The following is a 72,089-nucleotide window of genomic DNA, read 5'->3' on the forward strand; positions in this document are numbered from 1 at the left end:
GTTTGGTGGCTTTCATGTTGATATAGTTGTCATGATGGGGTACACTAGATTTAGTTTTTCTGTTGTTTTGTGCCTTTGTTTTTGTGCGTTCCTTGCATACATGGGCATGTATTTTTTCTGTGTGTGCCACTGGTTTGTGCTCAGGTTCCAACCTTTCATTTGGAGTGTTTCGAAGTTCATGTTCCTGCTCCTGCCATGGCCTTTCAAGCAGGATCCATCATGTGTATCTAACTTGCAAGGTGGAGGCAATTTGGAATAATGTGTGTACTTTTTGATCCGTACTGTTTTGGAATGGTGATGAAGTTCATTTTGTGGTGATGCATGTTGCCATGGTAGGTTGTGTTTGAGGGCCAGTGTTTATTTGGTTTGTAGAAAGGTTGGGATGTTGTCTCTGGACTTCTTTAGTACTTTATATTGATATTATTGTCTTGTGGTGAGTATGATGTATGTAGAATGATTTGCAAGAGATATCACCTGAGACAGAAGAAAAGCTCACATGAGGATGGACTCAAATGGTGTCAACATTGCTCCTGATGTGGTGTTATGTGGTGTAATGTGTAAAAGTTATACCTATGATTTCACTCAAATACACCTATTTCTGTGTAGACCGCATCAACTGAACACAACTGTTTGTAACATAACATAACATAGCATACTATAACATAATATATCAATTCTCTCATTTTATACTATTAGTTAGTATCAGATAAAAGTCAGTGGTAACTGAGACTGAGACAACTCTGAATCAATATGTAAACAGGGCTAAATTCACTCGCATCTGTTTTAGCACTACCACTAGGATTGACATTAGGTCCAGAGATTTCACTTACTAAGTACAGTTACAATAACAAATAAACCAATAAATGTTCTGTTTGTTGAGTCCAAGGCAAATTTGACATGAATATCAGATGAAGTGAGTCTCACATATGTCTTCACTAGGAAAAGTCTTCACTTCCTACAGATGAAGAGAACCTTCCACAGCGCTTGCTTCAGTTTTCTGTTTCCCAAAATCAACACAATGGATTGTGCAGGAATGCAGGACCCAATGATGATCTCGCAAATACAATTTAGCCAATGATAATAGAAATAGAGTTCACAAAATGCTGCAAGTAAATATAGAAAATATATCAGAAGAAGAAACCCCAAAATTCTGGCTGCACCAAAATGAGCCTCCATTCGTGGTTGGCTAAACCCTGATGCATTCTCTTTCATTCACCAAGTATGTCTACAGAGTGATGCGAGGATGAGAATGATGCAAGTAATGTCAAGAAGAGCAGGCAAACAGTAGCCAAAAACAACAGCTACAATTTCATACGAAGTTGATGATTTTGTTTCACCTTCTGAAAGAGTTACAGTGAAATTAGTAATTGATTTGTGAGGTGATTCTCCATATGAATCCCAGTATGCTGGGACACTGAGGGCCAAAGATCCCACCGCAGAGCCTGCAAGGAACCAGGGAACCACCTTAGATATCCTCCGTTTTATCCAGAAGATGACGTGGTGGTTAAAATCCACAATCTTCACACAGTAGAAGAGACAAAGGCAAGTAGTGAACCAGAAACTGCAGCTACCAGACAATGCTAGAAGTTGAACCATGACCAAATGACCGTAACCCATTGGTCGAGCCTCCTGTGCTTTCAGGGAGACAAGAGTATATGCGATCACAATAAGTTCTGAACAAATGCTAGAGATCCCCAAAACCAGAAAGATAAGATCACATGTGTTCAGGCTTTTACCGTTAGCCCATTGGAGGATATTTGAAGCCACGATAAATGCACTGATGAGTATTCCAATCACATTTGCTATTATTATCACAATGGAACATAAAATTATTAATGCATGCGCCATTTTCTTTCATTTGGTCCACGAAGAGCTGCTGCAGTCTCTGCTAACAGTACTTCTCTGAGTATAAATTGCAGGAACACTTTTCATAGACTCCTGTAGCTGCCTCTGGTTTCAGTTACTGTTGACATCATGCTCACCATGGCAATTGCTTTGAATGGATGTAAATCCAAATGGTTTTATGTTCTCCTGTCCTCAATCCCAAAGCAAAGCTGTCAATCCCCAGTGGCACACATTTCCATTATATATGTATTTTGCAAATGTCTCTATTCTGTGCTTAGAAGTATGTTAAGGGATATTTACTCCCTTCCTTTAAATTGTTAGATAAACCCATACAATGGAGAGTGATTTCCGTTGGGCATTGTCTGCTGTCTCAGCCCCCATTAGATACTCCTAATGTCAGCACAGCAAATATAAAATGTGTAGTAACTGGATTAGTGGACAGTTTTTCCATTCTGCAGCAATCACAAATTTGCCCTAGTTATCAAGGGGTGTAACCTCTCACCTTGTGGTAGTTACTGCAAATGTCTTCTCCAGGAAGGTTGCTGGAGTGTTTATGAGGTAAGGGTTGGCTTTGGGGAGCAGATCATTCAAATTATCACACCAAGACATTTTGCTGCGTTTCCATGACAGAGAGAGAGCTGGATTGCACTATTTCTACTAATATATGACTCATTCCTGCTCTCGTCTGTTCACTTAGAAGTCGTCACCACCCTTTTGAACCTCAGCACTGACGGTTCCTGTGGTTGTTGCCATGAGATGAATCACCTGCGCTAGAGGCATGACAGTGATATTGAGTATGCAAAAAAGGTGATGGGTGGAATGCTTGAATTAATCTTAGCCACTGGTAAATACTCTGGCAGCATCGCAGTCCATTGGTATTTTGTACACCATGCCACCTCAGTGTGGACCCAGCTACATGCAAATTAGTCTTGACCCTGCACCAGTTGGGACAGTCCAGCCCTAACTGCCAAGCCAGGTCCTCCCTGAACCGGAACACAAGCAGCCCAGGACCAATTTTGCTCTAGTTATGCGCTTATCAGATGGGTACGGGCTGGTTCCAGTGAATGTGCACAGGACCCATGTTTGGGCATGTTGCAGTAACATACTGAGTGCCTGGTTTCCCTCCATCACTCTTATCCTCCTTGAGTTATGGAGAACTCGAGTGGTACGAGGAATACAGATGGTTTATTGGTGTGCTTGGATGTCTAACAGTCTCTCACGTGGTACGCAGAGGCACCAGCAGTTATTTTATTTATTAATTTGATTTGTGTCTGCCCTCCACCTCCTATAGGGAGCCCATGGGTACTGGAGTGATGCCAGCAAAGATGTAATTCATTTATTAAATGTTTGCCTGGCCTCCTGTCTCCCAAAGGGTATCCTTGGGCCCTCGAGAGCCATCATCATTATTTAATTTATTTATTTAGCCTGTGTCTGCTGTCCTGCCTCACATAGGGGTCCCATGGGCCCTGGAAGGACACCAACTTAGCTTTTCCTGTATAATGGCTAGCAAAAATAGCTATGTCTATGCATGGATACACTATTTTTGTGCATTTATAATAATAATGACTTGTATTACATTGTCTTGATTTTCTCACTGACTTCATGATATATTTTTATTACCCGCAAGTGCAAAAGGAGTCACATCATGCACAATATCAACACAGAGAGAGGTCTGCGAATTTGCTGACAGAGAAACCAGAGGCCCCTGGTGAGTGTTTCTGCTTGTGCTGAGTGCTGTTAACCCATAGAAGAAGCCCCAATGAAGGATGTTCCTTCAAAGAAAATGGTCAGTAAGGAGAAGTAGAAGTCTGTTGTCAATGCCACCACTGGCATCAAGCCCTCCTCATTTCTTGGGAAATGTGACTTACCGGGTGCATGCTTCTCTGGGAAGGAAGAGGCTTCGAGGAGGATCACCACTGGATCAAGAGCACCACTACTAATACCAAACTATGTGTTTCTCAGTGCTGCATTGACTGCAGGCATGGAGATCAGTGAGCCTGAAATAGAATTGCCCTAGCAGCTAACTGAATCTTTTCAGGAAAGAGACCAACTGGTACCACGACCATCAACCCCTGATCTTCTGGAAGTGGGAGCAGAGAAGGAAGTTCAGCTTAATGAAGAGGAGGATGTTGTTGTGACTGGTCTTCCACTGACACAACAGCTTCATGATCTCCAGTAATGAAAAGAAGGAGCACTCCCTTATCTTCTCTAAGCCCCCCTTCAAAGGATCTGGATATGTATTGGAACCCAACTTGGACTCGCCTCGAAAGATGAGTGAAAAGGAAGGTTCCTGAAAGCCTTGGAAATGAGTAGAGTTATGATCAGTCAGTGCTAGGTAGTGTGGAGAGTGGCACAGAGGAAGTACAGCTGACTTCTATTCAACCTGGTCTTAGTCATGTATTTCCACCAACACTGCCTCTTTCAATATTTTCAAGTCCACAAATCCTGTAGAAACCACACCCCTACTACACCCTGTACAGTCACAGTCTGTCCTAGAGAAAGACCAAAACAACCGCCAAGCTCCACCTCAACAAGCCCATCATGCTTTTGCAGCATAAGAAAGTTCTCCTCCACACTTTGAGACTTCTTTACACTCAGACTACATGAGGATCAAATCTCAGAATGTTCAACTTGCAAAAAAAAGTTTGTCACGGTAAGCCTGTGGACATTATGGTAGCGGGTGCCAACTTACTCATCTTAAAAATCAACTCACAATTGTTTGGGCAGAGCACCTCAAAAGTATAGCTTCTGGTGATGAGAGACAAGAAGTTCAACTGATAGACAGAGGTGGTGGTGTGGATATTAATTTCATGTAAATCAGCCATGCGACTATTACACATAGTGTGCTGCAACGTCAGAATGGCACAGTACCAAAGCAGCCTACATGTTCCCTGTAGGTCTCCAGGGGTGGTATCACTAAGAAGGGAGTCACCCCATCAACTATCAACTTATGTTCACCAAAGAGTCACTGTATAAACCAAACCCATGAGAAAGTCTATTTATACGATGAGAAGCTGACAAAAAATGTTAGCATTGACCTCCTCCCTTTTTCTTCCATGGAAGGAGTATGGATTCTTGAATTTGTAGACACCCTCTGCTCAAAATGGAAGGATCCAAGCCAAACCTATTGTTTCACTGTTCTTTGCCAGTGCAGCACCATCAAATGCTGCAATTGGTTGGTGACACTATGAAGGAGGGCGCTGTTGTTTAGTCCATTCATCATTTACACAATGGTCATTTGGACCAGTTGTCAAGCATCAGATTACATGTGCATCATTGCACACTGGATATCATTAAAGGACGTAAAGTAACAGCTAAGGACTGGACTTAGCACTGATGATGCATTCTGGGACTATAAGTGGCATGCAACAGGTGGTATTTTCACTATGGAGAAATGTTATGCAGCTGCCAACATCTTCAAAGAATTTAATACTAAAGCCACGAATGGCTTCAACCCAGAGGTCTCAGCACTGGAGTAATTGCCACTAATGATGGCAGTAATATTTTGAAAGTCATTACTGACAAATGATACCTCAGAGTCCTATGCACATTGCAGAAACTTCATTGCGAAGGACTTTCTAAAAAAAGAAGATGTAGTCAGGAACATACTGAGCACCTGTTGAAGGATTTGCACTAATTTTATAGTTATTTCCTCAAGCAAAGAAGCAGTTGAGGATCATTCAGCATGCTAATAAAATACCTGTAAAAGCCCTCATAGATGGTGTTCCATCAATTTTGAACTCAACCTACTCCTGTTTGAGCAGTACAAGTCTATCCATGATAATATAATGCTAAAGGATAGGAGAGGAGATGCAACTGCCAAGTCCATGACATTTGTGGTGGAAAAATGGGGACTAGCGGAGAGCCTGATCCTCCCTTTTGAGATTATGAGACAGGAAGTCAGCAGGGGGTAGTGAATAATAAGCCAAGCAATTTTGTTGTTGCATTTGCTGCAGATGTATCAAAACAAAGGGGGAGTGAGAGGATATCCTGGGTTCGTCCTCCGAATCAGATTCATGACACACAACAAGAACCCAGCTATGTCAAGGAGACTAATCCTCCACTGGAGAAAACAGAGTTTTCTTGTAAAGCCCTCACCCACCACAGTTAACCCTTGTTGGCATGCTTCATCATCGGGTCCATCCCATTCCGCTACGGAGCGGGTGTGCTTCCTCCCTACAGTTTGACTACGGGCTTCACTCTCCCCCAGAGAAACCCATGAGGTAAATGTATGTGATGTGATGTATGTGATGTGTGTTTTCATTGTATTTTATTTTCAGTGTATGTTTTTGACAATGGGTTCTGAGACCACCCACAATGAGGCAGATTTACAAGAAACTGACTCATCTGTACAGATGCGCAAGTTTCCCCGCGCCTCCTTGTGAAACCCTTACGCCACCAGGGATGCGCCGTATTTTCAATATAGATAGTAAAAGGGGGAAACCCAATATACCCTTGTAGGTTTGGGCAATACAATGATCAAGTAAAAGGACCTGCAAGGGATTTTGTTACAAAAAATGACTTCTGGTTAATTGTAAGATTCACTCTGAAAGTAACACTCCAGTAGGAGATGACTACAAAGTGTCGATGGACAACTGAGCAAAAATGCAAAAAAGAGAAAAAGAACACACGGGAGACCTAGGATATTTTGAAACAGTCAATCTTATTTAGACATGAAGTATTCAAATGGGGTAAAATATTTACAGCAACATATTTATGCAAAGAAGCCAAATAAACATCGTGCTAACAGTACATAAAAATAACTATTCCAAATGCAAGAATGAGAGTCACAAATTAAACAAAAAATATGTAACTATCAAAGGAAATGATTTCCACTCGGAAATAGATATAATGGTCGACGTTTCGATCTGTTCCGCTTTCGTCTTTTCAGACCATCTTCAGGACAGTACATTTGGTGCTGTCTGATGAACCATTCAAATAGGAGAAGGTAACTTCTCTGAGAGTTGTACTTTAAGATGAAAAAGGGACTTGCAGCAGCAGCTGTCTAAATAGTGGTTACGAATAATGAGGCCACCAAATGATGAACCAATAATTTCCTTTATTCTACGAGGTTGGACCTCTGCACTTTGGGAATCAAAACGTGGAAGGGTCAGACAATTTGCGGCCACCGAATGATGCACCGATAATTTCTTTGTTGTGCAAGGACAGAAACCTGCGCTCTGGAACGGTGTGGCTGGCGTCCAGAATAAAGTCTTTGAGTGAGGAGTGTTGTGACAACTTTTAACCACACTTATATCAATCCTTATCACATATAAAAAATAACCAGCTCCACTGTAATCAGGTGTCGAAGCACACCCGGATGGCATTCGGCTTTCCGGGTGGGACCCCGATGATTAAGCATGTCACCAACTAGGTTGGTGAGTGAGGGGTCTTCTAAGGACAAAGGAAAGGATTGTCCCAGATTGGGTTGCAGGGCTTGCACCTCAATACCATACTAATGAATAGGTATTAAGTACCTGTAGTGGTTACTCCTCCATTTGTTTAAACATTGAATCCAAGGGGACCAGGAGTTTCTACTAGAACCTTAAGGTCAACTACCCTTTCTCTCCCAGTTGATTCCCAAAAACGCAGCACCTATAATACCTGACTTTGAACAACAGCGTTCACAGTTCGATTCCAAAGTCCATCAGCATCTCAGCCCACCACTATCTCACTGTAGGTCACACCTTGCTTAATCATCCCAACACCCCAAGCGCCGGCACACCTTTCCGGGGTAGCTTTACGCTTTACAAATGCTGGCATTTTTTTAATTAAAAAGCAGAGTAATAACAAATATTAACGAGTTTTTTTTTCTTCTATTTTAAACGATATTTTTTTTATGTCTTCCATTTAGATGTTTTTAATCATGAGAATGCAAAGGACACAGTTTACTGGGTAACACTTTTTAAACTCTCCAACGTATATAGATAATAAGGACCTTATACGTGTTACTATGGAAATCGAAACCTTTACAGCTTCACAGTTTGTAACTTTTCCCAATACGTGCACATGTAAAACAGTTAAAACGTGACCAAGTGTAAACTGTAAAACGTGAAATCTACATAGGCGGAGACGAATCTTCCTTCCATAGACTACTAAACAACCAAAAACTATATAAACCACACCTATTGTGCGATTAGTTTTGTGTTCGCGAGTTATTTCTGCATCGCCAATCTGTGATGCAGGTTCCCTTTTCTAGCAACAGATTCTGGTTTTGCGTCAACAAACATATTCCGGAGTTGTAAGTTGTTTCATTATGACATAGTAGATAGTTATAATTTGTGGCTATTTGTCAATATTATAGCCTTATAGCCCGCCGTAGAGGGCTATACCGGCTATTAAAGGCCCTCTCCAGCGTTAAAGGCCCCGAGCCGAAGGTGAGGGCCTTTAACAAGGGAGAGGGACTTTAATAGCCAGTATAGCCCAGCTACGAAGGGCTATAAGGCTATTAGAACATTCTGCCACTAGAGGGCAGAATGTTCTACCAAAAAAGAACAAAGCCTTATGGGAGCGTGAGGGGATTGGAATCCCCTCAGGGTCCTTGAAGCCTTCGTTCACAGCCAGAGCTGTGAACTAAGAATTATTGGAATGTTGGAGCTCCAGGCTTATACCAGCCATTATAAGCCCGGAGCACCCCATTGTTTTCCATAGAGCTACTAACATTCCAATGTTCTAATTAAACATTTATATCTAGAAAAAAGTGTTATTGCATGTTTTTCCCTTTTTCTCTGTAACGTCAGCAGCTTGTTTTCAGAAACAGATAAATGACAACAAACATAGCTCCTTTTTTGGCTCCTTTCAGCTTATTTATGGTGACTTTCTATATTATAATAATGACATTGTTATTCGCTTCAGAGGTGTTGGTGACCCGTCAGCGCAAACCTTAAACATTTACAATCAACATCACCACCTTCCAGTTGTTAGTGTGTTTTCCCCTAGGGATCATATACTGTTAATATGTATATTATAATATTAACAGTTATGCTGATCTCAGTGGAGTTCATGACCCGTCGACACAAAGAGTAAAGATATATAAGCAACATCACCTGCTTCTGGTTTTTAGTCTGTTCCCCCCTTTTGATCATATTCTGTGAATATATATATTATAATTGTCACAGTCATAATGATCTCAGAGGAGTTTATGACCCGTCGCCACGAAGATCAAGCTTTTCGACCTCCCAGAGAAAAGAAGTTTGGAAAATAATTACAGCTCGAAACTATTTTGTTATGGATCTTTTGTTAAATAGATAACTTTATTTTCCTTTTCTTTTTACTGTAACAATGGTATCAATCGTTATATTGTAATAGATTGTCCTATAGTTACAGAAGAGGAATAGAGAATTGTCTGCGCCATCTGTAATACAGCTTACAAAACATTAGAATGTACTTGATCAGATATTTTTTTCAGGGAGCATATTTTATAAAATTGCAGAATAAAAAATACAGCTTTCATACATACTTTGTTACTTTAAATATTTGATAAACCCTACATTTCTGAATGTTATTTTCTAATTTCTATTCTTCTCATTTGCGGTTCCTATTCACCTTCTCCCTAAAGAATATATAGGACCACTTCTGTATATTATAATAGTACTATCCTATATATTCTTAAGTGAGTATGTGATTTGTTAGAGGAACAGTGTGCGACATCTAAGCACTACGAAAGAACGTTCCTGAATTCTACAAAATACAAATTTGAAAAATAATAATGCATACATTTCTATGTAATATGAAGTCACTTGTATTTAACTGATTTTTACTTGTTCTCCTGACCTCAGATAATGTAGTTGGGGAGTGATTGTGTAGCACTTCTATTCTACTTTATCTAAAAGTAACCGATGCCCTCTTACGTTATCAAGAATTTGGGGCAACGCTTTTACAAACTATAGCAGAAAAAAGGAGGGTATGGCCACGCTTAACTGATATTTTATAAAATTCCATTTTTATTTGTCACCCCTTTCATAAATACAGCGTCAGTTTCTGAAGAAAGTTTATTTGTATTTGCTAAATAAAAACTGTTTCAAACCTAGACTGACATTTTTGCTGCGCAACCACACCTCCCCATCAGAAAAGTAAACACCACATTATAAGTAAATAGTGCTCCTGGAAAGTATCTCACCCGCAAACTTGATAAAAAAAAACACTGCAAGACACTGTCATTTTTCTGGAGTCATTTGTACACCAAACGGCAAATATATAAATGTCCCTTAAAACATATAAAAACAACAGCGAACCCCCGCTATTATTTTTATTATATTTTCCACTGACTTCTTCTATGACTAACGGTTCCTATGGAAAAAGTTTAAAACTCCAGCACAGTAACTGTTTTGATTACCAACATTGTGTGGCGAACTTCTAACCTCTGTGCTCACTTAACTATTCCATGAACTGTTACTATGGTAACAGCCAGTAAGCAGTTTGGGGGTAGGGTTGAAAAGTACTGGCTGTACAGAAACCGTTATATTTACCCAGGATACTCTACATAACAGAAAGGAAAGCAAAGTAATACAGAACACTGTGTAGCAGATTCACAACCCCCATGCACCACTTTTGCGTCACTTTTCCCATCTTAACAATTATGCAACTGTAACGCAATTAACTTGTAAATCTGTCCCTATGCACATTACGAGCAAAAGAAGTACACAACTCTTTCAATTCTTTATAGATCACAATTAGACAGTGTTGCTTCACGATTCTCAATGCACTTCAATAAATACTTTGTGACTATTTAAATGGGAGACGGGATTGTCGACATTACAAAACTTAGGGGCATATTTACACACACGGCGTTAAAATTGTCGTCGCTTTAACGGCAGCAAACTACAACAAAATTGGCGAAAATGGACTTCAAAATCCTTTGCTATCTTACTGGAAGAGTTTTTTTCAACATTCTTGTTTGCTATGCAAGAGTGAGAACCACCCCCCGGCGCTATAAAATAAATGGTGCCTACCCCTGGGACACTGCTGTTTGCCATGAGAGTGCGGGAGTCTCGCAGCTTCCGTCCTCCCATAGTAAACTTGATTTGTATTTTGAAAGAGAGAGCAGGAAAATCTGTTCTCTCTTTCAAAATCCAAACTAGATTGCTTTTCCACATGCATGTTAGCATCTCCCCATGTGGAAAAGCAATGCCGGCTCCCGAAGGACGCGGGGAGCCAACGAAACCGTGGGGGCATTGTGGCTCCCCCATGGTCCCCAACATTTTTTATAAGACCAGAGGGATGGGGTCCCCGGGGATAATAGAAATCACTGATAGGGGCTATTTTTTTACGGTACAATAAGAAGTCGCGCACCCAGCGCGGCGCTCAGTGCGGCCCCCTGGTGTGCACGCACTGGATGCACGACTCATAATCTGTAGTGTGCACGACTCCAGCGCCTTTGGTGCACAACTTCTACGCATTTGGGAGCCGGCATTGCCTTTCCACATGGGGAGATACTAACATGCAGCTCCCCATGTGGAAAAGCAATCTGGTTTAGATTTTGAAAGAGAGAACAGATTTCCTTGCTATGGGAGGGCGGGATGGGCACCCCGGGACACTGCAGGAGCCGGCCCTCCGACAATACATAAAGCCCCGGGGACTGGTGGTCCCCGGAGCTTTGGGGAGCTTGAAACCCCTCCCTAACCATTTTTTTTGCCTCGGGGGGTGACGGGGCCCTCGAGTGCTCCAGGAGGCGGGGCCACACAGCCCCCCTCCCACAATACATAAAGCCCCGGGGGGGTGGTGGTCCCCGGGGCTTTGGGTACCTGAAGCCCCCCCAACCATTTTCTATTTTGTAGCCCCGGGGGGTGACGATCCCCGGGGCTGGGGGGCCCCTCTGGCCCCCCATAAAATTTACCAATTTTGCCCCCGGGATTTGGCCCCCACCAGGGCTAATTATGAAAAAAGCTCCATTTTATTTATTTATGTTTTTTTACAGCAGAGTCTGCGCATCCTACACCATTTGCCGTTTTTTAAACAACAAAAAAAATACATTTTAGTGGGCCCTTGAGGTCCTTCTGTTACCCCCTAAGCAGGTGTAGAGGGTCAAAGTATTTCTACCCTGCCCCCTTTCTACGTTTTGCACACTTGTTCCACTGACTTCTTCAGCCTTGCTTCCGAGGCACAAAATGGCTGCCAACAGTTCCTGGTTTTGAATGTTGACAACCACTTGACAGCCAATTAGCATTCAGCGCGTGATCGGAAGGGTGAGCTTACGATACACTCACGGTGCGCTCATAGTCCGCGGATCCACCACGCCCATAGATATACACATTCTTTTAACTGTAATTTTCTCAGGGACTAATGAACATATTGACACCATTTAAGCAAAAGGCACTAGTCTGAACTAAGGACTACATCCCTGCCAAATTTGGCGTAATTCCGTTCAGCAGTTCGGGCTCTAGCTGTGGCTAAAGGTCCTATGGGAAATTGCATGAGGAAAACATGTTTTGGGACCCCCTTTTTTCTCGGCCCCCGCTTGACGAATCACCCCCAAACTTTCAGGGAAGGAGCGGAACGAAGCTGGTCATTAGTTTTGAAAATTTCGAGAAGATTTATCAACCAGTGCCACAGTTATTCCAAATAAAATGTTGCGGATTTCCTATGGAAAATAGGTCCTAACTATAACTATCTACTGGCGACCGCCAGTAGATAATACACACGCATATATATATGTATGTATATGTATACATGTATATGAATATATATATTTGTGTGTATGTATGTATATATATTACCTACTGGCGGTCGCCAGTAGGTAGTTATAGTTAGGATTATTTTCCATAGGGAAATCGCAACATTCTATTGGGAATAACTTTGGCGCCGGTTGAGGAATCTGCCTGAATTTTTCAGCAACTTTGCCTCGCGGCGCTCCGGTCCTTCCCTGAAAGTTTGGGGGGATTCGTCAAGCGGGGGCCGAGATAAAAGGGGGGTCCCAAAACGTGTTTTCCCCATGTTAATTTCCATAGGGCGGTCGCTCGAACGGCTGAATGGATTTTCACCAAACTTGGCAAAATTGTAGGGACTGGTAGCCCGATGTGCCTTTGCTATGTCTCCATATGTGTGCTCCAGAGGATTTAGAGTAGAGTTGGGGTAGGCGTTTGACATATTAATTCATGGTGCCGGTATTGGTAGACTCCGCTACTCCCGCTATGTGGATATTGTTCCGGCGGAATCGTGCCTCCAGGTCTCTGGCTTTTGTGGCGACCATCTTAAGAAGTCATTCTGTGCGTTGGAATTGTTGAGCCGGTTGCGCATCCTCTATCTCCGAAATGCGCTGCTCCGCTGCTTCAATGCGGGTGTCTTCCTGGTCTATATGGCCTCTCATGTCGTCCAGCTGCATGACCAGTGTGTCAAGACTTGTGTCAATGGCCTTGAATCTGGCCCACAGCTCCGCCATAATAGCCGCAGTTCCATCCGGTGGGGGAGGCCCTGACTCAGCCTGTTTTCGGGGGTCCTCATTTTGGGGGCCCGCTTCCTCCTCGCGCCAGGGGGTCTTTGCGGCATCAAAGGAGAGTTGATGTTGTTTCGGGTATCCCCTCCCCATAGTGGAGCCAGGACGGGTATCATGTTTAGGCAGGTTAGTCCAGGTTCTGTGTGTCGGGGAAGGGGTTAGGTTTATTGTTGATCTCAGGTAGATGTGCTGATGGCTAGGGGTTAGCGTCATGGAGGAGCACAGTAGTGTGCAAAGTTAGAGGGCCACCCGTTCACACCTCACTTTAGGACTCAAAGTCGCTCATGTCTCAATTACTCTGCGATATGTCCATGCATCTGCAACAGGAGCCTGCTGGTTTTTCTCACCTCAGGTGATCCACAGCCCACCGGCATAAAGGGCAATCGCCCGTGGGGCCAGAAGACAAAGCAGTTGCCCAGAGGCACAGGTCGCACCAGGACAAGGGCCCAGTCCACTGGGAGCAAGCCGCGGTAAGCACCGGCCACGAGGGAGAAAAGAAAGGGGTGAGAATCACTGCTACGGCCCAATGCCAGGGCTCAGCGAATGGATCAGTGCCTGCTTTTTAGGCCTCCAGGCAACATGATGCGGGGAGAGGTCCGAGTCCAGTTGCGCTCCACGCAGCACCATAGGCCGCACCAGATGCCAGGTCACTGGCAGGGAGAGCTCACCGTCACGGCCCAGGGCCAGGAGCCGATATCTTAGGTTTCTTGCAGCGATGCAGCAGAGGACCCTCCAGGTTGAGTTGTGTTCACAGCGGGTATTGCTTCTGCCAGCAACCCCGCCCTCAAGCTCGCTCGCAGCCCCTATCGCTGTGGGGGCTCTGAGAGCTGCATCAGGTTGCTGGGCTGGCAGCTCGTTGCATCAGGAGGCATCAGCCCGTCATAGCCCTCATGGATCACTAGGGGGTCAGAAGTTGCCTCACCTTCCCCCTCCCTCCCTCCCCGGGCATGCCATGATCCCCGGGCTTGACTGCTAGAATCGTGGAGTAGGAGATGCAGCTCCGGACCTTCAAAGTTGGGAGGCCATCTTGGTCGCCGTTCAGGCCATGCCCCTGAGTTCTTCTTCTTTTTAATGTTGTACATGTTCCCACTTGTATGTTGTTCTTTTAATTCCTTACATTAAATGATCATGTTCAGTTGGACAGCTAAATATAGACATCATTATAATTTTATTTAAAAAATCTTTTCTACAAATTGTTTCCTTGTTAGGGACCGTTGTTTCTGTAAAAATGCTCAATAGGGTTGCAACTTCTTTTTTGTGGCACGGATCCATACCGCGTCTCACTCTTGCCCATTGACAACATGCCCCTTACGATGGAGGCCTAAGAATTGCCAATCTATACCTTACTAACTTGCCTCCCAACTTCTGGTAATACAGGACAGGTTTAACAGGTGTTGGTCGGATACTGCTTACAGACTGGAACTATTGCTTTCGGGATGCCTTGAATTGTGGCTATGCTGAACCCCCACATCGCTCCTACGAGGACCAGAGTAGTTTTCCTCACAGGGAGGGCTGCACTTCATCATACTCATTGGGTTACCACACTTTCATAGCAGACGCCCCTCTGGCATGGAACCTGGCTGTAAGAGGTGGTGGCATTGCAAGGTTTTGGGGAATGGGATCTCATTGGCATCTCGCAGCTGGGTGACGTGTGGTCAGGGTCACACATGTGATAATTTCAAGAGCTCCAGATTACCTCTTCACTCACCTCTACCCAATTCTACAAATATTTCCAATTGCGACATGCACTCCTCACTCATGTATCTCAGACCGACCAACAGACAGAAGCAGCAACTGCAGGCCAACCCAATAAAGCAACACATAGCAATGGGTCAGGACTGCTCCTGGAAGCTCTTTAGCTCTTCTTCTTCGCTAGACCCTTTTAGTTCCAAAACTGATCTAAAATTCTGGGGTTTAATGTCTACTACTTATACCCCATTTTCTCTCAGTAGTCTTTGTTCTAAGAGTCTCTGAGCTCAATAAAAACAGTTCTATTCTCCATGATCGAGCTTCACCACAGGAGGTCGAGACAGCATTGTGCGGAGCAAACACAGGTTATTCAGGTGCTAGTGAAACTCCTCCCACCACTCTAAACGCATTAAGGTCTATTTAGCCTGGCTATGAGTCACCCAGGAAAGGCAGGACACACCTCAACCCAGCTTATAGCTGTCTAGAGTGAATGCACATCCCTAGCTCCTGTTACTTCAAAACCAGATGGTGAAAACCCAAACAGGCAGAAGCACACAGGAAATGCCTACTTTCTAAAAGTGGAATTATCAAAAACATAATTTAAAAATCACCTTTACTAAAAGGTGTGTTATTAAATTCTGAGTTCAGGGAGTCTAACCTCCAAATCTCTAGCTTTTCCCAACTAAAAGTTACACTTGTAAAATGTTACAAGACAGCTCCAATGATAGCCTATGGGAGAGCTAGTCCTTGCAATAGTGAAAAATGTAATACATAATATTTCACGATCAGGACATGTAAAATTCACCAGTACATGTCCTACCTTTAACATACACTGCACCCACTGCATCCTGCCATGGGGGTACCTTGGGCCCACCTTACGGGTGACTTGAAATGTAAGAGAAGGGAAGGTTAGGGCCTGGCAAGTGGGGGCACTTGCCAGGTCGACATGGCAGTTAGAAAGTGTGTGCGCAAACACTGCATTTGCAGGTCTGAGAAACCTTTGTAAGCTACTTGTGTGGGTGGCATAACCAGTGCTGCAGGGCAAGTAGTAACATTTGATTTAAAGGCCCTGTGCACACTGGTGCACTTTAATAGGAGCTTACCCGTTAATCAAAAATGCCAATCAGGGATAACCAATCATAATCATAATTTATACAGGGAGTACTTGCACTTTGACACTGATAAGCAGAGGCAAAGTGCCCAAAGCATCTAAGCCAGTAAAACGAAATCCAGCACACAGTAAAAAATGCAGGAGGTAGAGGCAAAAAATCAGGGGAAACCACGTCAAGGATGCCAAGTCTAACACAGTGTTTTAAAAAACATATTTCACTCGCAGATAAGCTTATCACACAATTCCTTTGAAATAGAGAGTTCATCCAATGGGAGTCATACTCTCAACTTGATTGTGACAATACCTGTGAAATCTTAATTTCCTCGAATGAGAATCTTAGTTTCAGTTTAATTTGTATCCCACCATCTAATTAGGCTCTAAGCATCAGGATGCATGTACTTCCCATGAGATTTTATCATTGCCCTTTGTTTAAACAGAATTGTCTTCATGGAAGATAAACAAAATCCAGACTATTTAATTACAATCAGGACCTAGTGCTGAAAGTACATTAAAAGATCTCAACCTTTTACAGAATATATTTTTAACAAAGCAAGATGTGTTTTCCCTTACCTCACAACTTTTGAACCCCCTAATCAACATTTTAAATGCCATTTAAAAATGATATAAGGATTATTACTTGCAGTAAGGTCCTGTGTTGGGGTTAAGACATTTACAAGTGACTTTGCTTTTAGTCTCATGGTTTATTATTAGTCCTGAGAGAAATTTTGTTTACACTGGGATAGTCTTACATAACCTCCAACATCTCACAATACGATTGTTATACGGAATGCCCAAGATTACATGATTACACCAAGTCAAGTAGTGTACAATTCTAGAGTCCATTCAAGTGCTGTGGGAATGAACTATAATTGACATGTGGGTGTGTTTACTCAAAAGTGGACTTGTATGTGACTGGAATGGCTGATGCTGTGAAATATACGCTTATTTTTTTTTGTTTACCTGTCACAGGGAATTTGGTTGGCAGTGTTTCTATTCCACAAGTACTGAATTTGTAGGCTCTGTGTTTTGAGATTGATTTGGAAGTTGCCCTGTACATTTGACTGTGGCATCATTGTGGCACGTCAAATCATTGGTTTAGTTCTAAAGCATAATACAGCAATGTGGTGGCCATGAGGTGTATGGCTTCCCGCATGCTCTCTTAATGGCATGTGATTGTCTGTTTTAGGTGCATTAATGAGAGTTTATATGAACCTGCTTAGACAGTCTACACGATTTTGTACTGTAGTTTGTATGCCAAACGTGTGGTTGAATGCCACATTGTTGCTTATTGGTTGCCAAATCTGTTCAGTTGTGTGGCTTTGCTCAGTGACACACTACATACCACTTAGGATGGCTGTTTTCCTCTTTTTGACACGGCTGTTTCTCTTTTTTAGCCCGCGTTGCTACATTTGGTTGCTCATTGTGTCAATATAGTTGCCACTCTCTGTGGTCACAGGCTACAAGTGATTCAGATTGACTGTGTGTTCATTAATTTTCAGATGCCGTTGTGATGCTTGCTTGGAGTTGTTGCATGAATACATCTAAATATATGGGTGTTTAAATGTATATCTATGCAACACCATTATAGCACACGATTAACACAAGGTTCATTTCGTATATGATGGCAATGTGTTGAATTTTATTTGAGTGTGTAAGGTACGTACAATCATTTATCTGAAATAAGGTGGTGTTATGTTTCTCGTGGAAACCATACTTTTGTTGCTTGGTGGCTTTCATGTTGATATGGTTGTCATGATGGGGCACACTAGATTTAGTTTTTCTGTTGTTTTGTGCCTTTGTTGTTGTGCGTTCCTTGCATACATGGGCATGTATTTTTTCTGTGTGTACCACTGGTTTGTGCTCAGGTTCCAACCTCTCATTTGGAGTGTTTCGGAGTTCATGTTCCTGCTCCTGCCATGCCCTTTCAAGCAGGATCCATCATGTGTATCTAACTTGCAAGGTGGAGGCAATTTGGAATAATGTGTGTACTTTTTGATCCGTACTGTTTTGGAAGGGTGATGAAGTTCATTTTGTGGTGATGCATGTTGCCATGGTAGGTTGTGTTTGAGGGCCAGTGTTTATTTGGTTTGTAGAAAGGTTGGGATGCTGTCTCTGGACTGCTTTAGTACTTTATATTGATATTATTGTCTTGTGGTGAGTATGATGTATGTAGAATGATTTGCAAGAGATATCACCTGAGACAGAAGAAAAGCTCACATGAGGATGGACTCAAATGGTGTAAACATTGCTCCTGATGTGGTGTTATGTGGTGTTATGTGTAAAAAATATACCTATCATTTCACTCAAATGCACCTATTTCTGTGTGGACCGCATCAACTGAACACAACTGTTTGTAACATAACATAACATAGCATACTATAACATAATATATCAATTCTCTCATTTTATACTATTAGTTAGTATCAGATAAAAGTCATTGGTAACTGAGACTGAGACAACTCTGAATCAATATGTAAACAGGGCTAAATTCACTTGCATCTGTTTTAGCACTACCACTAGGATTGAAATTAGGTCCAGAGATTTCACTTACTAAATACAGTTATAATAAAAAATAAATCAATAAATGTTTTGTTTGTTGAGTCCAAGGCAAATTTGACAGGAATATCAGATGAAGTGAGTCTCACATATGTCTTCACTAGGAAATGTCTTTACTTCCGGCAGATGAAGAGAACCTTCCACAGCGCTTGCTTCAGTTTTCTGTTTCCCAAAATCAACACAATGGATTGTGCAGGAATGCAGGATGCAATGATGATCTCGCAAATACAATTTAGCCAATGATAATAGAAATAGAGTTCACAAAATGCTGCAGGTAAATATAGAAAATAGATCAGAAGAAGAAACCCCAAAATTCTGGCTGCACCAAAATGAGCCTCCATTCGTGGTTGGCTAAACCCTGATGCATTCTCTTTCATTCGCCAAGTGTGTCTACAGAGTGATGCGAGGATGAGAATGATGTAAGTAATGTCAAGAAGAGCAGGCAAACAGAAGCCAAAAACAACAGGTACAATTTCATACGAAGTTGATGATTTTGTTTCACCTTCTGAAAGAGTTACAGTGAAATTAGTAATTGATTTGTGAGGTGATTCTCCATATGAATCCCAGTATCCTGGGACACTGAGGGCCAAAGATCCCACCGCAGAGCCTGCAAGGAACCAGGGAACCACCTTAGATATCCTCAGTTTTATCCAGAAGATGACGTGGTGGTTAAAATCCACAATCTTCACACAGTAAAAGAGACAAAGGCAAGTAGTGAACCAGAAACTGCAGCTACCAGACAATGCTAGAAGTTGAACCATGACCAAATGACCGTAACCCATTCGTCGAGCCTCCTGTGCTTTCAGGGAGACAAGAGTATATGCGATCACAGTAAGTTCTGAACAAATGCTAGAGATCCCCAAAACCAGAAAGATAAGATCACATGTGTTCAGGCTTTTACCGTTAGCCCATTGGAGGATATTTGAAGCCACGATAAATGCACTGATGAGTATTCCAATCACATTTGCTATTAATATCACAATGGAACATAAAATTAATAATGCATGCGCCATTTCTTTCATTTGGTCCATGAAGAGCTGCTGCAGTCTCTGCTAACAGTACTTCTCTGAGTATAAATTGCAGGAACACTTTTCATAGACTCTTGAAACCTGTAGCTGCCTCTGGTTTCAGTTACTGTTGACATCATGCTCACCATGGCAATTGCTTTGAATGGATGTAAATCCAAATGGTTTTATGTTCACCTGTCCTCAATCCCAAAGTAAAGCTGTCAATCCCCAGTGGCACACATTTCCATTATTATATGTATTTTGCAAATGTCTCTATTCTGTGCTTAGAAGTATGTTAAGGGATATTTACTCCCTTTCTTTAAATTGTTAGATAAACCCATACAATGGAGAGTGATTTCCGTTGGGCATTGTCTGCTGTCTCAGCCCCCATTAGATACTCCTAATGTCAGCACAGCAAATATAAAATGTGTAGTAACTGGATTAGTGGACAGTTTTTCCATTCTGCAGCAATCACAAATTTGCCCTAGTTATCAAGGGGTGTAACCTCTCACCTTGTGGTAGTTACTGCAAATGTCTTCTCCAGGAAGGTTGCTGGAGTGTTTATGAGGTAAGGGTTGGCTTTGGGGAGCAGATTATTCAAATTATCACACCAAGACATTTTGCTGCGTTTCCGTGACAGAGAGAGAGCAGGATTGCACTATTTCTACTAATATATGACCCATTCCTGCTCTCGTCTGTTCACTTAGAAGTCGTCACCACCCTTTTGAACCTCAGGACTGACGGTTCCTGTGGTTGTTGCCATGAGATGAATCACCTGCGCTAGAGCCATGACAGTGATATTGAGTATGCAAAAAAAGTGATGGGTGGAATGCTTGAATTAATCTTAGCCACTGGTAAATACTCTGGCAGCATCGCAGTCCATTGGTATTTTGTACACCATGCCACCTCAGTGTGGACCCAGCTACATGCAAATTAGTCTTGACCCTGCACCAGTTGGGACAGTCCAGCCCTAACTGCCAAGCCAGGTCCTCCCTGAACCGGAACACAAGCAACCCAGGACCAATTTTGCTCTAGTTATGCGCTTATCAGATGGGTACGGGCTGGTTCCAGTGAGTGTGCACAGGACCCATGTTTGGGCATGTTGCAGTAACATACTGAGTGCCTGGTTTTCCTCCATCACTCTTATCCTCCTTGAGTTATGAAGAACTCGAGTGGTACGAGGAATACAGATGGTCTATTGGTGTGCTTGGATGTCTAACAGTCTCCCACGTGGTACGCAGAGGCACCAGCAGTTATTGTATTTATTAATTTGATTTGTGTCTGCCCTCCACCTCCTATAGGGACCCCATGGGTACTGGAGTGACGCCAGTAAAGATGTAATTCATTTATTAAATGTTTGCCTAGCCTCCTGTCTCCCAAAGGGTATCCTTGGGCCCTCAAGAGCAATCATCATTATTTAATTTATTTATTCAGCCTGTGTCTGCTGTCCTGCCTCACATAGGGGTCCCATGGGCCCTGGAAGGACACCAACTTAGCTTTTCCTGTATAATGGCTAGCAAAAAATAGCTATGTCTATGCATGGATACACTATTTTTGTGCATTTATAATAATAATGACTTGTATTACATTGTCTTGATTTTCTCACTGACTTCATGATATATTTGTATTACCCGCAAGTGCAAAAGGAGTCACATCATGCACAATATCAACACAGAGAGAAGTCTGCGAATTTGCTGACAGAGAAACCAGAGGCCCCTGGTGAGTGTTTCTGCTTGTGCTGAGTGCTGTTAACCCATATAAGACGCCCCAATGAAGGATGTTCCTTCAAAGAAAATGGTCAGTAAGGAGAAGTAGAAGTCTGTTGTCAATGCCACCACTGGCATCAAGCCCTCCTCATTTCTTGGGAAATGTGACTTACCGGGTGCATGCTTCTCTGGGAAGGAAGAGGCTTCGAGGAGGATCACCACTGGATCAAGAGCACCACTACTAATAACAAACTATGTGTTTTTCAGTGCTGCATTGACTGCAGGCATGAAGATCAGTGAGCCTGAAATAGAATTGCCCTAGCAGCTAACTGAATCTTTTCAGGAAAGAGACCTACTGGTACCACGACCATCAACCCCTGAACTTCTGGAAGTGGGAGCAGAGAAGGAAGTTCAGCTTAATGAAGAGGAGGATGTTGTTGTGACTGGTCTTCCACTGACACAACAGCTTCATGATCTCCAGTAATGAAAAGAAGGAGCACTCCCTTATCTTCTCTAAGCCCCCCTTCAAAGGATCTGGATATGTATTGGAACCCAACTTAGACTCGCCTCGAAAGATGAGTGAAAAGGAAGGTTCATGAAAGCCTTGGAAGTGAGTAGAGTTATGATCAGTCAGTGCTAGGTAGTGTGGAGAGTGGCACAGAGGAAGTACAGCTGACTTCTATTCAACCTGGTCTTAGTCATGTATTTCCACCAACACTGCCTCTTTCAATATTTTCAAGTCCACAAAACCTGTAGAAACCACACCTACTACACCCTGTAGAGTCACAGTCTGCCCTAGAGAAAGACCAACACAACCGCCAAGCTCTACCTCAACAAGCCCATCAGGCTTTTGCAGCATAAGAAAGTTCTCCTCCACAGTTTGAGACTTCTTTACACTCAGACTACATGAGGATCAAATCTCAGAATGTTCAACTTGCAAAAAAAAGTTTGTCACGGTAAGCCTGTGGACATTATGGTAGCGGGTGCCAACTTGCTCATCTTAAAAATCAACTCACAATTGTTTGGGCAGAGCACCTCAAAAGTATAGCTTCTGCTGATGAGAGACAAGAAGTTCAACTGATAGACAGAGGTGGTGGTGTGGATATTAATTTCATGTAAATCAGCCATGCGACTATTACACATAGTGTGCTGCAACGTCAGAATGGCACAGTACCAAAGGAGCCTAGATGTTCCCTGTAGGTCCCCAGGGGTGGTATCACTAAGAAGGGAGTCACCCCATCAACTATCAACTTATGTTCACCAAAGAGTCACTGTATAAACCAAACCCATGAGAAAGTCTATGTATACGATGAGAAGCTGACAAAAAATGTTAGCATTGACCTCCTCCCTTTTTCTTCCATGGAAGGAGTATGGATTCTTGAATTTGTAGACACCCTCTGCTCAAAATGGAAGGATCCAAGCCAAACCTATTGTTTCACTGTTCTTTGCCAGTGCAGCACCATCAAATGCTGCAATTGGTTGGTGACACTATGAAGGAGGGCGCTGTTGTTTAGTCCATTCATCATTTACACAATGGTCATTTGGACCAGTTGTCAAGCATCAGATTACATGTGCATCATTGCACACTGGATATCATTCAAGGACGTAAAGTAACAGCTAAGGACTGGACTTAGCACTGATGATGCATTCTGGGACTTTAAGTGGCATGCAACAGGTGGTATTTTCACTATGGAGAAATGTTATGCAGCTGCCAACATCTTCAAAGAATTTAATACTAAAGTCCACGAATGGCTTCAACCCAGAGGTCTCAGCACTGGAGTAATTGCCACTAGTGATGGCAGTAATATTTTGAAAGTCCTTACTGACAAATGATACCTCAGAGTCCCATGCACATTGCAGAAACTTCATTGCGAAGGACTTTCTAAAAAAAGAAGATGTAGTCAGGAACATACTGAGCACCTGTTGAAGGATTTGCACTAATTTTATAGTTATTTCCTCAAGCAAAGAAGCAGTTGAGGATCATTCAGCATGCTAATAAAATACCTGTAAAAGCCCTCATAGATGGTGTTCCATCAATTTTGAACTCAACCTACTCCTGTTTGAGCAGTACAAGTCTATCCATGATAATATAATGCTAAAGGATAGGAGAGGAGATACAACTACCAAGTCCATGACATTTGTGGTGGAAAAATGTGGACTAGCGGAGAGCCTGATCCTAATGCTGCTCCCTTTTGAGATTATGAGACAGGAAGTCAGCAGGGGGTAGTGAATAATAAGCCAAGCAATTTTGTTGTTGCATTTGCTGCAGATGTATCAAAACAAAGGGGGAGTGAGAGGATATCCTGGGTTCGTCCTCCGAATCAGATTCATGACACACAACAAGAACCCAGCTATGTCAAGGAGACTAATCCTCCACTGGAGAAAACAGAGTTTTCTTGTAAAGCCCTCACCCACCACAGTTAACCCTTGTTGGCATGCTTCATCATCGGGTCCATCCCATTCCGCTACGGAGCGGGTGTGCTTCCTCCCTACAGTTTGACTACGGGCTTCACTCTCCCCCAGAGAAACCCATGAGGTAAATGTATGTGATGTGTGTTTTCATTTTATTTTATTTTCAGTGTATGTTTTTGACAATGGGTTCTGAGACCACATTGGTTCTCAGGCAATTCTATTGGGTTTACACTACATGTGCCCACTCACAATGAGGCAGATTTACAAGAACCTGACTCATCTGTACAGATGCGCAAGTTTCCCCGCGCCTCCTTGTGAAACCCTTACGCCACCAGGGATGCGCCGTATTTTCAATATAGATAGTAAAAGGGGGGAAACCCGATATACCCTTGTAGGTTTGGGCAATACAATGATCAAGTAAAAGGACCTGCAAGGGATTTTGTTACAAAAAATTACTTCTGGTTAATTGTAAGATTCACTCTGAAAGTAACACTCCAGCAGGAGATGACTACAAAGTGTCGATGGACAACTGAGCAAAAATGCAAAAAAGAGAAAAAGAACACACGGGAGACCTAGGATATTTTGAAACAGTCAATCTTATTTAGACATGAAGTATTCAAATGGGGTAAAATATTTACAGCAACATATTTATGCAAAGAAGCCAAATAAACATCGTGCTAACAGTACATAAAAATAACTATTCCAAATGCAAGAATGAGAGTCACAAATTAAACAAAAAATATGTAACTATCAAAGGAAATGATTTCCACTTGGAAATAGATATAATGGTCGACGTTTCGGTCTGTTCCGCTTTCGTCTTTTCAGACCATCTTCAGGACAGTAAATTTGGTGCTGTCTGATGAACCATAGGAGAAGGTAACTTCTCTGAGAGTTGTACTTTAAGATGAAAAAAGGACTTGCAGCAGCAGCTGTCTAAATGGTGGTTACGAATAATGAGGCCACCGAATGATGAACCAATAATTTCCTTTATTCTGCGAGGATGGACCTCTGCGCTTTGGGAATCAAAACGCGGAATGGTCAGACAATTTGCGGCCACCGAATGATGCACCGATAATTTCTTTGTTGTGCAAGGATAGAAACCTGCGCTCTGGAACGGTGTGGCTGGCATCCAGAATAAAGTCTTTGAGTGAGTAGTGTTGTGACAACTTTTAAGCACACTTATATCAATCCTTATCACATATAAAAAATAACCAGCTCCACTGTAATCAGGTGTCGAAGCACACCCGGATGGCATTCGGCTGTCCGGGTGGGACCCCGATGATGAAGCATGTCACCAACTAGGTTGGTGAGTGAGGGGTCTTCTAAGGACAAAGGAAAGGATTGTCCCAGATTGGGTTGCAGGGCTTGCACCTCAATACTATACTAATGTATAGGTATTAAGTACCTGTAGTGGTTACTCCTCCATTTGTTTAAACATTGAATCCAAGGGGACCAGGAGTTTCTACTAGACCCTTAAGGTCAACTACCCTTTCTCTCCCAGTTGATTCCCAAAAACGCAGCACCTATAATACCTGACTTAGAACAACAGCGTTCACAGTTCGATTCCAAAGTCCATCAGCATCTCAGCCCACCACTATCTCACTGTAGGTAACACCTTGCTTAATCATCCTAACACCCCCAGCGCCGGCACACCTTTCTGGGGGGTAGCTTTACGCTTTACAAATGCTGGCATTTTTTTAATTAAAAAGCAGAGTAATAACAAATATTAACGCGTTTTTTTTTCTTCTATTTTAAACGATATTATTTTTATGTCTTCCATTTAGATGTTTTTAATCATGAGAATGCAAAGGACACAGTTTACCGGGTAACTCTTTTTAAACTCTCCAACGTATATAGATAATAAGGACCTTATACGTGTTACTATGGAAATCGAAACCTTTACAGCTTCACAGTTTGTAACTTTTCCCAATACGTGCACATGTAAAACAGTTAAAACGTGACCAAGTGTAAACTGTAAACTGTAAAACGTGAAATCTACATAGGCGGAGACGAATCTTCCTTCCATAGACTACTAAACAACCAAAAACTATATAAACCACACCTATTGGGCGATTAGTTTTGTGTTCGCGAGTTATTTCTGCATCGCCAATCTGTGATGCAGGTTCCCTTTTCTAGCAACAGATTCTTGTTTTGCGTCAACAAACATATTCCGGAGTTGTAAGTTGATTCATTATGACATAGTAGATAGTTATAATTTGTGGCTATTTGTCAATATTATAGCCTTATAGCCCGCCGTAGAGGGCTATACAGGCTATTAAAGGCACTCTCCAGCGTTAAAGGCCCCGAGCCGAAGGTGAGGGCCTTTAACAAGGAAGAGGGAGCGTGAGGGGATTGGAATCCCCTCAGGGTCCTTGAAGCCTTCGTTCACAGCCAGAGCTGTGAACTAAGAATTATTGGAATGTTGGAGCTCCAGGCTTATACCAGCCATTATAAGCCCGGAGCACCCCATTGTTTTCAATAGAGCTACCAACATTCCAATGTTCTAATTAAACATTTATATCTAGAAAAAAGTGTTATTGCATGTTTTTCCCTTTTTCTCTGTAACGTCAGCAGCTTGTTTTCAGAAACAGATAAATGACAACAAACATAGCTCCTTTTTTGGCTCCTTTCAGCTTATTTATGGTGACTTTCTATATTATAATAATGACACTGTTCTTCGCTTCAGAGGTGATGGTGACCCGTCAGCGCAAACCCTAAACATTTACAATCAACATCACCACCTTCCAGTTGTTAGTGTGTTTTCCCCTAGGGATCATATACTGTTAATATGTATATTATAATATTAACAGTTATGCTGATCTCAGTGGAGTTCATGACCCGTCGACACAAAGAGTAAAGATATATAAGCAACATCACCTGCTTCTGGTTTTTAGTCTGTTCCCCCCTTTTGATCATATTCTGTGAATATATATATTATAATTTTCACAGTCATAATGATCTCAGAGGAGTTTATGACCCGTCGCCACGAAGATCAAACTTTTCGACCTCCCAGAGAAAAGAAGCTCGGAAAATAATTACAGCTCGAAAGTATTTTGTTATGGATCTTTTGTTAAATAGATAACTTTATTTTCCTTTTCTTTTTACTGTAACAATGGTATCAATCGTTATATTGTAATAGATTGTCCTATAGTTACAGAAGAGGAATAGAGAATTGTCTGTGCCATCTGTAATACAGCTTACAAAACATTAGAATGTACTTGATCAGATATTTTTTTCAGGGAGCATATTTTATGAAATTGCAGAATAAAAAATATAGCTTTCATACATACTTTGTTACTTTAAATATTTGATAAACCCTACATTTCTGAATGTTATTTTCTAATTTCTATTCTTCTCATTTGCGGTTCCTATTCACCTTCTCCCTAAAGAATATATAGGACCACTTCTGTATATTATAATAGTACTATCCTATATATTCTTAAGTGAGTATGTGATTTGTTAGAGGAACAGTGTGCGACCTCTAAGCACTGTAATATGAAGTCACTTGTATTTAACTGTTTTTTACTTGTTCTCCTGACCTCAGATAATGTAGTGCGGGAGTGTTTGTGTAGCACTTCTATTCTACTTTATCTAAAAGTAACCGATGCCCTCTTACGTTATCAAGAATTTGGGGCAACGCTTTTACAAACTATAGCAGAAAAAAGGAGGGTATGGCCACGCTTAACTGATATTTTATAAAATTCCATTTTTATTTGTCACCCCTTTCATAAATACAGCATCAGTTTCTGAAGAAAGTGTATTTGTATTTGCTAAATAAAAACTGTTTCAAACCTAGACTGACATTTTTGCTGCGAAACCACACCTCCCCATCAGAAAAGTAAACACCACATTATAAGTAAATAGTGCTCCTGGAAAGTATCTCACCCGCAAACTTGATAAAAAAAACACTGCAAGACACTGTCAGTTTTCTGCAGTGATTTGAACACCACACGGCAAATATATAAATGTCCCTTAAAACATATAAAAACAACAGCGAACCCCCGCTATTATTTTTATTATATTTTCCACTGACTTCTTCTATGACTAACGGTTCCTATGGAAAAAGTTTAAAACTCCAGCACAGTAACTGTTTTGATTACCAACATTGTGTGGCAAACTTCTAACCTCTGTGCTCACTTAACTATTCCATGAACTGTTACTATGGTAACAGGCAGTAAGCAGTTTGGGGGTAGGGTTGAAAAGTACTGGCTGTACAGAAACCGTTATATTTACCCAGGATACTCTACATAACAGAAAGGAAAGCAAAGTAATACAGAACACTGTGTAGCAGATTCACAACCCCCATGCACCACTTTTGCGTCACTTTTCCCATCTTAACAATTATGCAACTGTAACGCAAATAACTTGTAAATCTGTCCCTATGCACATTACGAGCAAAGGAAGTACACAACTCTTTCAATTCTTTATCGATCACAATTAGACAGTGTTGCTTCACGATTCTCAATGCACTTCAATAAATACTTTGTGACTATTTAAATGGGAGACGGGATTGTCGACATTACAAAACTTAGGGGCATATTTACACACACGGCGTTAAAATTGTCGTCGCTTTAACGGCAGCAAACTACAACAAAATTGGCGAAAATGGACTTCAAAATCCTTTGCTATCTTACTGGAAGAGTTTTTTTCAACATTGTTGTTTGCTATGCAAGAGTGAGAACCACCCCCCGGCGCTATAAAATAAATGGTGCCTACCCCTGAGACACTGCTGTTTGCCATGAGAGTGCGGGAGTCTCGCGGCTTCCGCCCTCCCATAGTAAACTTGATTTGTATTTTGAAAGAGAGAGCAGTAAAATCTGTTCTCTCTTTCAAAATCCAAACTAGATTGCTTTTCCACATGCATGTTAGCATCTCCCCATGTGGAAAAGCAATGCCGGCTCCCGAAGGACGCGGGGAGCCGACGAAACCGTGGGGGCATTGTGGCTCCCCCATGGTCCCCAACATTTTTTATAAGACCCGAGGGATGGGGTCCCCGGGGATAACAGAAATCACTGATAGGGGCTATGTTTTTTACGGTACAATAAGAAGTCACGCACCCAGCGCGGCGCTCAGTGCGGCCCCCTGGTGTGCACGCACTGGATGCACGACTCATAATCTGTAGTGTGCAGGACTCCAGCGCCTTTGGTGCACAACTTCTACGCGTTTGGGAGCCGGCATTGCCTTTCCACATGGGGAGATACTAACATGCAGCTCCCCATGTGGAAAAGCAATCTGGTTTAGATTTTGAAAGAGAGAACAGATTTCCTTGCTATGGGAGGGCGGGATGGGCACCCCGGGACACTGCAGGAGCCGGCCCTCCCACAATACATAATGCCCCGGGGACTGGTGGTCCCCGGAGCTTTGGGGAGCTTTGAACCCCTCCCTAACCATTTTTTTAGCCTCGGGGGGTGACGGGGCCCTCGAGTGCTCCAGGAGGCGGGGCCACGCAGCCCCCCTCCCACAATACATAAAGCCCCAGGGGGTGGTTGTCCCCGGGGCTTTGGGTACCTTGAAGCCCCCCAACCATTTTCTTTTTTGTAGCCCCCGGGGGTGACGATCCCCAGGGCTGGGGGGCCCCTCTGGCCCCCCATAAAATTTACCAGTTTTGCCCCCGGGATTTGGCCCCCCCAGGGCTAATTATGAAAAAAGCTCCATTTTATTTATTTATGTTTTTTTACAGCAGAGTCCGCGCATCCTACACCACTTGCCGTTTTTTAAACAACAAAAAAAATAAATTTTAGTGGGCTCTTGAGGTCCTTCTGTGACCCCCTAAGCAGGTGTAGAGGGTCAAAGTATTTCTACCCTGCCCCCTTTCTACGTTTTGCACACTTGTTCCACTGACTTCTTCAGCCTTGCTTCTACCGAGGCACAAAATGGCTGCCAACAGTTCCTGGTTTTGAATGTTGACAACCACTTGACAGCCAATTAGCATTCAGCGCGTGATCGGAAGGGTGAGCTTACGATACACTCACGGTGCGCTCATAGTCCGCGGATCCACCACGCCCATAGATATACATATTCTTTTAACTGTAATTTTTGACACCATTTAAGCAAAAGGCACTAGTCTGAACTAAGGACTACATCTCTGCCAAATTTGGCGTAATTCCGTTCAGCACTTCGGGCTCTAGCTGTGGCTAAAGGTCCTATGGGAAATTGCATGAGGAAAACATGTTTTGGGACCCCCTTTTTTCTCGGCCCCCGCTTGACAAATCACCCCCAAACTTTCAGGGAAGGAGCGGAACGAAGCTGGTCATTAGTTTTGAAAATTTCGAGAAGATTCATCAACCAGTGCCACAGTTATTCCAAATAGAATGTTGCGGATTTCCTATGGAAAATAGGTCCTAACTATAACTATCCAGTAGATAGACCGCCAGTAGATAATACACACACATATATATATGTATGTATATGTATACATGTATATGAATATATATATTTCTGTGTATGTATGTATATATATTACCTACTGGCGGTCGCCAGTAGGTAGTTATAGTTAGGATTGTTTTCCATAGGGAAATCGCAACATTCTATTGGGAATAACTTTAGCGCCGGTTGAGGAATCTGCCTGAATTTTTCAGCAACTTTGCCTCGCGGCGCTCCGGTCCTTCCCTGAAAGTTTGGGGGGGATTCGTCAAGCAGGGGCCGAGATAAAAGGGGGGTCCCAAAACGTGTTTTCCCCATGTTAATTTCTATAGGGCGGTCGGTCGCACTTTTAGCTCGAACGGCTGAATGGATTTTCACCAAACTGGGCAAAATTGTAGGGACTGGTAGCCCGATGTGCCTTTGCTATGTCTTCATATATGTGCTCCAGAGGATTTAGAGTAATTTAGGTTAAAAGAAATTTACATATCTATGGCCGCGCCCCGGTACGCGCACCGGGGAGCGCTCCGGGCGCGCCACGCGACTTGCGCACGGAAAGCTGATTGGCTCTCGGGTGTCTGTAAACATTCAAAACAGTCCGGAGCGGCCGCCATCTTGTGTCTCGGTAGGATCGAGACACAAGAGGTGGTAAAAACAAAGGGGGAAATAACCAAAAGGGGGCAGGGTAGACCCCCCTGACCCCCTAGGTTTGATGTGGGGGTCATAAAAGGGCCCCGCCGCATAACATTTTTTTTTTTTTAAATTCGATTTTCACAAGGGGAACGCCCGGTACGCGCCCCGGTGCGCGTACCGGGGAGCGAACCCTGGAGAAAAAACAATGACAGACTTCTTTACAAATGTAGCACTTTTTAATACATTGGAGGTAGTTATTTTTCATTTTTTTAAGAACACAGCTCTTTGATGAGAATTGGAGGTAGCTCTGAAAAGAACTTTTGTTTTTCTTCTTTTTTTTAACAAAAACAAAAACAGGGAACTGGAAACAGCTAAACAGGAGGCAAAAAAAAAATTAGGCCTGGGGATGGCAGCGGTGGTTCTCGAGAGCTCGAACTATGAGTGTGACACTTTGCTCCCCATAGCAAAGAAGATGGTCACATTTTCTGCATTTTAATATAGCCTGATTAAAAGCAGGCTGAATATTTGGTATCATCTCCTGCTCACGCCGACGCACAGAAGGTGTTGCTCCACCGGTAGAAGTAGAGGCACCATCCCTGGGAGCCTCTCGTGCCAGAGCCCTGACACTCTCCCGTGCATAGTTCTGGGGATGTTTCCTTGACACGTGGCATATCATCGTCCAGTTCCCGAAGCTGTATTTTTTTCTAGGATTTCCTCTCGATAAAATGGTGTGGCATATTTTACACTCCACCTTTGGAGCATTTACCTTCTTCTCCCCCTCTGGAATTTTGAAAAATGTCCAAATGAAATGTTCCTTCACAGTTCGTTCAGGAACCTCCTCATTAATGAAATCCTCAGTCTCATCTCTTGATAATAGAAGTAAATATGACACAGGTGCCAAAAACAGGTCTTGCACTCACAAAAGTGAAACAAGAAGTGAAGGAAATGGGTGGGGATTTCAGTCTTTGTAAAAAAAAAAAGTTAGGAACCAATGAAAAGTTTTATTTTCAAGTCACATGATCCGGGCTTTCATCATTTGGAAACCAAAACTGATCTGCACCAATAAAAAGTGTTATTTTCAGATCACATGACCCGACGCGCTTACGCTACGCGCCCCGGGGCGCGCAGCGTAAGCGCGTCAGTACGTTGCGCGATCGTATGCGCTCGCGTGCTTCCCGGTGCGCTTACGCAGTGCGTCATATGACGCATCACGCGGCTACGCGAAACGTCACAATGTTGTTTTCGTTCGCGGGAATAGCGCTAACGGGACGCTCCCCGGTACGCACCCCGGGGCGCGCCGTAACATCGCGCTTACCCGTGCGTTTACCGGTACGCGCCCCGGGAGCGCCCCAGGGCAAAAAATATATATATTTTTTTAAATTACATAATTATACAATAGAAAATTCGTTATAAAAAATATTACTTTTCATACCTATAGAGATTTGCTATTAAAAAACCATTGAAATTCACTGAAAAAACCATAGGTTTCACACCAGTTATAGTTAGGAATTAGCATTTAAAAAACCTGTTAAATTCACAGAAAAAACCATAGGTTTCACACCAGTTATAGTTAGCTGGAAATTTTACTGGCATAAAACCAATGATATTCCCACGTTATAGTTAGTTGGACTCACTATAACTTGTGCGTGTAATGCACTGCTGATGACGTCACATATTACATCACTCATGACATGGTCAGTGACATCACTCATGACATCACTGATGACACCATCCTTGTGACAGAGTGACAGACCTCCTTTCACTGTAATGTAACCCTTGAAACACATATTCAAAAATAGAAACTAAAATGTTCAAAAAAATGGAGATACCCATACCAGTTACAACAACCAATTCAATAATTCCACCATCTATGTAAACATCCACTCATTCACCAACAGTTATATATAGTCAATTCATGAAGTCTTTATTCGATTAGTTCATCATAAAAGACGTATATTGCATAACATACAATTAGATAAAACGAAAAAAAATACAGATAATAGAATAAAACCTCTAAAACCATATTAAATTGCATTATACAGACTTCATACAAAAATATAAAATAAGTATAAACACATATCATACATAATACAGCTACCCAAGGAAAATCAAGCAGCAATTTATTAATGTGTATAATAACCACCTAGGGTGCCTTAATGAACCTGGTTCTAAGAATCCAGGCCCAACCAAGGAATTTTGCTACGCCGGTTACAATTAATGGTGACACATTTGATTTTAGTATTCTGCTAGCGGTACCCGCCGACGTCGTTCCCAGGGTTCTACAAACCGGTTTCAACCATCTTGCTCTGGGGGCATCATACAAAGGGCAAACAAACAAAAAGTGGCTTACACTTTCACTATGACCCAGACACCTGGGACAGTACCCGGTCCCACCTGAGCCCCACTTCTTAGTGAATACCTTCAAAGGCAAGGAACCGCATCTGAATTGATGGAATAGTTTACGGTCCAATGGCTTTGTTATGGAGTCCCAGTATTTCTCCAAAATAGAGACATCCTTAATGACCACAAACTGACTAGCAAGAGAGCCGGAGCTCAATCTTGAATGTCTTGTTTGAACCACCGATTCCCAATAGCGATGTTTAAAAACCCTCTTAGGTGGGAATGTTACATTTACAGGGTCTGACCATAATTCGCCATACCCCATGGAGTTCAAAGTGGTTCTTAGATCCCTAAACCAGCCTATATCATGTGCATCCGGACGCTCTATAACATCTAAACAAGCGGTAGCATAAAGATGGAGTTCAGGCGTTGTCCATAGTCGACGCCAGAATGCTAAAGGACGAAACCTTGCCTGGTCCTCCACAGGCTGAAGCCCAAGGTCATACAGGAGGGGGATCATTGATGTTGATTGCGGTAATCCCGTTACTACCCTGAGAAATTTATTTTGGGCAGTTCTCAATGGGTCCAGTTTGCTAAATCCCCAAAGTTCAGCCCCGTAAAGAACAGAGGGAAGTATCTTAGATCCATATATTTTCACTAACGGGGAAATTGGCCGGGTGTGTGAGCCTTTGTGCTCTTTGGTCAGTGCTCCACCTAGCTGCCTAGGCTTAAGGGCCATAATATCAACCTGATGAGACCAGTTTAAGGTCTCACTGAAGGTCACTCCCAGGTAAGTAAACAATTTAGTTTGCTCCAAGGGGGTACCCCCCATAGTAACCCTTGCAGAAATTGGTTTATTACCTCTTAAAACCATAAACTTGGTCTTGGAAACATTCACCTCAAGCTCATGTTCGCTGCAAAACAATTCAAACCTCGTCAGCGCCTGCTGGAGACCCTGTCTGGTCTGCGAGATCAGAAGAGTGTCGTCAGCGAACATGAGCAAGGGGATTTTCATACCGTTTAATGATGGGGCATCCGTCGGGGAATTATCGTAGTACTTAATAACCCTATTAATATATAAAGAGAAAAGGGTAGGTGCTAGTACGCATCCTTGCCTAACACCTTTGGCAACAGGAAACCTGTCCGTTACCTCCCCGGGTTTGCCCCAACGTACTTGGGCAAAGGTATTTGTGTGTAAGCTCACAAGAAAACGTACAAGGGGAGCTGGCATGCCCTGCTCTACTAGACATTTCCACAACCCAGCCCTCGGGACAAGGTCAAATGCAGACCTAAGGTCCACGAAGGCTGCATAAAGGATACCTTTGCCAAGGAGCACCGTCTTCCAATAAAGGAGTATAAAACGGAAGGCCTGGTCTAACGTGCTCACATGAGCCCTAAAACCGGCTTGGAGCGGGGTAAGGATATTGAATTCATCTATCCAGTCCTGGATCCTGCCAAGTACAAGACGGGCTGCTATTTTTTGTACCGCTTCTATAAGGCTGATCGGCCTGTAATTAGATGGAACAGACCGATCGCCTTTCTTATATATTGGCAGGATCTCAGCCCCTACCCAGGACTCTGGGACCTTTGCTCCTGTGGCCAGAGCGTTGATCAATTGAACTAAATAGGGAACCCATAAGTCCAGATCCTGGAGAAAAAGGTCGACTGGAATACAATCTGGACCTGGTGCCTTACCCCTTGGGATGGATTGCAGAACAGTTTTAACTTCTCTTGCAGTGAACTCAAGAGGGTCGCCGGGCAAATGACAGATGGTAGGGTCAGATGCACTATCACAGCACCTAAATTGTTCCTTAAAATATAGGACCCACTGGCTTTGACCCACCGCAGCTGGGCTTGGTCGATCTTCCTGCGAGGAACCCCATTTTAAGAGGTGCCAGAATCGTTGTAAGTTCCTAATACTACATGCTTCTGTCAGCGAAACCCATCGTTCCTCATCCCATTTCGCCTTAGCATTGCGTTTAGCTGCGTTGAATGCCTTCCTACAAGACCTGATTAAAATGAGGCTCTTAAGCTTTAGTGCTTTAAACAGGTCTTCATGGGTTCGACGGCAATCGTCGTTGAACCAATTATTGCTTTTCATTTTCCCCCTATTACCCCGTTTAGAAATAGACTTTATAAACAGTTTTTTTAATTCGGTAAAGAGTTTTAAATGGATATCTCTAATAGCAGCATTTAGGCCCTCCCTGGAATCACATTTTGAAATATCAACAAGTGAGTTGAGAACCAGGGATCTGATAATTTTGCATGCTTCAACATCTGCAGCAATTTTAGGCCAACGAACCCTTCTCATATCATTGGCTAATACTACTTCGTCCTGAATTATGTTTGACGGGCTTTGTATTTGACCCAAAAAACTAAAATCCCTAAGTTCCGCCACCAGAGGATCATGATCACTTTCTGGGCGGGACTTAACCTCCATATCCAAAACAACCGCCCACATTGTAACATCGATCAGTATATAATCAATTTGGCTGCTGAATCTACCGTGGCTAAAAGTGTGACTACCTGACCTATCAGAGCGCACTCTACCATTAAGGGCACGCAAACCCTGATCCAAACACAAACCTTTAATGTAGATAGCTGCTTGTGTCCATTTTTTTATCGGGGCTAGCTCAAGTTGGGGAATCCCAAATGCCTGATCTTCAGCCTCTGTTATTAGACCATCGTCCACACTCAATGGTTCGAAACAAGTGTTAAAATCACCCATAACAACTTTATTACATCCTGACGGTGCTCCACTTAAAAAGTCATCCAATACTAAAAGTGTTGGCGAAACCCTACCACCCTGAGTACCCCTAACATAGATATTAATTAGTAAGATGTTCAATCCACTTCTAGATTTAATTTTGACAGATAAAATATCAGGACTGTCAATAAACATTTCTTCAGCTGTCACACCCTCTTGCTGGCGAACCCAAACAGTCAAACCACCCATAGCTCGTCCTCTGGGACCTTTGCTGGCAGGTTTGCTAAAATTCAAGTAACCTGGGAGGAACAATGGTGAAAGAGCCCAGGTTTCTTGGAAGGACCATATGTCAACTCGCTCAACAAAAATCACCCAGTCCGCGTTACACATGCGGGAGGCAAGGCCCGCTGTGTTCCAACTACCTAACTTGAGACCACTAGGGTCAACCATGACACTAGATTTGACTGTAGGACCAGCCAAGGCACTAGGGTTGGTTTTGGGGGGAGAGGAGACAATATATAACGAGTGCACAACGTTTACTGTAACATCAACATTCCTTTTGTCAATGGACCGAGCAGGACATCCCAAAACATTGGGCACCCTTACAGCATCCTCAGCAGTTGGGTCAACACATGGCACCAGATCTGATACTAAGATAGAATCCCCACTCCCACTCAAAGCACTCAGAGCAATAGGACATGCATTAATACTCTTAGTAAACTGGCCCACAGATTCATCACAGTGGCAGGGTGCTTCAACTGGGATTACAGCATTACCCAAACAAACTATGTTTCCCTTACCATCTGGATGTAAAGTGGATGGTCAATCGTTGTGGTCCAACCCCGAGAGAGGATCGTAAAAATTACTCAAAGGAATATTCCAATACGGGTTCATTTGGAATCGATTGGCACTGTTATTTGGAAGGGTGTTCCACCCATTTACTGACGCGGGCATTGGGGAATAGATTTTGAAGGGTATTCTTGATAAAAAGGGTTGTAATTGACCATGTTTTGGAGCATGTGTTAACCAATTATGGCTGGCTTGGATATAGGGTCCATGCCAAGCCTCCATATTTACAGATGGTCCTGGGGGGCTGGGTATAAAAGTAGGCCAATTCAGGGGGTGAGATGTCTTGTTAATACGTGGGTGAACGTGTGGTTTAATCAGACTCTCTGGATAGAAATATGTTAAATTCCGTGTCGATATGCCACCCACGTTATTTCCCAGATGCCAATCACTAATGTGGGTAACAACTCTGTGGTCTTTGAAATTAATAATCACGATGTCACCCTCTATGTCGAGGGACGAGGACCCACCCATTCGCATCTTCTGACTGAGATAATGTCCCCATTTAAGTGGGCTGGGATTGGTCTGTTAGACTTCAGCCAATAAATCACTTTGTTTTTTAAATTAGTAACATTTTCCCATTTACCACTTGAAATTGGGGGCACACCCGTCAATACAATGACAAAACTAGTTGAGTCTGGGGGAAGGTCTACAACATTCTTAAGGGTTTTATTGTATCCAGAAGTGGTGTTAGTGGATTTAGGAACCACTTGCTTAGCGTCATGAATACCTCCCGTATGAGATGGCTTATTTGAAACTGGCATGGGCTTGACTAAAATGGGGGTGTTTAAACTCAGTGGTTTTGGTATCAGTTGTGGGACATTTGGTTTATTAATAATGTTGTTAGATTGACTATGTTTCTTGGATAAGTTGCTAGGACCAGCTATATTAACACTAGTTATGGCTTGTGAATTGGGCTGAGTAGAAGTACTCTTTAACAGTGGTGTTACAGCTGTACCGGAGATGCAATCCAACTTGTCTCCCAAGATCCTTACCCTCTCTAGCAATGGGAGCATATATGATTTGAGAAGTTTCTCAAACATTTCGAATAGCTCCTTGTGTTGCCCATTTACATTATCATGGGAGGGGGATGTTAGTGGAGAATTCGCTACTTGGTCCGCGGACACAATAGGTACCCTATTTGGAGAAATTAAAGTATCTAGGGGCGGGGCAACTATAGGCGGTGTAATAACTAAGTTGTTAGTTCTTTTCCTTTTAGCACCGCCCCTTTTCCTCCTTTTCCTTGGGGGAGAACTCACACCCCTCTTAGGATTCTCAACCATGGTACCAGACACACTAGTGGTAGTGGGGAGCCGGTTATTTTCGCTAGTACCAACACCACCTACTGAGTGGTTGGTAGATATTAAAAAGGGGTTGTGCGTAGTAGTCTGCAAAATAGTAGATTTAAGTTCAATAAGACTAATAGAGGCGTTGGAATGGCTACAAATGTGATCCTCGCTACTAGTTACAAAAAGCGGGAGGGAAATATCTGAAGGCCGGAAAATACATGGGATTTGGTCGATGTTAAAAATATCCGTGTCGCCTGTCGCCTTGCCAGTGTTGGCAGTGTCAGGTAAAATGTTTTTATCAGGTTGGATAGGCAGTGGTAAATTTTTTAGATGTTCTATGGAGCGGCGACGCACCGCCCGTTTCTCAGCTAGTAACAACTCTTTGTCTATCGCCTTGCTGGCTTCCTCGAAATATTTATCGAGAGGCCCAAGAATGGATACACCAACACTGGATGGAAGAGAGTTAGACATATCTAACTCGATAGAAACAATAACAATTAAGAACCTCGCAATTTATAACCCCACAGGCGCAGATCACAGAGGATAGTATTAATGTATAAGGGGCAAAATGTCAGAGACCAGGCCCAGCCCGGCCTCCTGCGGCCCCGGACGGCCACAGACGGTCCCGCCCTTGTCCCAGGCTTCTCCCGCGCAGCGGGTATGCAATGGTCTTTAAATAACGAAGAACGTTATGGGCTGTGGCCCAGCTGATGACGATGAGGCTCGCAGGGGCTCCTGGTCCACGGAGTCCCTGCTACCAGCTCGCAGCCCTGCCGGTCGACAGTAGATGTGCCTGTCCAGAAGCAGCAGCCCCTGTAAAGACGCCGCGCTGCGAGGAGTGTCAAATAACCCCTATGGCAGAAGGGCTGAAAACAATGGCAGCAGCAGGCAGGTGCGTAAGCAGCAACTTTCAAAGGTCAAAGTAATCCCACTTGCAGATTCAGAGTCCCCCCTGTTATACTCCGTGGGCTGTGGGCGGGTCCGGCAGTGAGAGCAGCCCAGCTGATGACGATGAGGCTCGCAGGGGCTCCTGGTCCACGGAGTCCCTGCTACCAGCTCGCAGCCATGCCGGTCGACAGTAGATGTGCCTGTCCAGAAGCAGCAGCGCCTGTAAAGACGCCGCGCTGCGAGGAGTGTCAAATAACCCCTATGGCAGAAGGGCTGAAAACGATGGCAGCAGCAGGCAGGTGCGTAAGCAGCAACATTCAAAGGTCAAAGTAATCCCACTTGCAGATTCAGAGTCCCCCCTGTTATACTCCGTGGGCTGTGGGCGGGTCCGGCAGGGAGAGCAGCCCAGCTGATGACGATGAGGCTCGCAGGGGCTCCTGATCCACGGAGTCCCTGCTACCAGCTCGCAGCCCTGCCGGTCGACAGTAGATGTGCTTGTCCAGAAGCAGCAGCCCCTGTAAAGACGCCGCGCTGCGAGGAGTGTCAAATAACCCCTATGGCAGAAGGGCTGAAAACAATGGCAGCAGCAGGCAGGTGCGTACGCAGCAACGTTCAAAGGTCAATTCACTCCGTTAGGGAGTTTTTACTTCTGACGCTCCTAGTGCCGCCCCACGTGACCGGCACACAACTCTGCCCAATGCGGAAGCACTTTGCATATATCACAGTTCCCGAGCCCCCGGCCACACTGTAACAGGGCGGAGGACGGTAGTAGGTATACGGCCAGCCACCTCGCACCAAAACTGTAAGTAAACGCCTAGCTTGACGAGCACACAGATCTCCAACGGGCTGCACATACCATTGCGCTTGGCTCCGTTTTTTCTTAGTCGCTTTTTTATCCACTCGTTATTCATGAAACTTTTCACAAACCTTTTGTTTCAGAATACGTTTTGTAAAGAGGATAACCTCTCCCCGCCCTATGAGGTATCCTAATACCCCAATAAGAGTAAGCTTTAAACCAAATCCTTGTGTGTCTTTAATGTTTTATGTACGTGAGTCCGGCATGGGTTGAGCATGTTGAGTATGGCAGTTCATGCACGTTAAAACGACCTCGCCCGCACAATATGAATGCGAGACATTATCACGCCACATAAAGTTTATGGTATGTGCGTGAGTTGAATAGATATTGACGCACGTATAACTTACAAGCGTGCAAGTTGTGGTAAACAATCTTTCGCATAAATTATGGCCAAGGCACTTCCACATCATCTCACTGAGAAGTGGCACAACCTACAACCATATGTGCCAGTACTTTTGCAACGCTAAGCAAAGGGTACTTTTCCTAATGGGATTAACAGCATGCAGACACGAATGTGAGACACTGCACTACGTAACAGGCTTGTAAAAGTCCAATATCTGACATTAGTCTTCATTTTCCTTTACAGGTATTTTGATTTTTTAGGCTTACCCACTGAGGTTCAAGCCCACACCACAGGCACATTTTTTGCCCCTTTGTGGTCCCAGAGAGTAGGACCGGGTGCGCCTTTTAGGGGACGCACACCATCCACTCTCAGGGTCATTGGTCCTGAAGAAAACCTGGTTATTTGACACCTTTATGGTTGAAACATGTAGACCAGAAACACATAGAGATACATGGGCTCATAATTACCCTCACTATATCTCGCCACTTTGATTTTAACATTGTCCAGTTGCTTACAAATAAAATCTTATTTTCCTAAGTTAAACCAGGACAATTTTTAACACACTGACTTTTTCTCTTTCACGCACCCTCACTCACAACCTGCTCCACTGTAAACAGGTGTTGTAGCACACCCTGATGACGCTAGGTCATTAGGGTGGACCCCGATGATGAAGCATGTCACCACTAGGTGGTGAGTGAGGGGTTTTTTAACAAAAGGAGAACTTTTTCTCTTTTTGTTCAACCACATACCCCATTAGGAATCGGCGATTCCATGCTGGTGGTACTCCTTGTCTGTTTCCATTAATGAGAGAGACCTGTGCATTTTTCAAATCGGTGGTGAAAAAATATGAGTATGTTGCTGGAGATGTGTGCCTCCGTGCCCACGATGTAAACACCCATTATTCCGCAACTTTCTTTCCGCATACCATCACTCCGCATACTTTCATAACGAAAGTACCATGACTCCGCGATGCCATTATAACGCATGGCATTACATTTTATATGCTTTTACCACGCATACATTTACAACGAAATTCGTTGTAAATGCATGAATGATAAAAGCATGTTTTTTTAAAATGTTTGGATATGGTAAGTATGGGTCTAGGGGTACATGTTTTGGGGTACTGAGGTATATGTTTTGGGGTGTTTGGGTATTTTAAGGGTTCAGATATAGTTTTGGGTTATGGGGTACAGGGGTAGTTTTAGGGTTTAGGGATAGGTATGGGTTTTGGGGTACAGGGGTATTTTTAGGGTTCAGGCTAGGTTTGGGTTTTGGGGTATAGGGGTATTTTTATGGTTCAGGGCTAGGTTTGGGTTTTGGGGTACAGGGGTATTTTTAAGGTTCAGGGGTAGGTTCTGGTTTTGGGGTATAGGGGTATTTTTAGGGTTCAGGGGTAGGTTTGGGTTTTGGGGTACAGGGGTATTTTTAGGGTTCAGGGCTAGGTTTGGGTTTTGGGGTACAGGGGTATTTTAGGGTTCAGGGGTAGGTTTGGGTTTTGGGGTACAGGGTTATTTTTATGGTTCAGGGCTAGGTTTGGGTTTTGGGGTACAGGGGTATTTTATGGTTCAGGGGTAGGTTTGGGTTTTGGGGTACAGGGGTATTTTAAGGGTTCAGGGCTAGGTTTGGGTTTGTTGGGTACAGGGGTATTGTAGGGTTCAGGGGTAAGTTTGGGTTTTGAGGTACAGGGGTATTTTTAGGGTTCAGGGGTAGGTTTGGGTTTTGGGGTACAGGGTATATTTATAGGGTTAAGATGGGTAAGTGTTTAAGGGTGTTGGGGTATTTTAAGGAGTACGGGTGGGTTATGATTATGGGGTGCAGGGGTATTTAAAGGGAGCAGGGTGGACACCCGGAGCTGGAATGTACAGAACCTGGGAAGAAAAAACAATGAAATATTGGGCACAACGCTCGCTTTTTTCCGTAATCCCGCCCCCCCCGCACACGCCCCAGCACACGCCCACAGCACACGATATGAGACATGGCATGAAGGGCGGAATGTACCACACGCCCCCAGCGTTTTGTCACGCTCCCAGCACACGCCCACAGCACAACGCAGGCACGCCCACAAGGAACTACTTTGCTGGCACGGTTCTTTTACCTTTTAAATGTAATTAGAACTTTACTCAGAAAATATGTTTTTTGTGACTTGGTGTAAATCTTTTCAGCCTACTTAGTAGCATGTAACGCTTGGCTCTGATTGGGAATGGGGATTAAACCTCAGTAAAAGTTGGTGTATCTGGGCATTTGATCTTGCAGGAGTCTCAATGGAATCCTGCAGTCCCCAAAATATTTTGCTGCTTTTGATTGGTTGAGGGAGTATTTCCTACCATCGGCCATGTCAGTCCTGCTAGGCCAAAAAGATCCGATCGTCAGAATTCAGGGTCTCAGCAATCGATGGCAAAGTTATTTGCAAATAAGCACTTTCTTCCCTGCCCTTTAACAATGTCTCCTTCCTGTATCTTTCAGTGAGTGGTTATAGGAGCCAAGGCAAAAAGTGTTCATTTGCTAAAAATAACTTTTATTTCAGATGGAAATATTAAGGCGTTCTTCTGGTGGCGGGGTATATATTTGCAGTGGGTTTTGTAGGTGTGATGGTGAATTATAGTGACATTCTACCATGTTGCATCCTAACCACCCCGACACTCGCATTGCCTTCAGTCGGTACAGCTAAGGTTAACTGCAGGGTCTTACAACGAGCCATGTCCTTACTTACATCCCACTTGCCAACCGCTAACCTGCAGATAAAGTTTTGAAGTTAAACCCAATGTTGGTATCTTAACTTCCATGCAAGCCTATCAAATAGCCCAATGGTGTTAGGGTATAAAAGCTTTTGATCCCTTCATTATTAGCCTTAACTTGACACATCAACAGGAAACTAAACATGTAAATTCCTGATGAATCTTGCATGAACTTATCATAGGGTGCCAAAGTTATAGCAAATGATCACTTTTTGCCCGTTTAACGGTGACCCTTTGACACATCTGCATGAAACTCACCTTATCAGAAGTAACTTAAACTTGTTAAGTGTCTGCCAACTGTCATGTAATTTCTTGAAACTACAGTAAATCAAATATTTTAGAGTCCCTTTTAATTTTCTCCCCATGTCATGATCATGAACACTGATGACCGTTTCATGTCTGGTTACATATGCAAGTCAGCTGAAAAGAAAGGAAAGACCCTTTTATCCTTTAAAAGTACTACAAGTACCATGATTCTTTGCAATGACAATGCTGGGCGTGTCTGGTTTATATGGAAGACAAACCCAGTTTCTAGAGTTTGCTATTCTGACACCCATCATGAGATGAAGAGAATAGTTTCTACCTTGTTTTTGAAAGGCATAGATACTGTGGAGCTGAGCAATGAGAATCTTAGTTCACCTCTCAGAAAACTTCAGAGTGAAGAAGAGGGCCCTTGCTTCTTGTTTTGTTGCAGTAAGTAAGCTCCGGGGAAAGTGTGTTTACCTGAAGAAACAATTATCCTAAAATAGAGCAATTGACTTTGTGTATAGAAAACGTGAAGAAACCACTTTTGAATTGAAATGAACAGAGAGCGTGTGGAAAGCGTGTTTAACTGAAGAAACAATGATCTACAAATAGAGCAACTGACTTAGAGCAAATGACTTTCTGGTTTTAAAAATGTGAGGAAAAGTGCTGTCGAATTTAAATGAACAGTAAACACTGAGAAAGTACACTCAATTTGAATTTTTTTTGTTTCAACCAAAAGGCAACTCACCTTGTTACCTATTAAATGCGAGGGGAGCACAATTATCAACATTTTGAAAAGGGGTATTATGTGCAATGCATCTAATTAGCTTTTAGCTACTTCAACAAAAGTGGCCTTGTTTCAGAAAGATATCGCACGAGGATGCACATTTAATTTTCCTGGCTTAAGTCCTCCCTCAACTTCGGGCATTTGGCGAGGAAGGCTAAAGAAGACCTTACCAAATGGCAATCCCTTCCCTTGAATGTGATGGTCCTCATAGCCTTGTATAAGATGATGATTCTACCGAGATTTCTTTATATCTTTCAGAATCTCCCGATATCTATACTGGGACCTGGTTCCGTTCTCTCAATAGGATTGCAATCTCTTTTTTGTGGTACGGATCCAGACCCTGTCTCGCTCTTGTCCATTGCCAAAATGCCCCTTAAGATGAAGGTTTAAGAATTGCCAATCTATACCTTTTTAACTTGCCTCCCAACTTCTGGTGATACAGGACTGGTTTAACAGGGTTTGGTCGGACCCTGCTTACAGACTGGAACTATCGCTTTTGGGGTTCCCTTGGATTGTGGCAATGCTTTACGGATCCTTACGGATCCCTGATCCCCCACGTTCCTCTTCCGGTGACCACAGTGGTTTTCTTCACCTAGAGGGCTACACTCCATCATACTTATTGGGTTACCACATGGTCCACAGTGGCTGTATGCTATCACCCTACCAGAAGGCCACTTATACCTACCAAGCAGTTTCCCCATTCCTCAGAGCACTGGTTTTCTCACCTGTACCATGGAACAATCAACAACTCCTTGATCATAACAACCCATTTCGGTCAACATGACCTCGCCCTAGGGCAATGTAAATTTTTATTTTTTTCTTCCGAGCGCTGGTTGTGCCAACAATGCGGATCTCTTAATTGACCACAATCACAGTAACGTGGATGTCTTCATTGACCGCAACCGCTTTGCCCAGACTACAACAAGGAATTTTCTTCCATTGTTGTTTGAGCCATGGCCTTCACATTCTGACCACCATTGTTTTACACAAGCCTCTGACTCTAACACGCATTTGTCTCAGGCATTAATTGTCTTGTGCTGACGATGATCCCAGTACTGTGTTAAAAGGATCGAAACGTCGTCGACTTCTCGCACTCTGACACAACCATATACACCTCATTATTATGTGCTACGGTGTTGTAATGTATTTTCCGCTGGCTTAACTGATGCATTTTCTTTGGCCCGCGCTTCTTCTAATGCCTGAGTCCTTCCTCTTTTTATTTATTTCAAATTTTATTTATTGCGTTTTTATGAAATACACTGAAACATGTTAATGTCCAAACAAACATAAACATACAAGGATATATTGTCCATAAATAGCTGGTAGCGTTGGGATGAGCAAGTGACATTCAATACAGGTTAGATCCTTAGTAATACAAGCACTATTCATTTATATTCCAGAGGAGGCATTGTCTTCATCACATACCAATTTGGGGTCTTTCTATGTAACAGATTGATTTAACATTCATTCGTTCTCTTCAAGACTCAGAAGCACGTTAGATCGAAGTGGTTGCCAAATGTTTTTGGGTCTAGAAGTGAGTGGTTGCATGGAGGTGTATATATAACTAGTGGTGTCACAACATATTAGGTCCTTCATCCAGGCCTTAACCGCCAGGACCATAGTGCTGCACCAGTATCTAGAGACCTGCAGTTTGACTAGAAGTAAGGCTATAGCTGAAAAGCGGCGTACACCAAGTTAGAGCGGCTTCCCAAAGCCCAACAGCTCCATTAATGGGGAGGGGGTCAGTTCGGCTTCAATCATCTCGGCAAGGTAGTGTAAGACTTCGTTCCAGTATGCTAGCACTGACGTGCAGTTCAATGCCATATGACAGAAGTCTGCAGCCTTGTTTGCACATCTAGGGCAGGTGTGAGGTTTGGTGGGGTCCATTTTTGCCAATAGTTTAGGTATAATGTAGGCTCTATGTATGTATTTGAAGTGTAAAAGCTTATGACAATGATTAAATGAGACACATCAGATCTGTTCGCAACAGTAGGTCCATGTTTTATCAGGTAGGAGGTGACCCATATCATTTTCCCAAGCAGCTCGTGCCCCCATGCCCACATGTGGTCTAAGTGTAAGAACCAGATGATAGAGTTTAGAAACCAAATGGGACCCATAAGCTATGGTAATGACAAGTGAGAGTGGGGGGAAGTGTTCCGGCTCTGTGGTAGATGTTCGCAGTGCAGCTATTAATGAAATGCATGTTCTATGCATCAAAATCTTGTCCATGTAGGACACATCCCGTTGCCTGGCAAGGTCTTGGACAGACTGCGCGTGAGCATTCTGAATAAGTTGTCATAACGTGTGTAGCTCACACCGGGTTAACATTCTCTTAGTCAGGGTCTCCATGGCTGGAGAGAGCCATGGGTTATAATGCTGTGGTATGTGTGGGGAGTATCGGAGGTTGAATCGAAGGTATTGGCATGGTCGTGTCCTGGTCCAGAATGTTGATTGGAGTGTCTGTATTTCGTAGGGTATTCTGGGTACTCCGTGTGGTATTGAGGTTCCGTGACAATTTTAAGTGATGTTTTCGACTCGCACGAATATGGTCGAGTCTGGTATCTAAGAACCGCAAATGACGAGTTTAGTAAGTGTGCGCAGTTTCGCTGTGCTAACTTAAACCGTTCGTTTGATATGTGGGTTTTTCATCTGTACCCACGGGTTCCATCTTAGATACGGCATCCATTTTGTCTCTTGCCCTCAAGTAGCCAGCGAACGGACACTGTCCGCTTCGTCACCCTGGGACTTTCAGGATATTTGTCGAAGACACATGTACTTTGTAAATATCTTTTACGATGAGGGGGATGATACTGTAAGGCAGATGGCCCCGCTCGAGGCTCATCTTGCCGTCCGGTTTTATTGTCTCAGCCGTGCATCTCATTAGGCACGTCCCTTTGATGCCTGTATCTCGTGTTTCCCGATACCTCCCCTTTTACACCCTTTTCGATCTCCCCACTGTCTCCATCTTCCTCTGCACCTGTCTTTGTCCCTATTTCGATCTGTTTTACTACCAATTGGAATTCACTAATGTTGGGAAGATGGGTTTTTACAGTTGGAAACCGCCAAATGTTTCCGCACTTATGTTCCGGACCTTATGTGTACCAAAGTGACCAAAGCGACCCCTCTGGGTGATAATTATGGGAACTAGGTTGTAAACTTTTGTGTACCATGTTGTCCTATGAGTAAATTCTGTATAAAAGGAGCGATCCACAGAACCAATTTGAAGCAGTCTCCCCAAGTTGCACGTGTTGTACTTGTTGTGACTTCTGTGTTCCCTGCAGTAAATAAACCTTGAATCTTTGACGCCGAAGGAAGTGTCCCGTGTCTCTGTAGTTTGTGCGCCGAAACAGGTATCCCATGAAGGTTATAGGTGTTGTTCCCTGGCACCGCTGGTACTGTTAAAAGTCCAGTCCTTCAGTTGGCGCCCAACGTGGGGCGACTTCAGCGGTACCGGTCCGGTCCAAAGCCTGATGATCGTGAGGAACTTCGTGTGAAATCTCCGAGGGAAGGTGCACCCCGCTTCATCGATCCTGTTGTCGAAATAAGTGGCCCGAAGTTTTTCCCTGCGAAGATTCCCGCCTCCTGACGGCTGCAACGGACCGATGCCCTGACTGTCGACCTGTCTTCGACGCCCGGCGTAGACCTTATGTACAAGCGAGACGATAGACGGGCCTTCCTGGTGACGCCATTGAAGTTCTGAGTTAAGTATTTGTGGGTCGCTCCCAGTCCTTAGTGGTTGTTCTAGCTTTTGAAAGCTTTGTGGTTAGCCTTTAAGGCTTTGTGGTAATAGCTCACTGAGCTTTGTAATAGCCTCCTCAGGCTTTGTGGTTAGCTCTCCGAGCTTTGTGATAGCCTTAAGGCTTTGTTGTATTGCATGGTTCCATTGCATTTGTGGTTCTTAGTATTGGTCCTTAGTATTATTTGACAGTTGCAATTGCCAAAAACCGAGGGTTTTGACTTACACGAGGTTTTATTGCTTCGGTAATCCTTGAAGTTTGATACTAGGTTAGTGTGCACGATGCCTAGCCATAGTGATTTGTTTCGTATTTTCAAATGTTGCGCAATGGATTCCCGGTTGGAGGACTCATGTCCGATACCTCCAGTTGGAACTCCGATACATGATCTTTATAGTCGACATGGTGTGGGTCCTATAATATATAATGAATACTGGGTCCGCTATACAAAGAAAGACGGTGACCTTAGATGGCCACCACATGGAACTTTTGAACTTTCGATTTTAGATAATCTTGAGGCTAAATTATTTTTAAAGAAAGCTAGGCCAGCTATGTTTGATTCCTTTCGGATATGGCGTAAAGAGGCCAAGCAGAAAGAAATCAAACAACTTAAAAAGAATCAAAAACAAGAGTTCGTTCCTGTAATGCAAGCTATAAAAGAATGTAGACAAGACAAAGAAGAAAAAGACATGGAAATCGCTACTAGATTGCATCACATGAAAATAGATAAATGTTACCCAGTTTTACCGAATAAATCAGAAAAGAAAGAAGAAAATTTGAAGGAGGATTCCTTGCTGTCATATTTGATGAAATCACCACCTCCTTATGTACAGGGTGCTACTGCTCCTGTAGTTGTTCCTGTAGTACCTCCTGTTGTACCTCTTGTTGCTCCAGCGGCTGCGGGCCAGCCCGCTGTTAACCCTACGTTTGTTTCACCACCTGTTCTCGTTCCTACTGCTTCTGTACCTGTACCTCCGCAGACTGTTGTTTCTGCTACTCCGACTACCTTGTCTGTTCCTACTATGCCTTCCTTCACCTCCAGTGTTGTTGCCCCTGTTTTTCTTTCTCCTTCTGTTCGTAAGCGTGTCCCTAACTCTGTTGCTACCCTTTATTCACCTCTTTCTGGTCCGTTATTTTCGTCTGATTCATCTGAAACTCCTCAGAGACGGAGTCAGATCCCTAGTGGTAGGGAGAAAGAGACGTTAGTAACAATGGCACATAAGTGGATAAGACATCCTGCTAATTACACTCCACGTGTAGTTTTTGATACGTTTTCTCAGTTTAATGAGCCTACGCAGAGATTCGTATTTGAGGAGATGTGTAACTTTTTGAGAGAAGAATGGTATAATGATGATGTAGATGATGTACCGTCCGACATAATTGAACTTCAGAGTCACTTTTCGAACGGTATGATTATAGGAGATGATGTACGACGTGCCGTGCAACGCTTATTAGCATTCAGATCCACAGCACATTCTCGGGTGTCATTAGATAATACCACTGAGAACTGGAAAGCGGTTCCTGGTCAGTATCCTATGAGAGAAGTCCCGCCACTGTGGGTGCCTGGAGATCCGCAAGCTAACCCTGCAATTCTACCGCATTTTCGAAGGGTGTGGATACATCTTCCATGGAAACGATCAGAAGTTTTGCAAGTGAAGCAATCCTTACCAGATCCGCGTAAAAATCCGGCTGGTTATTATAAGGAGTTATCACAATTGATAGAAGCTTCTATTATGAACCTTGCCGACATCGACATGTTGTTTGGCAACGTTGTACCGCAACCAGTTTGGGCTAAAATTCGTCAAGCTAATCACGCAGTTGAATTAGGGGGTGATTGGGCTGCACTGCTAGCAGCTGATGCATTACAAGTTGGTGGGGCTAAACCTGAACAGTTGATCTTGGATTTGCCTCAGAAAATAATTACGCTCATGAAAACTCTCATGCCAGCGATGAAGGTGAACTGGGATAAGTTATCAGCTTGTAAGCAAAAGAAAGACGAGAGTGTCTCAGATTTCTTTACAAGGTTTGAGGAAGCGTTTGTCGACCACAGCGGCCAGGACATGGGCGCTGAGGGAGGCCAGCGGTTATTCGTTGACAAATTCGTGTCAAATTTGCTGCCTGAGCTATGCAACAAATTAAAGAATTCAGAGAGTGCGTGGGCAGTTTCAACCCCTGCGCAAATATTAGCAACGGCTCAGTATTATGAGAATAGGGAAAAGGAAGAAAGTGATCGTGTAGAAAAGAAAACGAAGGAGCTCAAAACGAAGGTTTTGTTGCAGCAAGCATACCCTCCACGATCAAACCAAAATGATGCACAACAGCAGTATCGACCACGAGCACAGCTCGATAGGACACAGCCGCGCTCTGACAACTTTGATTCCAGATCTTCACTTGGGTATAATCAGTGCGCATATTGTAGGAAAGAAGGACACCTAAAATATGATTGTCTTGCTTTACGGGACCGCCTGAATGGTGTATCGACACGTGGAAACCGTGGTGGTGGTCCTCAACAGGCACCACGTGGTAGAGGTCGTGGTTCATCCCACAATCAGATTGATCGTCATCAAAATCAATCGGATGCAAATAATTACTTTGACCAGCGAAATACGGGGTCAGTGCGATCTGCACAGTATAATGTTGATGATTATTATGTAGACCACGAAACTGTTGTAAATGACCATTACTAGGACAGCCAACGACAAAGAGAGGGAGTAGTGTCAGTTCCGGTCGATCAGAGTGGGCCTTACGTTGCAGTGGCTACATCAGGTGTAGTTGAGCCTTTTCTGTTAGACACTGGTGCGACAAAAAGTTCCATCATGCATTCAAAACTCCCTGGCGCACCTTTGTCTGGCTTAACGAATGTTTCCGTTGGATTCTCTGGCGCCCCTGTTAGTAACCCAGTCACTAATCCTTTGCCTCTTATGATTGGACCACGTGAGCTAACCGCTCCACTGATTCTATCTACAGGTTGTGGTGAAAATCTTTTGGGCCTGGATTTGTTGAAACGATTATATGCAACATTGTATTGTTCCCCCGAAGGAGTGGAGCTTACATTGGGACGGAGAGTGATCTCTCCCATGTATTTATCGGTTGATAAATTCCCACCGGAGTTGAGTTCTCTCCCTGCGTCCTTATGGGCCACAGGTCCTAATGATGTAGGCCTGTTAGACATTCAACCCTATGTGATTCAATTGAAACCAAATGCGCGATTACCGCGTTTACCTCAATATCGTATTTCTCTTGAGGGCGAACGAGCGCTGTTAGCAATCGTTCATGATCTCATCGGAAAGGGTGTTGTTGAAGAAACTCGTGGAAATGTATGTAATAGCCCTGTATTGCCAATTCTGAAACGAACTGACCCAACTAAACCTCCTGTATATCGTTTTGTAATAGATTTGAGAGAGGTTAATAAAATAGTGGTTCCACAATTTCCCGTGGTCCCTGACATTACGGCTTTATTAACAATGATTCCGGCATCTGCCTCCTGGTTCACAGTGATCGATTTAAAGAATGCTTTCTTTAGCATCCCGATTGCAGAGGAAAGCAGAGACCTATTCGGATTCTCATTAGGAGGTCGCAGTTTTAGGCTAAAACGCGCTCCACAGGGCTACTGTGAGAGTCCGTCAATCTACAGCCAAGCACTTAAAGGTCAGCTTGATGCCTTTATATTACCAACGGGTGCAGCTTTGATTCAATACGTGGATGATCTTTTAGTGGCAGCCGATACAGAAGCTATTTGCAAAACGGTTACAGTATCATTATTGCACTATCTACATGACTTACACCACAAGGTATCGCCTTCAAAGCTACAGTATTGTTGTCAAGAAGTTACCTATCTAGGTCACTTATTGTCAAAAGAAGGGAGAAGGTTGACCCCAGAAAGAATTGCAGCAATTTCCCGAATGACTGTGCCAAAAACCCAAAGAGATGTTCGTGCCTTTTTAGGTATTACGTCCTACTGCAGACAATGGATTCCAAATTTTTCATTGTTGGCAAAACCATTGATAGCCCTTACGTGCAAGGATGTCCCATCCCCAGTACCTTGGTCTGAAGAGTGTCAGAAAAGTTTTTCGGAATTGCGTGGTGCGTTGTGTTCGGCTCCTGTGTTGGGCACTCCTGACTACAGTAAGCCGTTTACACTATACGTTCACGAGAGGGATGGTTGCGCGTTGAGTGTTTTGACACAACCTTTTGGTGGTAAGCAACGCCCATGTGCCTACTTTTCCTCGACTTTAGACCCAGTAGCAAGAGCCTTGCCAAGTTGCTTAAGGGCAACAGCGGCAGCTGCGGCGTCCATTCGACAGTCCGCAGGTCTAGTCATGGATAATATGCTAACGGTAATGGTTCCGCATGCAGTCGACACTCTATTGAATCGAACGAAAACTCAACATCTGACAAGTGCAAGATTGTCTGGTTATGAGTTGACGTTGCTGGCCAGTCACATACGGATAAAACGATGTAATGTGTTGAATCCAGCAACATTGCTGCCGATCGACACAGAAACAAGTGGTGAAGCAGTACATGACTGCTATCTCAAAACTGAAGAGGAAACCAAGGGTCGCATTGACCTAAAAGATACTCCATTGACAGATCCCGATGGTACTTTGTATGTGGATGGTTCCTGTTTTAAATTGCCGAACGGTGATGTGACGACTGCGTATGCTGTAGTTACATTGAGAACGATTGTGGAAAGCGCAAGGTTAAGTCAGAATTCGGCTCAGGCTGCTGAGCTAATTGCTTTGACGAGAGCGTGTGTGTTGTCTAAAGGTAAACGGGTGAATGTGTTTACAGATAGCCAGTATGCGTTTGGTGTGGCACATAGTTTTGGACGACTGTGGAGAGAGAGAGGATTTCTTACGTCACATGGTACGAAGATTCAACATGGCCAGCTTGTGAATGATCTTTTGGATGCACTTACGTTGCCTAAGCAAGTGGCAATTGTTAAATGTAGTGCGCATCGTAAGGTGATGGATGATGTTGGTCGTGGTAATGCGTTTGCAGATGAGACTGCTAAGGAGACTGCCCGGAACCTTAGCACTCGAATGTATGTGACGAGTTCGGTTAGGTGGCCTGCAGAATCAAGTATGTGTGAGAACACTATCGAGAGTGTGAGAGCAATTCAGAATGAGGCCACCGAGACTGAAAAGGCGAAGTGGAAAGAAAGTACGGGAAAGTTGGATGCGAATGGTTGTTGGACTGACTTATCAGAACAGAAAAGATGGATGTTGCCTGATGCATATGTGCTAGCTGTTGTGACTATGGCACATGGGTTAGCACATATTAGCGCGAAAGGTATCTGTAAATTGCTGTTTCCTGTATGGAAGAATGATGGTATTACGAAATGTGCTGAACGCTTGGTTAAGAATTGTATGGTGTGTTTGATGCACAATCCTGGTAAGGGCACTCCCACTCCACCTGGCCATTTTGCCCCTCCTACGTACCCTTTCGAAGTTATCCAGTTGGACTTTATCCACATGGAGAGATGTAATAATTTGAAGTATGTACTGGTTGTGGTGTGTGCATTTTCTAGGTGGATTGAGGCCTACCCCCTTAAGGATAATACGGCTTTATCCACGGCAAAAATTTTGCTCAAAGAGTATTTTTCCCGCTACGGAATGCCTCGGGTTGTATGGTCAGACAACGGAAGTGAGTTTGTGGGGAGTGTGATGAAGAGTGTGTGTCGCGGGTTGGGGATTGTACAGAAATTTCATAGTGCCAATCATCCTCAGTCAGCCGATTTGGTTGAAGGGTACAACGGCACCCTTAAACTAAAACTAGAAAAAATTCAGGCTACAACAGGTCTTTCGTGGCCTGACGCTTTACCCTTAGCATTACTGTCAACAAGGGCAACTGTACACTCCCGAGTAGGGCTCAGTCCCTATGAAATAGTGTTCGGTCGTCCTGCCAACGTTTGGGGGGTCCCTAGACCGGGTGCCTTTTGTGATCTTGAGTATCCAATGTTGATCGATTATCTTTATGACTTGACTGCTAAACTGAGGTTAATTCACCAACAGGTTCACGAAGCATTGCCGACGCAGACAGAGGGTCCAGGCCACCAGCTCCAGCCCGGAGATTGGGTGGTAACGCGAAATTTTTCGCGCAAGAACAATTTGGATCCCAGGTTCACTGGACCCTATCAGGTCCTCCTTGCCACGAGAACTGCAGTTCGTCTCGAGGGGCGGAAGAATTGGGTGCATGCCACCCATACCAAGAAAGTCCCCATCCCGTTGCCAGCAGACTCGTGGGTGAGGAAAGGCATTGCATCAACTGAAACCGAAGGATTGCCGGCGTTTGTACCTTTTAGCGACGCACAACCTGTCGGAGAATCCTCAGTGCAGCAAAAAGGCATTGTTGAACACTTGTCATCAGAAGACTCAAGACCAAAACATTCAGCTGATCAACAGGGCGTTGTCCCTTCGACGAACCTTTTGTTTAACGAACAGACACGTCCTGGGAAAACCCGATATTTCCTGCGATCCAGCACTAAAGACTAATAAAAAAAACGTTCTGTCCCTTGACAAGTGCATTATCCCGTTTTCCATGATCAGTTTGAACACTCATACTATTGTAATTATTTTGTACACATTCATTGAGCTTCGTTCCTTACACTTTTTGTTTCCACAGCTGAGAGACATTGTTTTCATATATATATATATTTGTGAAATAAAGGCCGTAGGGCCGCGCGTGTACTTCCTTCTGGTTAGTAGGTCTTGACGCTAGGTTAAAGACCGTCGGTTCCTGGGAACTCCTAGGAATTGACTATTGCTACACAGAACGAAGTGCGTCAAGAAACGTTGCGGACGGTCATAGGGAATGGCATTTTCAAAGCTGATGGACTTGGAAAGAGCTCAAGCACAAAGATTCAAGCTGCAGCAACTCAGTCGTACCAAATGTTTTGTGTTCCAAATATTCGTACTGTTTGTGACTGTTTCTGCGTTATTGGCGGGTGGGGTGTATTACATGATGCCTTACTTCTTGCCTTCTACCATACCTACTCCTACCCCTGACCTTAAACTCACCTCCACTGTTTCTCCTCATTCTTTTCACATCTTACCTGAACACGAGCAAGCTAGACGTGCAGAATTCCGCAACAATTCCTTTATTCAGCTCCTTCATCAGCATCAGTTAGTGGTTAACACTACTAATTGTTGGGTGTGTGGGTTAATGCCGCATACTACGGATAAGGGAATTCCATATCTGGTGTTACCGTATAGCTCCCAAGGGTCTGCTCGAGCATTTCAAACAATGTTTCGAAGCGCACTGGGTTTCCACCCCATTCGAGAACCACGTTCCCCCTACTCTGGTCCTACCTCGTACCAAAAATCTTTGTCTATAGCAATAGAGGATTTAGATAGCGATATCTATGATCCCTCGCTAATCCCTGAAGAAGAGGTACAAGCCTATAGGGTCCTAAGTAGAGGCGAATATAGTGTGTTCACTGGTGAAAAACAGCTTAAAAGCTCGCCTCCGATATGGGTCGTACCCCACATTGGTAATTTTTGTTTAATAGGTCGCGGTCGTAGATCAAAAGCCCGACTTGGAGAGAGTGCTTGCACTGAAAATTATATTTTGCCAATGGTCTCGTCCCCTGTGTTTTTGGCTGCCAAGGGTACATACTTTATTTGTCATGATCGTGCATATGCATGGTTGCCCTCTGACTTCATGGGCTCATGTTTTATCACAAACTTGTTGCCTCCAACGTTTACTGTAGATGCAGGTTATCACAAAACTAGAGTTGTGAGAGGCGTAATTAGCGAAGAGGATACTGCCGGTCAAGAGGCAGGAGACTTTTTCAAGGGTTTCCTCCCATTTTGGGGACCTATGGTTAATAGTAGGAACCTGAGACAGTTGACTCGAGTGGTAGAATCGACAGCTAATATTACTGCCAGTGCCCTTGGTAATATCACCACAGAACTTCAGGCGGATAGACTTATGACGTTACAAAACCGTATGGTTTTAGACGTGATCTTAGCAGATCGAGGTGGGGTATGTAAGGTGATCCATTCGAGCTGCTGTATTTTTATTCCTGATAACGCTCCGACTGTCTATCAAGCCATCTCAAAGTTGCATAAGATCTCCGAATCCATACATGTGGATGTAGGGGATTGGACGCTACTTGGATGGTTTTGGGGCCTGATGTCGACTTGGGGTTGGAAGATTCTGATGATCATTGGAGTCGTTGTAGCGTTCCTGTTTACGTGTTGCCTTTGCGTACAGTGTGGTCCTGCCTTATGTGGCCTCTGTGCTACAACGTGTATGAGACAGCCACCTGTTACCAAAGGGTCTCGGTTGGACAGAGCTATGCTACAGCAACATCTCGAGGGTCTGATGAATATCGAATATGATTCCGACTAGTGCTTGCCTACATGAGGGCAAAAGGAGCGTCTGAGGTTCCGTGACAATTTTAAGTGATGTTTTCGACTCGCACGAATATGGTCGAGTCTGGTATCTAAGAACCGCAAATGACGAGTTTAGTAAGTGTGCGCAGTTTCGCTGTGCTAACTTAAACCGTTCGTTTGATATGTGGGTTTTTCATCTGTACCCACGGGTTCCATCTTAGATACGGCATCCATTTTGTCTCTTGCCCTCAAGTAGCCAGCGAACGGACACTGTCCGCTTCGTCACCCTGGGACTTTCAGGATATTTGTCGAAGACACATGTACTTTGTAAATATCTTTTACGATGAGGGGGATGATACTGTAAGGCAGATGGCCCCGCTCGAGGCTCATCTTGCCGTCCGGTTTTATTGTCTCAGCCGTGCATCTCATTAGGCACGTCCCTTTGATGCCTGTATCTCGTGTTTCCCGATACCTCCCCTTTTACACCCTTTTCGATCTCCCCACTGTCTCCATCTTCCTCTGCACCTGTCTTTGTCCCTATTTCGATCTGTTTTACTACCAATTGGAATTCACTAATGTTGGGAAGATGGGTTTTTACAGTTGGAAACCGCCAAATGTTTCCGCACTTATGTTCCGGACCTTATGTGTACCAAAGTGACCAAAGCGACCCCTCTGGGTGATAATTATGGGAACTAGGTTGTAAACTTTTGTGTACCATGTTGTCCTATGAGTAAATTCTGTATAAAAGGAGCGATCCACAGAACCAATTTGAAGCAGTCTCCCCAAGTTGCACGTGTTGTACTTGTTGTGACTTCTGTGTTCCCTGCAGTAAATAAACCTTGAATCTTTGACGCCGAAGGAAGTGTCCCGTGTCTCTGTAGTTTGTGCGCCGAAACAGGTATCCCATGAAGGTTATAGGTGTTGTTCCCTGGCACCGCTGGTACTGTTAAAAGTCCAGTCCTTCAGTATAAGAGCAGAAAGTGGGTGAGTTCAAACCTAGGTCCATTCAGGCTTCAAGTATTGCAGTGGTGCATCAGGTAGTACCAATGATAGGTATAGTGTGTCTGAACAACTAGAAAGTACAGATAAAAGTCAGGGACTCCGAGGTCGCCAAACTGATATGGCATTGTTAATGTCTGCCAGCTAATGGGTGGCTGCCTTCCCGCCCATATCAGTCTAATGAGCATACCAGTCAATGTGTTGAAGAATTAAGAAATGAGAGGAATGGGATTTTTTTTAAATAATAAAGAAGCAGAGGGAGAACCACCATCTTAATAATGGCAATCCTTCCTGCCATAGATAAAGGAAGGTTGATCATCTATCAATTTGCACCGATAAGCACTCAACTGCAGGGCCTATAATTGAGTCGGATCACTTCTGCTGTGCTACGGTGTAGGTAAATTGCTAGATATTTAGGGAGGTCATCACACCACCGAAGAGGTACCTCAAGAGTAAACGGGGCCGTGGCTTCCGTTAGCGGAAATATTTCAGACTTGGCACAGTTAATAACAATCCCAGAAAAAAACTAATTGCACCACGTCTCAAAGAAGAAGAGGGAGGTTAGTCTCAGGATTGCGAGCGAACAGTATAACATCGTCAGCATACAGTAACACCAGCAGGGGCCCGACGGAACCAGAGTTCGCATTGCTGGTGCCGTTACTGCAGGTGGAAAACTAGGGGATCCATTGCGATAATGAACAGTAGTGGTGAGAATGGACAGTCCTGTCTGGTCACCTGCGACAACTCAAATGTATCTGAGAAGCAGCCGTTTATATGAAGTAGGGAAGTATGAGTTGCGAGGTTCTTATAATCTTGATTCAGCAGAGAGAGGGGCCTGTAGGAATCACAGCGTGATGGAGGTTTCCCTGGCTTTAATAATAAAGTTATAACAGCCTCTCGCATTGTGGGGGGAAGCATACCTTTCTCGAGGGACTCTGTGTAGACTTCCAGCAAATCGGGAATAAGCAGGGGTTTAAATGTTTTATAGGATGTGCCAGACAGTCCATCCATACCCGGAGCTTCGCTGAGGTCATCGATGGCCTGGGATATCTTGTCTGCCATGATAGGGGAGGCCAGAAATTGCGTTTGCCCGTTTTTTGATCCAAACCATGGCTATTTCGGCGAATAGGAGTGCACTATCCAAAGGAGGGGAGCGAGTAGTGTACAGATGGGAATAATAAGAGTAGAAGGCTGTAGTGATTGCAGCTTTATTATTGCTTAAGGTTCAGTCAGGCATTTGGACCAGTGTTATGTAAGAGGATTGTTATTGAGGGTGTAGTAATGAAGTCAGTGTCCTCCCAGGCCTGTCCCCCTCCCATATATCCTGGTCCATGCAAATAATTGGTTTCTCGAGCAGCAAGTTTCTGAAATTCCGTTACCAATTCTGCCCGTTGGTACAGTGGAGCTAGGGTTCCCCCCCTGTGAGAGGTTTGCGTTAATTTCACTTAAGAATTTCTCCACCCTCTCCAAGTCGTAGCAAATGGCGCACAGGACCTCGAACTGTTTAGAGATACAGGTTCTTTGAATGCAAACGTTAAACACCTCTCAAAGTGTAGTGTAGCTGGATACCGATACAGTGTTCAGCTGAAAATATTTCGCTATGGCTTCACTAATCTTGGCACGAAATATGCAATCTTGTACCGCCTCCGCTGGGAATCGCCAGGGTGCAGGTGTGCGTATTGGATCTGGAATAGGAAGGGTCAACAGCACTGGTGAGTGGTCAGACAGTGTGCAAGGAAGATGATCTAGGGAATGTACAGCCAATGTAAGGTTGGGTGATAGATACCTGTGGTCCATGCAGGACCAGGTCCCATGAGGAGAAGAGTAAAAGGAAAATTATTTGCGTTGTGGGTTGCGGACATGCCATGCATCCTTCAGCAGAGAGGATCCTAATAGACTATTCAGTGCCTGTACGAACTGGGGTTTAGTAATCAGTCCTATTCCTGTTGTACCTGAAGCTGGTTTTAGTGTGAGGTTAAAGTCACCGCCCATTAGTATAGTGTCACTGCCTAGCAGAGATATATATGTAGCGATGTTGGGGAAGTAATTCTATGAGTCTATATTGGGAGCATATGAATTTACTAGTAATATACTTTGGGAACCCAAGGTACCGGCCAAAGGTAGGTAACGGCTCTCAGGATCTGCATTTGTCTTGTGTACCCTGAACGGTACCATTCTGTGAATGAGGATACATACCCCTCTTGAATACGAAATGTAATTCGCAAAAAAGCAGTTGTCAGTCAGGCAGGGAGGAGCACAGTGGCCTCAGTCAAATGTATTCCGTAAGTTCAGTTCACCTCAGCCGGTGGGGGATGTGCTTGCTGAGTCTTTCCGGTTGTCCACCCTTGGAGAGGCGGTATCTACCAGGTGTTGTTTCCAAAAAGCGGCTGCCTGGGCAGGAGAGTTGAATATGCGAGTTTTGCCATTCAACTGGATCCTCACTCTCGCCGGATACAGCATTGGGTAGCATATACCCGCTTTCTGTAAGGATTTAATGATGTCCAGGTATTTCCAGCAGGCTTCCTGTACCAAGGGGGTGAAGTCAGGATATAAAGCAAGTGTTGGTATTGAATGGACTCCCTTTACCGAGCCAGGCAGGAGCCAACATCTATGTCATGATAGTTAAGGAGCAGGGCCATGATACAGCGCTGGGGCACCAGGAGCCGCCCTAGGGGCCAATGTCGATGAGCCCTCTCCACTACGAATGTGGATGAGAAGGCACCATTCCCAAATGGCTCTTTTAGTAGGCGTTTGACCCATACATTCATGGGGCCAGTATTGGTAGACTCTGCTACTCCCGCTATGCGGATATTGTTCCGGCGCAATCACGTCTCCAGGTCTTTTACTTTTGCGGTAACCATCTTCAGTAGTTGTTGTGCGTTGGAATCGTTTAGCCATGGCCGGTTGCGCACCCTCCATCTCCAAAATGCGCTGCTCCGCTGCTTCAGTGCGGGTGTCTTGCTGGTCAATGTGGCCTCTCATGTTGTCCAGCCGCGTGACCAGTGTCTCAAGACTTGTGTCAATGGCCTTGAATCCGGCCCGCAGCTCCGCCATAATAGCCGCAGTTCCATCCAGTGGAGGGGGCCCCGACTCAGCCTGTTTTCGGGGGTCCTCATCTGAGGGGCCCGCTTCCTCTTTGCACCAGGGGAAATTTGCAGCATCAAAGGAGAGTTGACATTGTTTCAGGTCTCCCCTCCCCATAGTGTAGCCTGGACGGACACCACATTTAGGCTGGTTAGTCCCGGTCCTGTGTGCCAAGGAGGGGGATGGGTTTATTGTCGATCCCAGGTTGATGTGCTGATGGCTAGGAGGTCAGCACCATGGAGGGACACAGTAGTGTGTCGAAGTTAGAGAACCACCGTGCACATCTCACTGTATGACTCTAAGTCGCTGTTGTCTCAATTCCTCTGCGATATGTCCATGCATCTGCAACAGGAGCCAGGCGGTTTTTATCACATCAGGTGCTCCGCAGCCCACCAGCATAAAGGGCCATTGCCAGAGGCCAGAAGACACAGCAGCAGCCCGGGGGGCGCAGGTCGCACCAGGTCAAGGGCCCATTCCACTGGAAGCAAGCCGCTGTAAGTACCGGTCGCGAGGGAGAAAAGAAAGGGGGAGACTCATCGCCACGGCCCAATACCAGGGCTCAGCGAATGGATCAGTGCTTGCTTTTTAGGCCTCCAGGCAACATGATGCCTGGGAGAGGCCCGAGTCCGGTCACTCTCTACGCAGTGCCATAGGCTGCACCAGACGTCAGGCCCAGCCCACCGCCAGGGAGAGCTCACCGCCACGGCCCAGGGCCCGGAGCCGACATCTTAGGTTGCTTGCAGTGTGGCAGCAGGGGACCCTCCAGGTCGAGATGTGTTCACAGCGGGTATTGGTTGCGCAATCAGGTTGCCGCATCAGGTTGCCGGGCTCGCAGCTCATTGCATCAGGGGGCATCAGCTTGTCACAGCCCTCATGGGTCGCTAGGGGGTCAGAAGTCATATCACCACCCCAGGGTATGCCATGAGGCCCGGGCTTGACTGCTAGGATCGTGGAGTAGGAGCAGTGGCTCCGGAGCTTCAAAGATGTGCTGCCATCTTGGTCGCCTTCCAGGCCATGCCCCTGAGTTCTTCCTCTTCTTAATGTTGTACATGTTCCCACTTGGATGTTGTTCTTTTAATTCCTTACATGAAACAATCGTGTTCAGTTGGACAGCCAAATATAGACATAATTGTATTGCTATTTAAAAAAATCTTTTCAACAAATCGTTTCCTTGTTAGGGACTGTAGTTCCTGTAAAAATACTCAATAGGGTTGCAACCTCTTTTTTGTGGCACGGATCCAGACCTGTCTCACTCTTGCCCATTGCCAACATGCCCCTTATGATGGAGGCTTAAGAATTGCCAATCTATTCCTTTATTAACTTGCCTCCCAACTTCTGATGAATCATGACTGGTTTAACAGGGGTTGGTCGGACACTGCTTACAGACTGGAAGTATTGCTTTTGGGGCTCCCTTGAATTGTGTCTATGCTTTACGGATCCCTGATCACCCCCGTCGCTCCTACGGGGACAAGAGTGGTTTCCTCACCTGGAGGGCTGCACTTCATCATACTCATTGGGTTACCACACTTACACAGCAGACGCCCCTCGGGAAAATGCTTTACAACGCAACTTTTACAACGCGCTACCATTACGACGCAACTTTTACAACGCAGTTATTACAACGCATTGCGGTGGAGGGCGCTCTAGGATAGGGAATAGTTTAATTACTATCCAACACCTTCCCTACTATCCACAGGGACTGGAGTTGGAATAGTAAATTAAACTATTCACTATCCAGCGCCCCCCAACGCAATGCGTTGTAACGACTTGCGTCGTAAAAGTTGCGTCGTAATGGCATGCGTTGTAAAAGCATGCGTTGTAACAACATACACCCGCCCCTCTGGCATGGAACCTGGCTGTAAGATGTGGCGGCATTGCAAGGTTTTGGGGAATGGAACCTCATTGGCATCTCGCAGCTGGATGACGTGAGGTCAGGGTCACACAAGTGATCCTTTCAAGAGCTCCAGAATACCTATTCACTCACCTCTACCCAATTCTAGAAATATTTCCAATTGCGACATGCACTCCTCACTCATGTATCTCAGACGAATCCACTACTGGAGTTTAGTCCACTGGAGGCCAAGCTTCTTATAAGGTCGCTCTTTCTCCCTTGGTGCTCCTGCTGGGGGTTTGGAGGGCTCCAGGGGCTTGAGGGCAGACTGAAGATTCCCTGATGGTGGCCAAGTGGGACATTGCTATTACCTGGAAGTACCCTGCCCCTCCCACCCTCTCGCAATGGAGGCGGGGTACAGTGGTGACCACAACAAGAGCGACCTTTCCACAAGGCCCTTGGTTGCCACCAGAAGCATAGTCAAGCGTGGGGGAAGTGGCTGGGACAATTTGCCTAGGGCCCAACCTTTTGATACATGTGTTGATGCGTTGCCCCTGATCCATGATTTATACCACCACCCTTATGGCCTGTACAGTTGTTAGCTGCTATAACACTTACTACCATAATCATTGTGTGCCATGTTGTACCTCTTGTGCAAAAATTCGATAAAATCTGTTGATCAAAAAAGAAAAATCCTGGCAAAACTAGTCCTGAGGAAAGCACAATTAATACTTTTTTTGTGTAGAAAAACGTTTATATGGTACAATGCCTTCTCTCATGAGTAAGGGAGTATATGGATTTAGTGCTGTGAACCAGGGGCGTAACACAGGCCCCCGCATCCCCTGCGGTGCGGGGGGGCCTCTAGCTCCAAGGGGCCCCCTCGGCACTGCATTCTGGCCAGAGAGCTCTTGATTGAGCCCGGAGGGGACCCCTCTAAGTACCGTGCAGGGAGGCCCCCTCACTTTTCGTTACGCCAGTGCTGTGAACACTTACCTAACACCCTCGCCTTGAATTTCTTCTCTTCTCATCAGCTTCATGGAAAAGAAAAGTCTATAAACTTATGAACTGGGAATCTTAGCACGTTTAAGAATTTCATTGATGGTGTGTTATTCTCCAGGAGAGACCCATGCCTTTTAAGTCAGAGATGAAATCCTCATAAAGGGATTGGATTCATATGTCCCTTTTAATCCAGGTAGGAGTAGATGAAGTTTGAATGTGACACATTACATTTATAGGAGGGTGGGTATAGACTTATAGTATTAATCTCTCCTATATGTTTTCGTTTCAAACCTCCTTCCCAGCAGTCCCTTTCCCTCACCTGGCATCTCTGGGGTCCTGTGTTGGTTATTAGAGAACTCAGTCAAATCCCTGTTCGGCACTTGTCTTGCTGATAGGCTGTACAATTCCATGCAGGTTCATTAAACAGTGCCAAAGTAGTCCACACAGAATATGTTTTTTACTCCTGATCCACCCTTTTGATGGATTTGCCTGAAAGAGAATATATTCTGTTAGCTAAACATACTAAGTAAGTGGTTCTTAAAGTGTGGTCCTCTAATGTTCTGCCACACCTTCTCAAGAGGTCCACCACTGTTTAGAAAATTAAATATTATGAAATTAATAAAGTATTTATAAAGAACGAAAAAAATGTTACATTGGAAATATTCTGTAAATGTAAAGGATTCATGGGGCAGCACAAGCAAACAGAATATTATGGGTACGATGGGTGGCCTTCATTAAAGTACCAACAGAAGCAGAGCATGTATTTGGAACCAAAAAAAACAAAGCGCAACGTCAGAGTTTAGCATATAGCTTTGTCTTTTAGTTTTCATTTTTTTTAAAAGCTCCAAACTTCCAATTAAAATTAGAATTTTGATATTTATATATTTGTTTGTGATTTAAATATAATATTTCAACATTTCTGAATTTGTTTGATGTATTCTTGTTTCTTTATTTTTGTGTATTTCTTTTTAGACTAAAATCATAAAGACTGCTTATTTTGTGGTACTCGGCTTCCAGAAATGGCTCAGTGGAGGTCTGCAGATATCAGTTATGATCCATTGGGGGTACAGGATTCCAGAAATGATTCAGTTGGGGTCCACAGTTTCCAAAAAGTTAAGAAATGCTATGCTAAACATCTGCGATCTTTTAAAGTTTGTCAACTTTGTTAGCAAATCAATGATTTTTTGACGTTCCCCTCTGTAAGAAATGGGGGTACCCAAATCTCCAAGGGGGTAGCATGGAACCAAGCGGGCAGGCCAAACTTCGAGGACATGTGAAGCACTCACGCAGTACCCACAGTCGACACACCAATCACACTACAAAAGAGTCACGACACCACCTTTGGTTGGAAAAAGAATAAATTTAGTGATATCTCCAACCTGCAAGGTAAAAAGGAACCAAATAGTGGTAATCACAACAAGGCGCCAACTGGCGCCAGAGCCAAGTACATCAGGGGGATTTATTTACAAGGGACAAAAGGGTTGAGTCCATAGTCCATAGCTGAAATGAAGAAAATTGTGATTAAGTTAACAGTAGACCTGGGGCCAATCTGACGGGGCCAGCTCAGGCTCTCTTCCTTATGGGGTGGCTGTAATTTCAAAATCCCACATTAGCATAACTATACATCATGCACAATAACGCCAACCCAACCCCTGTAAAAGAAAACATCAGAGCATCACAGCACATACTAGACAGGAGCACCTGTAAGAAATCAGTACGGCAGGCTCATTTACAAGGGGCATAAACAGGGGCCTGGAATAACTCATCAGGCCAGCATAGGGGCACACCTGCAATAAAAGGGCACAACAGCATACAATCCACCTTCAAGGGTAAAACATCAGTATACCTTGGCTGCGGTAATGCCAATAATGACCGTAGGCTCAGGTCACAACATTTCCAGTGATAATCCCCTCTACACCACTACAAAAGAGGCAATACCGTGGGAAATTATAACCTTGGCATCACAAAGTTAAGCAGAGGGACTCCTGGCCTACACAACCTAGTGGCAAACATAAGGGCATACACAAATAACTGGGATGTCAGGCCTAAATCCTTCCAGGAAAATCAGGCAGCAGGCAAAAGTGTGCATGACAATGAGCATCCCGCTTGGCTATGCCTATTAAACCATTGCCCTGTGACTTCTAGGTTGAGCCGACCCTGTGTCCCGTGGCCCTCTCCACCCTCCACACCGTATACTGTCGCCCGCACTCACCGAGCTGTCCAGGGGCTCCTTGGCGAGAGGGGCAGGCACCGACAATGTGCCTCGAGGCCCCTGCTGTACTGCGCTTCTCTCGGGCCCCTCTGCCTCACGGGGACCCGGGGCTTCAATGCGGCGGGGGCAGGCACCGGCAATGTGTCTCGAGGCCCCGCCGCGCAGCACTCTCCACACGGAGCTCTCCTCACAACCGAGGGCTCCCTCCAGATGGCCAGCCGCGCTTCTCTTGGGGCACAGACCGGCGGGATCGGTTCCCGCTCCGGTCGTTCTCTCGGCGGGGCTCCCCCCTCGACCACGGGGGCCCCGTACTGATGCTTCACCCGGGTCCCCCCCTTCCTCACGGGGACCCGGGGCTTAGAGACGGCCTGTCCTTCGCTGGCTGCCCGGCCGGCAGCCAATCCCTACGCGGCCTTTCCGGGGGCACGGCCGCACGGGCCAATCAGTGCACGGCGTTGACGGGGGGGGCGGGCCGATGACGCGGCCGGTCGCCCCCTGTCACGTGACACGGGCCCTGACGGCCTCAGGGCCTAGCGCGGCCCACTCTTCACCTCGGTGGCCCTCTCCTGGCACCGGGGGCCGCCGCAACAAGGCTCTCCTCAGCGGGGTTCCTCCCTTACAGCGCCGGGCCGCGGCGGTGATTTTCGACGATATCCCACCGGCGCAAGGCAGCGCCAACACTCCTCGGCTGCGGCGGTGAGGACAGCCACAATAAGGGGTAGGCGCCCTTTTATTAATTATTAATAATGCAGCAAGCGCGCCACAACAAGGGTAGGCTCCTCTTTCCCCTCACAGTTCCTTCAGGCCACCCAGCCCCAGCGCTTAGTAGGCAGTCCAGGGGCAATTTTCCTGAGGCAGGTCAGCAAGACACAGTTCCTCGGGGGCACAATTCTCCCCGGGCAGCTCCTCCCAGTCCAGCGCTTACACAGGGGCCACAACTTCCCAAGGGGGGCGGACAGTCTCAGTACAGATCCTCAGGGGCACACTCCTCACCTCCTGGGCGCTTCTCCACACAGCGCTGACGTGGTACCCGGTCCCAACAGCTTCAGTGACCTGGGTTGGGGCCCTCCCTTATCATGGGCCCTGGGGACAGTAGAGTAGGGGGTTTTAGGGGTGCAGGGCCCAGCTCACAGGCCCTTGTGGTGGTAGCTCCTCGCAGCAGGTCCCCTCTCTTTCTTGTCCCAGCGCTGACTGACTCTCTGATGGCACATCCCTCTTATTTATAGCCTCCTCCCAGGCAGTGCCAGAGCCTTCTAGAATGTTGGCAGAACTAGCCTAAACTGGCTCAAGGGGAGGGGGTGAGCACCCTGGGTGCCAGGATTTCCCTCCAAATGCTAGGGGTAGCTGGGTAATAATAGCTAGACTGCTGACCTATGGCAGTACAGTGGCAAAACCCATGGCCATGGCATCCATTTTAAAAACAGTACATTTTAGTCAGGTGCATTTTTAAAATGGGGAAATTTACAAGTGCTCACACCATTACTTAACATTACATTTTTAACAAGGTGTCTCACACCACTCATGGCCTATACAGGTTTAATCCCATGGGGGAGACATTTCAGACAAGGGGGTCAAAAGCGAAAAATTTTGGGGGAAAAGGCCAAGTCCAACACAGCTCCCCCCCAGCCAAAACCAGGGTAGACCGATCAATACCTTGATGGGCTTCCCTGCTTGGGGCGGAAAAAGGTGGACGCAGGCTGGCAACTACAGGAGCACCTGCAGTCTCTTCTCCACTCGGGAACCCAATGGTTCTCTCTCGCAACCCTCCCTTCATCAACAAAACCACCCCACTGGTGTTCCCTAGTGGGATGTGGCCAGGTCTGGCCTCTAGGCCATCCAGAAGTCTCTGGCCCTTGTTCCTTCCTAGAGTGGGAGGCTCTAGCCTCAGGCTTGTGATACTCTTGGACCACTCTCCTCTTTCCAAATTGCCACTGGTCCACCCACCTGGGGTCTACACCCTCAAGCTGACCAGCTCTCAGGGGCGAGGCTCTCCTCCCCCTACCTCTCCTAGGGTTCCGCCATCTCCTTCTCCTGGGGACACCCTCACACAACCACTCTCTCCCCAACCTGGAGTCGAAACCCTCAGGTTGCACCGGTGACAGGGGCGAGTCCTCCCTCTCCCTGCACCCCCTCCCAGAGTTCCGCACCCTCCTAACTGGAGTAGTACCCCTGAGAGTCAACTTTGGGGGGACTCTGAACACAGATGTCCCACCCGCCAGGTCCGGAAAACCCTCAACCTGGCCACCCAACCCGGGATCTGCGCCCTTTGGCTGAGCCGGTGACAGAGGAGAGACCTTGCTCCCTCTGCACCCCCTCCCAGAGTTCCGCACCCTTCTAACTGGAGAAGTACCCCTGGGAGTCAAACTGGTAGGGACCTGGGTTACAGGTACCCCACCATCCAGGACAGGCAACCCCTGAACCTGGAACCCCAGTCCAGGATCTAAACCCTGTGACTGGTCAGACCCCCGAACCACTGGAGTTCTGGTTACTAATACTCCGGGTTCTCCTGACACTAGGGGATTTCCTTCATGAGAAGGCACACCGGGACAGCCTAGGCTCCCAACCTGGGGTTCTCTTAAAGAACTCTCCAGGCCCTGTGACTGCAGTTGGGGCACCTCGGGACACCTCCCCGTCTCACTCCCTCCTATAGATGGGATGTGAGGCCCTACAACCCGCCCACTATCCTGGGACCTAGCTGGGCTTCTCACCTCTCCCGCCACACTGGGTCGGAAGATCCCTGCACCACTCCTTTCTGGATCGCTCCCCAATGTCTTCCCAGACGCTCTGGCACTTACCCAGAGGTCTGCCTCCCGTGCAAGTTCCCTGGGGTCTCAGAACCTACACTGCAACAGATGGTGACGCAGACTTGGGACACAACTCCTCAGCATGTGCTCCCGAATAACGGCATGGCACAGCCCTTCCCAATCCTCTACTGCTCTCCTCACCACCCAATCCTCCAATGCAGTCCAACATTCCTCCTTAAACTCTCCCCAGGACTGGTGGGACAGTTTTCCCCTGCCCCTGAACACTAACCCGCCCCCCTCTTCCTGGGAATCAGGCACGGTCTCCTGGGCATCTGGAATGAGACTCCTTGCACTGGACCTACACTCGCTGCCACCACTGGATCCCACCCTCACTGGTGAATCCAGACTACACAACCCACTCTCAGGGGACAACCTACCCACCAGAGCTGATCTCTCTCTGGCGAAAGCCCTCTCCGCCTCCGCCATCCTCTCCTGGGCTAGGACCATTTCTGTATCTAGCCTCTGCTCCTGAATCCTCGGCTGCGCTAATTCTGTGGCCTGCTCAAACCTGAGCTTCGCCAGCGCCAGCTGATGCTCCCTTTCTTCCCTCCTATCTACCCACTCTTCTGGGGACAGGGAAAGGGATGGGGCAGTGCCCCCGGGACAGGACCCAGTGCGAGACTCCCTATCTACGGTGTCCTCATCAGCTACTGGTGTCTCTGCCCTGTTAAACTCTTCCTCCTCTTCATCGGGGTAACTACTTCCCAGGGTTCTGGATGAGGAGCCCTCTCTCTGCCCTCTAACCCACTGACCCTTCAAAAACTCGGGAGGGTAGTCAGACAAGTCCCCACTAATCTCTAAGGGCTCTCCCCTCTTGAGGGCCTCATAGAGAAACAACTTTCTCCTAATGTTTCCTACTGGGGGTATCCCTCTCTCCTTGAGGAAATCTATGACTTCCTGCTCGGTGTACTCCATCAGGTCCATTTCGTCCAAAACCAACCCCATCGTGGCGAGGTACACCCGGGACACACCCTCCCAGTGGAACAAGGGGACACAATTCCACAACAACACTTTTCAGGAGGAAGCAATACAAAGTCACAATGTTCAGCCAAACAATAATCCCCACAACAAGGCTATGATCACTCTCAAAGCTCTACTTGTGGTGTTACCCGTGGCCGCTGTGGCACTGCGCAAACACAAGTCCTATCCCACCGCTTGCCACCAATGTAAGAAATGGGGTTACCCAAATCTCCAAGGGGGTAGCATGGAACCAAGCGGGCAGGCCAAACTTCGAGGACATGTGAAGCACTCACGCAGTACCCACAGTCGACACACCAATCACACTACAAAAGAGTCACGACACCACCTTTGGTTGGAAAAAGAATAAATTTAGTGATATCTCCAACCTGCAAGCTAAAAAGGAACCAAATGGTGGTAATCACAACAAGGCGCCAACTGGCGCCAGAGCCAAGTACATCAGGGGGATTTATTTACAAGGGACAAAAGGGTTGAGTCCATAGTCCATAGCTGAAATGAAGAAAATTGTGATTAAGTTAACAGTAGACCTGGGGCCAATCTGACGGGGCCAGCTCAGGCTCTCTTCCTTATGGGGTGGCTGTAATTTCAAAATCCCACATTAGCATAACTATACATCATGCAAATAACGCCAACCCAACCCCTGTAAAAGAAAACATCAGAGCATCACAGCACATACTAGACAGGAGCACCTGTAAGAAATCAGTACGGCAGGCTCATTTACAAGGGGCATAAACAGGGGCCTGGAATAACTCATCAGGCCAGCATAGGGGCACACCTGCAATAAAAGGGCACAACAGCATACAATCCACCTTCAAGGGTAAAACATCAGTATACCTTGGCTGCGGTAATGCCAATAATGACCGTAGGCTCAGGTCACAACATTTCCAGTGATAATCCCCTCTACACCACTACAAAAGAGGCAATACCGTGGGAAATTATCACCTTGGCATCACAAAGTTAAGCAGTATTTCTAGGGGGAGGCCTAGGTATCCACAAGAGGTCTCAACAGGAGCACCTGGGGCATATGTCTCCTTAGCTCACAGGGGGGGGGGGGGGTGGCATTTAAATAGACACAACTTCTTTATCTGGCCTGGCACCTCAATAGAGGGACTCCTGGCCTACACAACCTAGTGGCAAACATAAGGGCATACACAAATAACTGGGATGTCAGGCCTAAATCCTTCCAGGAAAATCAGGCAGCAGGCAAAAGTGTGCATGACAATGAGCATCCTGCTTGGCTATGCCTATTAAACCATTGCCCTGTGACTTCTAGGTTGAGCAGGGGCTTCTGTAGGCAGTTCATGAGGCCTTACTGGTATCCTGGGGTCTGAGGCAGTAGTTGCTAGCAGCCTTTACCCTTTTTCTGGGCACTTGGGCCCCACTCAGTCAACAGAGGGGTTGGGGCGGACACCGACCCTGTGTCCCGTGGCCCTCTCCACCCTCCACACCGTATACTGTCGCCCGCACTCACCGAGCTGTCCAGGGGCTCCTTGGCGAGAGGGGCAGGCACCGACAATGTGCCTCGAGGCCCCTGCTGTACTGCGCTTCTCTCGGGCCCCTCTGCCTCACGGGGACCCGGGGCTTCAATGCGGCGGGGGCAGGCACCGGCAATGTGCCTCGAGGCCCCGCCGCGCAGCACTCTCCACACGGAGCTCTCCTCACAACCGAGGGCTCCCTCCAGATGGCCAGCCGCGCTTCTCTTGGGGCACAGACCGGCGGGATCGGTTCCCGCTCCGGTCGTTCTCTCGGCGGGGCTCCCCCCTCGACCACGGGGGCCCCGTACTGATGCTTCACCCGGGTCCCCCCCCTTCCTCACGGGGACCCGGGGCTTAGAGACGGCCTGTCCTTCGCTGGCTGCCCGGCCGGCAGCCAATCCCTACGCGGCCTTTCCGGGGGCACGGCCGCACGGGCCAATCAGTGCGCGGCGTTGGCGGGGGGGGCGGGCCGATGACGCGGCCGGTCGGCCCCTGTCACGTGACGCGGGCCCTGACGGCCTAAAGGGCCTAGTGCGGCCCACTCTTCACCTCGGTGGCCCTCTCCAGGCATCGGGGGCCGCCGCAACGAGGCTCTCCTCAGCGGGGGTCCCTCCCTTACAGCGCCGGGCCGCGGCTGTGATTTTCGACGATATCCCACCGGCGCAAGGCAGCGCCAACACTCCTCGGCTGCGGCGGTGAGGACAGCCACAATAAGGGGTAGGCGCCCTTTTATTAATTATTAATAATGCAGCAAGCGCGCCACAACAAGGGTATGCTCCTCTTTCCCCTCACAGTTCCTTCAGGCCACCCAGCCCCAGCGCTTAGTAGGCAGTCCAGGGGCAATTTTCCTGAGGCAGGTCAGCAAGACACAGTTCCTCGGGGGCACAATTCTCCCCGGGCAGCTCCTCCCAGTCCAGCGCTTCCACAGGGGCCACAACTTCCGAAGGGGGGCGGACAGTCTCAGTACAGATCCTCAGAGGCACACTCCTCACCTCCTGGGCGCTTCTCCACACAGCGCTGACGTGGTACCCGGTCCCAACAGCTTCAGTGACCTGGGTAGGGGCCCTCCCTTATCATGGGCCCCGGGGACAGTAGAGTAGGGGGTTTTAGGGGTGCAGGGCCCAGCTCACAGGCCCTTGTGGCGGTAGCTCCTCGCAGCAGGTCCCCTCTCTTTCTTGTCCCAGCGCTGACTGACTCTCTGGTGGCACATCCCTCTTATTTATACCCTCCTCCCAGGCAGTGCCAGAGCCTTCTAGAATGTTGGCAGAACTAGCCTAAACTGGCTCAAGGGGAGGGGGTGAGCACCCTGGGTGCCAGGCTTTCCCTCCAAATGCTAGGGGTAGCTGGGTAATAATAGCTAGACTGCTGACCTATGGCAGTACAGTGTCAAAACCCATGGCCATGGCATCCATTTTAAAAACAGTACATTTTAGTCAGGTGCATTTTTAAAATGGGGAAATTTACAAGTGCTCACACCATTACTTAACATTACATTTTTAACAAGGTGTCTCACACCACTCATGGCCTATACAGGTTTAATCCCATGGGGGAGACATTTCAGACAAGGGGGTCAAAAGCGAAAAATTTTGGGGGAAAAGGCCAAGTCCAACACCCTCCATGTTGCGTCTGTTTGAAACCTAAGACTCCTGCACTTAGGCTAACAGCCTGCCAAATTTCATGCAGATTCAATAAACAGATTAAAGAAAATTAGCTCATTCAAATGTTTTTGACAACTTTAAAGATTGACCACCTAATTGGATTTGCTTTAAACGTTCTGCACCCCCAAAAGACTGAGGACCCGATTATGACTTATGGCGGTAGGGGGACGCGGGCGGCACAGCACCACC

Source organism: Lissotriton helveticus, chromosome 11 (genome assembly GCF_964261635.1).
Source record: "Lissotriton helveticus chromosome 11, aLisHel1.1, whole genome shotgun sequence".
NCBI classification, from domain to species: domain Eukaryota; kingdom Metazoa; phylum Chordata; class Amphibia; order Caudata; family Salamandridae; genus Lissotriton; species Lissotriton helveticus.